At 30.8% G+C, this 72,089-nt stretch overlaps 3 protein-coding genes, 1 non-coding gene and 1 pseudogene across 5 annotated transcripts in view; 2 read left to right on the forward strand and 3 right to left on the reverse strand.

The window, feature by feature from the left end:
* The window catches only part of LOC110665898 (pheophytinase, chloroplastic), a 6,258-nt gene extending 4,713 nt beyond the window's left edge, over positions 1 to 1,545 (forward strand). The window contains exons 2-6 of the transcript XR_009141407.1: positions 1 to 50; positions 428 to 521; positions 664 to 840; positions 925 to 994; positions 1,092 to 1,545. The exon at positions 1 to 50 is cut by the window's left edge and continues 62 nt beyond it. This is a non-coding gene — a transcript (pheophytinase, chloroplastic). The remainder of the gene's footprint in view (positions 51 to 427; positions 522 to 663; positions 841 to 924; positions 995 to 1,091) is intronic.
* A 4,617-nt stretch (positions 1,546 to 6,162) lies between these two features.
* Positions 6,163 to 12,343, reverse strand: LOC131170633 (F-box/kelch-repeat protein At1g51550-like). The gene is made up of 2 exons (XM_058130137.1): positions 10,295 to 12,343; positions 6,163 to 7,332 (listed from the first exon to the last, which is right to left on the reverse strand). Exons 1-2 carry the CDS (start codon positions 10,716 to 10,718, stop codon positions 6,374 to 6,376), a joined length of 1,383 nt encoding a protein of 460 aa, XP_057986120.1. The 5' UTR covers positions 10,719 to 12,343; the 3' UTR covers positions 6,163 to 6,373.
* A 7,916-nt stretch (positions 12,344 to 20,259) lies between these two features.
* Positions 20,260 to 30,077, reverse strand: LOC110665896 (uncharacterized). 2 transcript variants are annotated; one of them, XM_058130139.1, is made up of 9 exons: positions 29,625 to 30,077; positions 27,685 to 27,879; positions 27,480 to 27,582; positions 27,054 to 27,133; positions 26,893 to 26,970; positions 26,311 to 26,402; positions 21,387 to 21,498; positions 20,629 to 20,754; positions 20,260 to 20,542 (listed from the first exon to the last, which is right to left on the reverse strand). In XM_058130139.1, exons 1-9 carry the CDS (start codon positions 29,901 to 29,903, stop codon positions 20,426 to 20,428), a joined length of 1,182 nt encoding a protein of 393 aa, XP_057986122.1. In that variant the 5' UTR covers positions 29,904 to 30,077; the 3' UTR covers positions 20,260 to 20,425. The 2 variants fall into 2 exon arrangements, with proteins under 2 accessions (XP_057986122.1, XP_057986121.1); XM_058130138.1 differs by having other exon boundaries at positions 27,685 to 27,894; positions 29,625 to 30,073.
* Positions 30,078 to 37,382: 7,305 nt separating this feature from the next.
* On the forward strand, positions 37,383 to 40,724 carry LOC110667801 (beta-glucuronosyltransferase GlcAT14A). The gene is made up of 4 exons (XM_021828765.2): positions 37,383 to 38,172; positions 38,779 to 38,854; positions 39,375 to 39,487; positions 40,126 to 40,724. The coding sequence occupies exons 1-4, from the start codon at positions 37,638 to 37,640 to the stop codon at positions 40,638 to 40,640; spliced, it is 1,239 nt and encodes a 412-aa protein (XP_021684457.2). The 5' UTR covers positions 37,383 to 37,637; the 3' UTR covers positions 40,641 to 40,724.
* Positions 40,725 to 41,214: 490 nt separating this feature from the next.
* On the reverse strand, positions 41,215 to 48,327 carry LOC131170634 (DEAD-box ATP-dependent RNA helicase 46-like; annotated as a pseudogene).
* Positions 48,328 to 72,089: the final 23,762 nt, after the last annotated feature.

Genomic DNA, 72,089 nt, shown 5'->3' on the forward strand with positions numbered 1-72,089 from the left:
CTTCAGACAAGCCAAAGGGTTTTGCATACACCATGGAGGCATGGGCTGAGGTACTTAATTATCCTAGTTGATATTTTCCCAAAGTTAACTTACAGCCTCAGTCCATTTGCAAAAATTAGGGTAGCTTACAAAAACCTTCCCAATGTTGAGTAAAATTTACACTGGCATTATTGATTTTTTTAAAACATGAGTTAAATAGTCATTATACTCAGTGCCTTGCCTACTGAGTAAAATAACATTTTAATCAGTCAATTTTTTTTAGATGAAATAACATGTTATTCACTAACCTTTTTAACTTGTAGGGTTAAAAAGTTGTTTTATTTGAGAACTCAAAGGCTAAAAATTTTATTCAAAAACATAAAAAGATTTTTTTTTTTAATTTTCCCCAAAAATTTTAGCTATGCTGACTCTGAGAAATTTTATACAGTTAATTTTGGATTTCCTGCATGAAGTTATTCAGAAACCAACGGTACTAATAGGGAACTCCGTTGGAAGTCTTGCTTGTGTCATTGCAGCTTCAGGTAGATGACTTCCTTCTTTTTTTCTTCCCTGAAGATAATTTTACTTGCAAAGAGTTCCTTTATCTTCCTTGTAAAAACAATCACATATACCTACTTGGCTACATGAAAATATTTCATCTCTCTTGATACTTTCTTCAACAAGAATCTCGTCAAACTTTGGTTCGAGGGCTTGTATTGTTGAATTGTGCTGGTGGCATGAACAATAAGGCAATTGTTGATGATTGGAGGATCAAGCTGTTACTACCTTTGCTTTTGCTAATTGATTTTTTATTGAAGCAACGAGTAATTGCTTGACGATCTTTGAACGTGTAAAACAAAGGTATCCTATTTATATGGATTGATATTAATCTCCTAATCCTGGTATAAAAGTTAGAAATGTTTCTGAGTTGTGTAGCCGATGCAGGGATACATTGAAGAACATTTTATTATCTGTGTATGGCGATAAGGACTCCGTAGATGAGGAACTGGTAGAGGTAATTGCTATATATTCGCTTACTGCAAATATTTTCCTTTGGAATAATACTGAAACATCTAATTAATCAGAATTGTGTTTTCATATGAAAATTCCAGATCATTAGAGGACCTGCAAATGATGAAGGTGCGCTTGATGCTTTTGTTTCCATCGTGACAGGTCCACCAGGACCGAGTCCTGTCAAACTACTGCCAAGAATTTCCTGTCCTGTTTTAGTTTTATGGGGTGATCAAGATCCCTTCACACCTATTGACGGGCCAGTTGGTAAATATTTCTCTTCCCTGCCTTCTCAATTGTCAAATGTTAGGCTTTACATGTTGGAAGGGTTGGACATTGTCCCCATGATGACAAACCTGACTTGGTTCATGGAAATTTGCTTCCTTGGTTGGCTGATGTTACGGCTTAATAAGCATAATTGTTGTTGGTTCCAACAATTAGTGTCACTAATCGTAGTTATTGTTGATGAATTTATCAAGTAATTAACTTGAAGATTCTTGGAAAGAAATGGCTCATATCTCTTTCGCAAAGATAACTTGGTTTCAGCATAGATAGAGATATGAGTAAAACTCAAATCCGAGAGAAATATCGCCATGAGTCCCCTTTATTGAAACTATGTTTTTATTTATTTTTATTTTTAACTGGACGCTTTTACCTTAAAAGATGATACAGTTACCTCACCAGGAGTTAGCCGCACCTACAAATGATATAAATACTATTGTTGCTTTAGCTTTACTTGCGTCAATAGCCTCCATGGAACTAGGTGTGATTTGAGTTGTAAACAAGAAATCTCTTATACCATGATCTTGGAGATTCCAAGGTTAATATATATATAGTATTTGAATCAAATGAATGTGAATTTCATTGCAATTGCATATATATTATAAAACAAAATTCATTTGAAAGTGGATTCTTATATATGGTATGCTAATTATTATATGAAGAAATCATTTTGCAATATCAACTAATGTTGGTTAAATTTATTTGTGTCTTACTAATTTAGTGTGTATTTGCAAACTATACCAAATTTGATAGGATCTGATAAAATGGAACCAATTCTATAATTTTGTGTTTGGATGGAGGAATTTAAAGTATGATATTTGAATTTCATAATTTATAGGTTTTCTTTAATAAATTAGAATTGTGAATTTATATTCAACTCAATGATGCAGAAAATATTTTATAAAATACTGTTATTAAATCCGCCCAAAAAAAAAATTTTTTTTTTTAAAGCAAAAATTAAAAGCAACATTTGTTAATTTAAAATTGATGTTTTAAGTCTTGTTTGGTGAACTTAGGAATTTTATATTTATAGAAAGTGCTAGTTGTCCATTATCATTGACTGCTTGATAAGTTAATATTCTAATTCCTTCACATACAAGAAGCATCTTACCCCAAATTAGTTAAAGGTGCCCACCTCCAACCTATCACCACTGATCCATCACCGTCACCACCAACCCCCTCATTTCAATTGTTGATAATCAAATGTAGCTTAAAATTAAGGCAGCAAGTCTATTGTAGCCCTTTAATTAATAGTCTTTTTGATTATTGAAAAAAGTTTCAACCAAATAGACTTTTATAATTTTAAAATAAATCAAATTAGTCTAAATGTTGAGATGCTAATAGGTAAAATACCTACGAAAATCACTCGAACATAATTAATATTCTCAAAATTTGAATCTATCTCAAATTTAATTAAAATTTATCACAACTATCCGAATCTATGTCAAACTAAATTATTATTACTTGAAAAATATTTAAGCCGATTTAATTTTTCATATTTTAATTAATAATCTTCAAAAAAATATATTTTTATTAATGATTTATATTTTAAAATTTTAATAATTTCATAAAATATTTAAATTCTATTTTATATAAAATAAAAATATAAAATTTATAAATATTATTATAAAAAAGTATATTTTATATTTGTAAAACCTAAATCCGATACATGTTTATATTTTAAATCTAAATCCATTTCAAACTCGTTTTATTAGAATTCGATCAGATGAAATACCCATAAAAACCTAACTCATTATCATCCTGTCCAAATGCCACAAAAATGAACCATTTTAGCTAGAAAATTAATCATCTACGTACGGAAACACAAACGAACGTCTCTGCTCTCCATTTTCTGTTATATTCTTAGGAAACAAATTACTTCTATTTCTTCAAGTTAATAAGGAATTGTTTGATATTGCTGTTAAAACCGTTATTGAGAAAATTATTTTTTTAAATATATTAATTAAAGAGCATTAAAAAATAATTTAAAATTAAATTTGATAAATTTTAATCATAAAAATATTAAAATAATAAAATAATTTTTTTCAAATAATTTTTTTAACAGTATTTAAAATTATACTTTTATTTTTATTCAGAAAAGCAGTTTGAACTCTCCAAACTCAATACCAAATGGTGACAAAGTCTGTTGATGCTGCTGCTGCTATTGCCAACCAACAAAATTAGAATTGTTCTTCTTGTTCTTCCACTAAAATAAATAAGGTTTTCTACTTTCACCAAAAACCACTTATTCAATCAATAAATTTACCCAAAATGTAAATGAAAAAGATTTTTTTTTTTCATCATTTTTTTTGGTCAATCAAATTAATACCATAAAAAGAAAAGGAAAAATCTAAATTGAATTACTAAATCCATACTACCCAATTTATCCAAAACTATCATTTACCTGTAATTTCCATGGGCAAATAAAATGAAATTGCAAGGCTGTGCAATTATAAAAAAGACTCTGAGAAAGGGAACATAAAATAAGGCAACAAGATCCTATATGGGTGCTCTGTCTTAATCTTTGAAATCAAACTTGACAAAAATGAAATCATAAAGCATGAAAAATCTAACCACAACATCCAAATTTTATGTTGTCCATGGCACAAAATTTGAATTCTGTAATATTCAAAAATTTCCAAGAATGGCATCAAAATAAAGTTAGAAATTTTCTAAGATTTTTGGCGCAAGTCTCATATTTTTCGAAGAACGGTAGAATCATTTAGGGAATTTTTGAAGTTTAGACGAAATACAATTAAAGGTGAGAACCCAGACCCAAGTTAATATGCAGGACAAGGCTTCTAAAAGCCTATCTTTTTCCCTTTTTTTTCATGCGTATTCTATGAAAAATTATCCAATAAAATCAACGTATGTACAGCAATTTTATTGTAACGGTTGATTGTGGTGAATCCCACATAAATTTTTATTGTAACCGTTGATTGTTGTGGGTCTCACATGAATCCCACCACAGTTATAATAAAATCCTTGTATGTATATTGATTTCACCAAATAAAAATTCATATTAAAAGAGTGTTCTTTCTTCACCCTGTTGAAAATTCCACGCTATCACAGTTGGCACTCTTAGCCGATATATGTTAAAGCTTTGGATAGAAGAGAGAAAAACATAGGGAAATCATACTTCTTTCCTCAATTTGGTAACTCTAAACCCTATCTTTTTGAGTTTTAATACTTTTGGAATGGCTAGTTTTAGGTTTATCTATTTGCTTAAAGTTAAAGAATATGGCTGTTGACAGGTGGAAGGAAAGACTTCAGTGCAGAAGTATAAAGCTTTGGGACCTTCCTTTTACGAGGGAAAGGAAGGAGAGGACCTGATGACCTTCTCATTTGAGGTAAAAAGATTATGTAACACTTTGGAATTTTCAGATACAGTGGCTATCCAGATGGCAGGTTTCTCCATGAATGAAGAGTTGGCCATTTGGTTCTAAAACGAATGCAGCCCAAAATGAGAGAGATGATATTAGTCGAGTTCCACCAGCCATTTGTGCCCGAGGAAACCCCACAGAGTACCAAAAGTGAGAAGATGTACGAGTTTGAGAGGACTACATAACGTTAATTCTTGCCATGGGAGGTCACCATATCACAAGGTCATAAATATGGCCCAAGCGATAGAGAAGAATTTGAGATTAAAATCAGAAGGATCTAGCCCAAAGAAGGCTAAGATTGAAACGTTGGAATTTTCCAGTTTCAACAAGTTTGAGCAATCCTCTAGACTGTTTTGACTTAAGAAAGGAAAGGGCAATAGGAAGTGAAATAGTTCTAGTCAGACCAGCAGTTTCCAGAGTGAAGGATCTACTAGACCAAGCTGGCCTACTTACCAGAAGTGTGGAAGACAGCACCTTGGATTGTGTGGATCCTGCTTCTAATGCGGGCAAATGAGAAATTTTATTAAGAATTGTCTTAAGGTGCCATAGGTGGCACAACCTACATATAACAATATACAAGGTGGAACACAGTTGGCCAGTCAGTGCTAAGAGAGGTGCAAGAGGACACGGTTCAACCTCAAACAACAATCAGGAAGAATAAGGCTAGGCTAGAGTGTTTATCTTGGCACACCAAGATGCGCGAGCTTCCAATGCAACAATGTTATGTACAACCCTAATTTATTGTTCAAAAACTTACATTTTGATTGATTCGGTGCTACGCTTTCTTTTATCTCACTTATGTTTGTCATGAAAATTCAAAATTGCCATTCTAAACCAAAACTAGCTTGATTCACAATTTTCCTTTTTTTTTTAAAAAAAAATTATGTTGAATCTCTTTAATTTTTCATATTAGAACCGAGCTAAACAACGAGCTAGACTGAAACCATATCAAACTGTTTTAAATTGAAACCGTTTTGAACCAAAACTGTTTCAAACTGGAATCAATCCGAACCATAAAGCTAGCTGAACTGGCGATTCCGGCTCAGGACCGGAACCAACCAATGGCCAGGTCATATATATATATATATATATATAATGCCACATGGGCAAATAAAGCATTTCTAAATAGTTTTCATTTTGATACATATTGATTAACATTTTAGATATATTCTATAGATAGATTATTTTCAATAAAAAAAATAAAATAATCGTATTATATTGGTATCAACTCAGTGTAATTGTAGAAGATAGAATAGGCCAGACTCGCTTTACAATCTTTGGCAAATCAGCAAAGGAATTGATTAAGATGCACGTGAGACGAATTCTACCAAGCACAATGATAAAACAAAAGAAGCAATGAACAATGCTTCCGAGTGATTATCACTACACTTAAGCTTAATCCAAGCACTAATAGAAATACTTACAAACAATGAAAAGCTTGACTGAAATATTGAATGCAAGAACACTTTGGCGTATATAAAATATCCACCACAACAGGCATGCAATATGCTGTTGAACTCTAGTAAAGTTCTCTTTATATATAGAAGATTATTTCAACATCATAAACAAGTCCTAAAAGCCACTTATTACTATAAATATTGATGCATGAAACATATGGACAGCAACTAATGTGGCATATGAGAGAACTATTTTATGCAAGCCTAAGCCTATAATAGAACAGCATCCTCAAAAGTACTCCATGATAGGCTAGTACCTTTCTATTCCTGTTTAAAACAAAGTTCCACAAGGAAGAGCTCCCCATCAAATGTCAACCCAAATGCCTCAGTAGGTTGAAGTAAGCCATCCACCATCCCACCAAACATGTACAAATGACGCCCTGAATTATCAGCACAAGCTTGATGAAATGACCTGCTGTTTGGTTTATAACCTTTTGACTTCAACCTTTTCCACATATTTGCACGCAATGCAGTTGGCTGAACTTGAGTGTATACAATTGAACTAATATCTAACACCCAAAAGTCATCCTTCCTACGTCTGTATGAATCTTCACCTCCATATATTAGCACCCGACCTCCCAAAATTGGCGTAGCTGAATGACCAACTCGTGGGAGCGAGACTCCTTCAGGTATGTTTTGCAATTCAAAACACATCTGCACCCATTTTAGCTGACCATCAAATATCTGCAACAGCCAAACATCATTTAACACCTCATATCCCAATCCTCTTCCACCAAATAAAACCATTCTAGTTCCTCCAATGCACGTTAATGAGTGTCCTGAACGAGGAGGAGGTGATGGATGAGCAACAAGTTCGTGCCATGTTCCAAAACAAAGATTTTCTGAAAGTTCCAAAACCCAAGTGTCACCTAATCTAACGCCGTGCAACCCAATTCCTCCCTGGATAACCATCTTCCTTTGATCAAAACAACATGCAGCATGAGCCCCTCGTGGTGGTGGTGCATGGGATTGTACATTGAGTAGTCTCCATGAGAGTGAGATACAGAGGTTATCACTAAAGACTAGTTGCCCAATCCATGTATCATTTTGACGGATCCCACAATCATTAATCCCTCCAAAGAGGACAAGGTGATGGACAAAAACAACACATGTATGCCCAAATCTGCCACTTGGAACTCCTGAATCAACCTTCTGCCACTTGAAGGTCCTTCGAACACCATTCCCTAGATATGCCACCCATGTGTCATCAAGATGGCGTCCTGCAAAAGCATGAAAAGATATGTTTAAATTAATTAAAATAAAGACAATTGGACTCATCAAATTTGATCAAGAGACCATTTCAAAATTTATTTTGGTAGTTAAAAAGTTGAATGCAGCAAAACAGATAGTATCTTAGTTCTTTATAGCAACAAAGTGGTTCTAAATGAATGATTATATGAAATATTTTTATGATTTCATTCTACAATGGAGGTTTGCATTTTGAAACTTATATTTATATATACGATTCAATAAAGGTTGTCTACATGTGGTTTAAAACTTATATTTTACAATGTCATTCAAATATTTTTGGTGCGATATGGAACTTACATTTAATTTAATACATTCTGGCTATTTCTTCCTCTTCTCTTTTGGAACACATGAATATAGAACTTATTGACCACAAAACCACAAAAGGATGGTCTATAAGCAAATAACAATAAATATATATATTATTTGTATGCTAATTATGTATCTAAATAAAGGAATTGCTCATGGTAAATTAAAGAAATAATAATAATTTAATCATAGAAATCAAATTATTCTTAGCACATCCATTGACTAGGACTATCAAATGTTAATCTAAATTAGTTGTCCTATATAATTTAAGGCTGTACATGGGTCTCAATTCAACCCGAACCTAACCGAGAATTGAACCAAACTGAATCGAAATTGAAGAAGCTACACTGTAGGGACAGAACAAACTTATTTTACTATTTTAGTTTAGTTTTGGTTCTTTATCGAAATCCAAAATGAACTGAAAAATCGAAACCGAAATCAATTTTATACATATGTAAGATTGTAACGTGTGTATATATAATTATAATTATGGACTATAATAAAGTGTAATACTATCTTTCATTCCTTCAGCTTTTCTTAACAAGTTTAGTCATAAATGTATTAAATTATAGACCTTAATTATAAGAGTATTATTGCATTACATAATATATCTTTTAGTACTGAATTATATAATCTTCAGTTATATATTTATCTTCTAGTTAAAGATTATATGATTAAAACTAGCTAAAAAATACATTATATAATATACTTATAATTAAGGGCATATATGAGTGTGTGCAATTGATTTCATCATAGCTTAATATGCAGGAAATTATATACAGATGGTTTATCACTAATCGTAGTGTTTCTCTCATGGTTTTATTTTGATATGAGGATTGTTACTTTAATGTTAATATTGCTGTCTTTAATTATCTTATTTGGTGTTATTTTGTTAAAAGGAAAAAAAATTATTTTGACGTTATTTTGTTGATATTTTATTTTGATGTTAGTGTTGTTATTTTGATTTTTAGTGCTGTTTGAAGATACAAATGCTATAATTTTGGAAGCATGAACCAAAACCGAAATTGGAACTGAAGTAGAATTGATACCCAAACTGAAACTACTAAGAGCAGAACCGACCCGAAACTTCGGTTCCAGTTCCAAGAGAAAGAAATAACCAAATTGAACCATGCTAAAAAATACTATGTATATGTTAAAAGGAGATGCAAAAGGAAAGAACATCTATGGTTTTTCTTCATTATTCAGTATCACATAAATTTAAAAGAAAAATCCTAAAAAAATATTGGTAATGTAATATAATGAAACGAAATTTTTAGTGTAATTTGCTTTTAATTTTTCTTATTAATATTTAACCGTGTCAATTATATTCTACTAAATGAGCACATAATTATTGTCAAAAGCTATAGATGAGGATTCTTAGCGTCAAGGGGGAGAGGTAGTCTTTTATGCATGTAAATCAATAAGAAGGAATGAATTTAGGGAGAGGCACAGTAAAAAGAGCAAGTAATCCTAAAGGGCTCATCTACATGTAAAACTTTTTAGTAGTAGGTGTGTAAAAGGGTGAGCGGGAGGGGAGTAAGTGATAGAGTCCCCTTCCCATACCAAGTGGTGAAAAGGGAAGAGATATGTGTTGAGAGCATGGAGTAATTGGTAAATGTTGCTGAGGGGATTCTTGCAGGTGATGTGATATATGAGGTGGAGTCCATTGAGAGAAAATATAGTCAGAGAGAGAGAGAGAGAGAGATGAAAAATGTACTAAAAGAATCCATTATGCCTTATATAATATAAGATATTACTATGCTAACTTTGATAATTTAAAAACCATTTATCTATTGTCATGTCATGTGAATAAATCTTAGATGTATAGTTTTCATAAGCATTAAAAAGGTAAGATTAAGTCTTAGTCTGTCATCAATAAACACAGGTTGCATTCAAGCCCATTAATAAATTCAAGAGTCATGGATTATCTATTAACGGCCCCCATAAAAAGTCCACCTGATCAATTCTCCCTAATCATCTTGTAAATCAAGAATAAGTTTATAAACCTTGCTGGAAGTTCAGAGTTAATCCATGTTAATACAAATATATAATTATCCAATTTAATGAATAATAAATTTTATAATGTATTACAAAAGCATAAAAGAATCAACAGTGTGTTTGCGTGCAGGCATGATAGAGACAAACTTAAGAATGATTAAGAAATGATATTTGGATATCTCTTCATTGCCTTACTAGTAATAATTCATGAAGACCTGCATCTGTGTTTTCTCTGCAGGACCTATACACTTGATGACTACCTTATTAAGCAATAGGTTGCATTAAATTGATTCAACTGAAGCAGATTGTGAGTTCTAATAACTGGGTAGACTCAGAATTGCTTGTGTACATATAAATAAACATAATTATTAATTATAATGAATAATAAATAAACTTTTTAATGTATCCACAAAAGCAAAGAGGATCAACAGTTTATGTGATTGCAAGACAGACATACTTGAGATGATTAAGAATTGACCAAGAAACCTAAATCCATGTTTAGATGCATCATAAACTAATGACTAATGCCACTATTTCAACAGCAACTTTAAAGCACATTAGCCAGCAAAAAAAGCTTAAAAATCACAGAACCAACAATCAACCAAAACAAAGCAAAGGTAGACTGACCTCCTTCACAGCCACCACCAAACAAAACCAAGCAATCAGACACAGAGTTGAGAGAGTGAGAAGCCCTGGGTTTAGGAAGCACCGATTCAGGATCTGCGTCAGACAACTTATGGCAAGTAACCGAGTCAAGCTGCGAGACCTGCTTGTACAACCTCATCCATGACAAGTTTTGATTATTGGCAGAAGACTTAAGGGCATCAACTGATGTGGGTCCCCAGTCTCTCTTGCAAATGGACTCCCAGAGAGCATCAGAGCTTGTGAAGGACCTGAATCTCTTGCAGGTCATAGAAAACGAGAGAATCGAATCTATGGGAAGTAGAAGTAAGATTGAGAAGAGATGGTCAGGAGCCAAGTTAATAATTGGAGATGATAAAGATGATGATCCACTGGTGCTGGCGGTCTCAGCCATGGAAGAAGTAGCCATGGCCGAGGTATGATTGTTGGAATAGAAAGGGTATGGTTAATGGATTGGATTGAATGGTAAAATGGGTTTGGTGTGTTGCGAAAATGGGATGATTTGGTAAAATTATTAGGTTTGAAAGAGATAGAATATAGATAGATGAGGATTGAGAAATGAGGAGGAACCATTTCTTTTGTCTGTTTTTTGACATTATGAGCCTGCTTCTTTCTGTACTCTTCTTTGCTCTTGTCGGATTGGGGACAAGGAAACCTCACATCTTTCTAATCACTATATATTTATATATTACAATTATTTATAATTTATCCTTTAATTTTATAATTATTTGTTGTTTCTTTACATCACTTTGCCTCTCTCTCTCTCATTTTTATCTCTCTTCTTTCTGTCTCTCTCTCTTATTAATGTTTCTTCCGCTTCCCCCCATTTTCTTCTTTGTCCACCCTCTCACATTTCTATCCCTCTCTCTGCCTCACTACTTTTCTCTCTCTTTCTGTATCTATCTCTCTTTGATGGGATGGAGAGGGAACAAAAAAAGACAGAGAAATAAGGGAAAGAGAGGAAAAAGATGGGAGAGAGACTGAGAGACAGATAAATGAGAGAGAGAGAGAGAGAAAGAGAGACAGAGTGAGAGAGAGATATGCAGAGAGAGAGAGAAGTAGATGAAGAAATTATAAATAATTACAAAATTAAGGATGAAACTGTAAATATTATAATATTTATAGAGTAAATAATAATTTATCTTAAATACCAATGTCTAAAATATACAAAATAACCTAAGTATGTTGTAAAAGTAAAATTAAGAAATTAAATAGTCTATTTTTAAAAGTATAGGAGCAAAAAATTAATAATAATAATAATAAAGTACCAGTTTATTTTTCATTTTTTCATATCTAGTCAAGATTGCTTTTCTCTGTTTTATTTCAAGAGACATTTTTCTCTCAACTGGTTGCTTGGCTTTAAATCCTGGTATCGCCAAGGAGATCTCGTCCTGGCTTTCCCTACCAAAGCTTTAGGGTAGAGAAAGCGATCATTATTTGTCTCTCCAAACAAGCTTGGGGTAGCTCTCCCTTATACCCTGGATTTAGTATGCATAGTTTTTGGATTATGTTTTTGCAGGGGTGAATGGTGAGAGCTTTTCTTTGGAATCCTATTTCTGTTTGGCTTGTTTGTAGCGTGGGGTTGGCCATTGTGCTAGCTATTTGAAGGTTAGAGGGTGTCATTTGTTGATTGGTCTTTTGCGTCTACTTTGAGTATCAAAAGGACAATTATTACTTCTGCTATCTCGCATCTCTGGGATTTGCTTCTACACCATGACAGTGAAGGTTGTCCCATTGGCCTACGCGAGCTGGAGAGCTCTGCGACAGCATCCTTTTGGCGAGGTGGAGTTGAGTAATGAGGTTTGTGGAGAAATATGGAGGTTAGTGCTGATGGGTGAAAGGTTATGTTGTGATGGGCAACGTTTGGTTGCTCCTTATTGAACTAATGATGGGTTAGCTTCAATCTCGGCTCAGCTTTTCTAGCAATGGCAACTCATAGAGGTGGTCGGCGGAGTACTCTTCTAGTTATGTTATTCTCTATATACCTAGAGTTTCTAGGTTGGGGTTGGGTTGATTTGTGAGTTGGTTTGGTTTGATGGGCTTGTCTCTAGCCACACTGTGTGGACTTCTGTTTTCCTTTCGTATGTTGATAGACCTAGTTTGTATGTTTTGCTCTTTATAGACCTTTGATGCAAGATTGCATCTTCAAAATAAAAATAATAATAATAATAATAATAATAATAATAATAATAATAATAAAGTACCCATTTATGATATTATTTATTCATATTTAGTATAATTAATTTTTCTAATCATAATAAAATCTTTAAAAAAAAATAAAACTGTTAAAATAATTTAACTATTTATTAATAATTCTTTTTTTTTTTAAATCTAACAGTTTGTAAGGCATTTTTTAATGGGCAGGATTTGTCCCAAGGAAAACAAGAATTATTTTCCTTAAAAGCAAAACTATTTTGAACAAAGTCTTAAATTAAATTATTTTTGTAACCAATAATTCTCATATTATAAAAATTAGAAAAAAAAAAAAGAATTGGCCATTTTCTTATTTTGAGTTTGATTAAAAAATCCAAGTTGACATTTCAATTAGGAGCTTTAGTTATCATATGGTAAAAAAATAGTGGAAGTATGAAATTTTGATTATTTCACTAAGTGTTAATTTCAACCACATTAACTCATGAAGTGCAAGTGGAACAATTTGAAAGCTAAGTTCATTTCTCTTGTATGGTACTAGGGCTGAGCATTCGGTTTCAACTGAACCAAATCAAATCATCAAAATTGAATTAACTGAATTATTATATTTTAGAAATCGAATCAAACCGAAATGAATAAAAAATCAAATCGAACCGAACCGCTATATTTCAGTTCTATTCGATTCAAACAGATTGGTTTTGAGTTTTGATGGATTTTTTAATTAGACTTGATTTTTAAGTTATTTAATATGATTTGACATTAATTTGAACATAATAATCATTAATCAATGAAATTAAATAATATATATATATAATTACATATAATTCATAAATTTCCTATAAAAATAAATCAATTTAAAAATTAATAAAGTAATTCGATTTGGTTCAATCAATTTTTTTCTCTCCAAAACTGAACCGAACCGAAATAACCGAAAATTTTAATTTCTAAAATCGAACCGAACCAAATTAACTTAAAAACCGCTGCTATACAAAAATTTTTAAAATATAAAATATAATTGTTGTATGTATAATTATTTTTAAGAAAATTAAAAATTAAAAATTAAAATTAAGAAAATTACTGCACAATATTTTCTATTGATGTCTGATCAATTTATTATAGATCAATTTTTTTTAAAAAAAAATGGAGATATTGCAAAATATCAAATTGAATTTGATTAAATTAAATTAATAATTTATATTTTAAGAAAAAATAAACTTATTTAAATATATGGCTACTTTTTTAATTTTAATTTTTAAAGAATAAATCGAATAAAATAATTTAAGTGTGTAATATATCTGTAATTTCATTAGCATTTAACTTGTGAACCATTTGGGGAAAAAAAAAAGGACTTGTGATAATTTTGTAAAGGCTTACTGTCAAAAAAATCCTTTTTTTTTTTTAAGTTTCCACAATCATATTATATTTTTAATTTTAATAATTATAATTATAATATTATTTTTTAAAAATGTGAATCTCAAAATTATATATATATATATATATATATATATATATATATATATATATATATATATATATATATATATATATCTCATCAGCCATTTCTAAAAGGCGTCATTGAATTCTCTGCTTGATACAAAGGTAAAAACTTCAGAGAAAGGTGAGAAAAGTGAACCGAGCCCTACTTTTATATTTCAGCAAACCAACCACAGAAAATGAAATTTCTCAGCCTAATGTGCTCCACTATTTATACTTGAAAATAACTTTAGCCCAGAGAATTTACTTCCTTTTGATGAATTATTTAAAATTGCTACTGAGCTTTTTCATGCTTTGAATGATAACACTGGCCAAGAGGCGGACATTGAGCTTGTTCAAGCTAATGCCATTCCAAATTGTGGGTGAAAACTTAAAGTTAAAACTAAGTTCTCCTCTAATTCTGGAGTCACTATCCAAGAGCTGCCGCTTAATCAACCCAGAATTGATGATGATAAAGAGGTGGAGACACTCACCTCAGGCAAAAAGAGAGTAAGAACTCAAGTTTGGCATGAACCTAGCAACAAGAAAGAGTGTGTTGATGAAGATTGCTATGATAAGGTGGAGGAAGCCAGTCTTAAAGGCCCCATCTCCTTAAATGAGACTACTGAGTTGGAATTGTCAAGGTGTGGGAACCCCCTGACATCCACAATTTTAAAGGGATTAGCTAATCCCATTCCCCAGATAACATTTTTCTCATGGAAACGATGAATAAACAAAGGATAGTTTGGAAGTTTTTGAAACGATATGTTTTTTTTTTTTATATGGTATTTATGGATCTGCAGGGTTTTTCAGGCAGACTATGTCTATCTTGGAAATCAGATTGTGATGTATCTGTGACTAAGATGGCCAACTTTATGATTCTTGCCTCTATCTCTGACCCAAAGCATCAATTAGGCTGGGAATTAATTCTAGTCTATACTAGCTATGATGATGATGAAAGGGAGTCTATTCAATTTTCTTGCTAACTATGCCAGTCATATTCAGAATGAAAAACTTTTCATGAGGGACTTCAATGTTAATCTTAACTCTAATGAGAAGATTGGGGGGGAACAGGTCATAAGCCAAAATTAATCAATTTCATAGTTTTGTCAATCAGTTGAATCTTATTGATCTTGGTTATTCAGGTCCAGCAATGACATGGAATAACCGCAGGGGAAGGTATGAGAACATTCAAGAGAGATTGGATTGGAGTCTGTTTTCTTCTCGATGGTTATTTGCATACCTCTGTTTTCTTCTCGATGGTTATTTGCATACCTAAATGCCACTTTGCATCTGGATGACACAGGGTCAAATCACTGTCCCATTTTGCTAATTCTTGATCTGCCCATCATACGATCTAAGAAGCATTTCCGATTCAACAGCTACTGGATGACTGACAGTGATATGGAACTACTAATTAAAGAAACATCGAATGTTCCTCTCCGAGGCAATAGTTTCTTCAATGTTTTCTCTAACCTCAAAGTTTGTAGACATGCCCTATTCGAATGGAACAAGAAGCATCATCAAAATTCAAGGCAGCGCATCCAACAATTACAAGCAAATATTGAGAATATCAAATGGGATGCATTGAATTGGAACGCTGATGAACCAAGCTCTAGAAAAGGAACGATTGGTGGAAGTTCAGGAGGAAGAGGCTTTTTGGACTCAGAAAGCTAGAATTAATTGGCTTCACAAAGGGGATAAGAACACCGCGTACTTCCATGCCAAAGTTTTGCAAAGAAGGAAAAGAAATTCTATAACTGGTCTTCTGGATAAGGATGGGTACTGGAGAAATTCTTTATCAGAAATGCAAGCTATTGCTATTGATTTCTTTCGGGGCATCTATTCATCTTAACATCCTGCCAATCTCTCCGCATTTGCTCATGACTTCCAGCAACAAGTTACAGTTGCAATGAATAATGATCTATTTAGACTAGTAACGAGAGAGGAAATCCAACATGCAACTATTTCAATTAATCCTTCAAAAGCACCAGGTGAGGATGGATTCGCTACTTTATTTTTCCAAAAGTATTGGTTGATCATTGGTGACCACATTTGCCACGCCGTGATGAATTTTTTGAAATAGGGAGGATGCCGAAAGGGTTGAATCACACTCTTATGTCATTGATACCAAAGGTGAAGTAAGTGAGATCAATGAAAGATATGAGGCCAATTAGGCTACGCAATGTCCTATAAAAAATAATCTCAAAAATCCTCACAACTAGGCTTCAACCTCCCATGAATTCTCTGATTGGTTGTGAACAAAAGTGCATTTACTAAAGGGAGGATGATTTCGAATAATATCCTAATCAACCATAAAGTTATGCACTCTCTCAAATTGAGGAAGCAAGGAAGAAATTACAGGATGGCCTTGAAGCAATATAAGCAGGGCATATGAATGTGTGGAATGGACATACTTGCAGCATATGTTATCTTGCTTTGGTTTTCATGCACGGTTACTTATTCAGTTCAAATTAATGGCCATTGTTCAAGTTTCATTTTACCCTTGAAGGGTTTAAGACAAGGCAATCCTCTCTTGCCATACCTTTTTCTCTTATGTGTTAAAGGATTATCTCATCGAATCAACTCTTCTCATCTTCAAGGCCTCTCAATTTCGAGACATGAGCCATCCCTCACTCACTTATTATTTGTAGATGACTCAATCATTTATGCTAAGGCTACTACTCCTAATGCAGAGGAGATCCACTTATTCTCAATTCTTATGGGGAGGCTAGTGGTCAAACCATCAATTTCAGTAAGTCTTGCTTGGTTTTCAGTGCTAATACACCTCAGCATATTAGATCTAGCATTGCCGGAATCCTTCAAATATCTCATTTGGATTCTCCGGATCATTTTCTTGGCCTTCTTGCAAAAATTCGGGGAATTTACCGTACAAGGGTGAGTTAAAAATAAAAATTACTAAAAATGGGTGCAGTAAGAAAAATTTACGAGATCAGGGTGAGAAAAGTCAAGAGTCCTAAAAACGCTAAGATTTAGTGAATGTTTAATGTCCAAAACGCTATTAATAATAGCGTTTTGTGCGGATGGCATCCAAATTAAAAAAAAAATAAAAAGAAAAAGCTGGACGTTACTATAAGTAGCGTCTAGCTTTTATTTTAATTTTTTTAATATTTTAAATAAAATATAAATATTATTTTAATAAATAATATTATAATAATTAATATTATAATATATATTATTAAATATTATAATTTTATTTATTAAAATAATATTTATATTTTATTTAAAATATAAAATAAAATAATTAAAAATTAAAAAAAAAATTGGACGCTATTGTAGCGTCCAATTTTTCTTAAACTTTTTAATTATTTTTTTTTTATTTTTTATTTTATTACATTTTAATTTAATTTTAAATTAAAAAATAATATTTATAATAAAAATATTATAATATATATTATTAAATATTATAATTTTATTTATTAAAATAATATTTATATTTTATTTAAAATATAAAATAAAATAATTAAAAATTAAAAAAAAATTAGACGTAGAGTCTAATTTTTCTTAAATTTTTTAAAATATAAAATAAAATAATTAAAAATTAAAAGAAAAATTAGACGCTACCTATAGTAGCGTCCAATTTTTCTTAAACTTTTTATTTATTTTTTTTATTTTTTATTTTATTAAATTTTAATTTAATTTTAAATTAAAAAATAATATTTTATAATTTTTATTAAATATTATGATTTTATTTATTAAAATAATATTTTTAATTAAATAAAAAATTAAAATTATTTTTCAATTAAAAATTAAATTAAATTAAAAATTAAAATTAAATTACATTACAAATTTTTTATATTTTTTTAATTTAATTTTAAATTAAAAAATAATTTTTTATAATAAAAAATTATAATATATGATTTTAATTATTATACTATTATTTATTAAAATAATATTTTTATTTTTATTTAAAATGTAAAAATAAAATAATTAAAAATTAAATAAGAAGTTGGACGCTACTTACAGTAGCGTCTAGGTTTTCATTTAAATTTTTTAAATTTTTTTATTATAACAATATTTTTTATTTTTTATTTTTTATTTAATTAAAATTAAATTTAATTTTAAATTAAAAAATAATTTTTTATAATAAAAATATTATAATATATATTATTAATTATTATAATATTATTTACTAAAATAATATTTATATTTTATTTAAAATATTAAAAAAATTAAAACAAAAGCTGGACGCTACTTATAGCGTCCAGCTTTTTTTTTTATTTTTTTTTAATTTGGATGCCATCCGCACAAAACGCTATTGTTAATAGCGTTTTGGACATTAAAACGCTATTGATACTAGCGTTTTTAGGACTCTTGACTTTTCTCACCCTGATCTCGTAAATTTTTCATACCGCACCTATTTTTAGTAATTTTTATTTCTAACTCACCCTTGTACGATAAATTCCCCAAAAATTCCGAGGTCCAAGCAGCAAGCATTCTCCTTAATTAAGGATCACATCGCGAATAAAATAGCCGGTTAGAAGGAGCAACTACTTTCTAAAGGAGACAAAGAGGTTTTGATTAAATCAGTGGCCTCTAATCTTCCAATATATTCAATGTCCTGCTTTAGGCTTCCTACCATGCTTTGCAAGTCCATCAATTCTGTGGTGTCCAATTTTTGGTGGGGGCATGTTAAAAATGAAAGGAAATTGCATTAGTTCTCTTGGCAAAACCTATGTGATCCTAAGAGGAAGGGTGGTTTGGGCTTTAGGGATATTAAGAGCTTTAACATGGCTCTACTGGATAAGCAAGGATGGCGCCTCCTTTCAAATTTGGAATCTTTGCATGCTAGAACACTTAAAGGAAGATACTTTCCCTATTCATCCTTCTTGCAAGCTAAAACAGGTACGAGACCTTCATGGTGTTGGCAGAGCATAATTTGGGGTAGGCAAATCCTTGAAAAAGGCCTCCGATGGCATGTAGGTATAGGAGAAGCTATCATGTGCAAATCAGAGCATTGGATTTCAAAATCCTTCCCTTCCTTGCCTCAGTTAAAGTCCAATCATGATCCCAATATAGTATGGGTCGCACAACTTATCCAACCTACCATGAGAACTTGGAACCAAAACACTTTAAGAGAAAATTTTGAAGAGGAAGAAGTGCAGAATATTCTTTCTATGCCTCTCAGTATGTTAAGGCAAGAAGATTGACTGATATGGCATTATGATGTTAGGGGAGTATATACAGTGAAGTCTGGATATTATATTGCTAGACAGATCCTCCATTCCTCTATCAACTCATCGAGTGCTAGACCAGGTCTGTCATCTAAACTTCAAGAAGATGCAATATGGAAATCTATGTGGAAAATTTCCTTGCCCCCGAAGTTTTTGATTTTTCTTTAGACAGTGCTTAAAGGTAAACTCCCATGTAATGAGCATATACATAAGAGATTAAATCATTTGCCTCCGGATTGTTGCTTTTGTGGAGAGGTGGAGACAACAAAGCACCTATTTTTTGAATGTCCGAGAACAAGAGCTACATGGTTTAACTCTCCTCTATGCCTTCGATCAACCATGTTAGACAGGTTGCTTATTAAAGGATGTTGGTCTGAAATTTCTCATTGCTGTTATCTCATGAAGAAGAGGAAATCTTGCAGCAATTATCAGTTTTTATCATGTGGCAGATATGGAAGAGCAGGAATGTCATGCTCTTTAGGAATCAAAATCAAGGCTATCAGGAAATTCTCCAATTGGCACATTCATATCATGAGGATTTTAGCGGGGCTATGGCAGCAAATATCACTCCTCACCCTCCTCCAATAGTGCATCCCTGTACGCGGACTCCACCTCCTTTGGGTGTCATCAGAATAAATTTTGATGTGCCAGTGGATTAAAAAAAAAGGAATTTGCGGGAGTGGCTAGTGAACCATGCTGGCAATATTATCGATTGGTTCTGCAGTGTTAAACATTCAGTTTCTAATCCATTAATTATTGAAAGCATGGCGTGCAGGAAGGCTATCTTATTTGCTATTCAAAGAGGCTTTCAAACAATTCTTATTGAGGGAGATTCACGTATGGTAATTCAAGCCTTGCAAAGGAAAACTGATATCCAGGTAGTCCTTGATGACGTACAGAGCTTAGCATGCCAATTAGGATCAGTTTCCTTTTTTTGTTGTAAAGCGAAATGGGAACTCTGCAGCTCATTTGTTGGGTTTAAAGATTTTACATGATCCTTTCTTTTATTGTAACCTGATTGCTCAAGTTTAGTTTGTACTAGGCCTAGAGCCTTCTTAATTATCAATGAAAACCTCATCTTCTCTGAGAGAGAGAAAAATAAATAAATAAATAAAAAATAACCCCACCAAATTTAACAATAATAAACCTTACTAAATTTAGCAAATTTTCACAAAAGCTATAGCAACTTTATTAATACAGAAGCAAAACTGAGTGATTCTAGTAAATATAAACTAGAGTAAGTTAGCCATTAAAAACACAAGAAGAAGCTCAAGAAGAACAATGCGCCATCAAATTTTTATTTGTGCAAATTGTGCACTTGGCCTTTATTTATTAGCTTCCATAGAGCATCCTTAGCTTCCTCTAATGTTTCAACTGCATGCCCTTCTTCAAATGATAACCGCTGTACATTGAACTACAAACAGTGGAACAACAAACCATATGATCCATCACGAAAACACAAGCAACCAGAGAATGAAAAAGCTCAATGAAGGTATTTACCTGTGCACCTTGACGGACCCGAATATCGATTCCTTTGCTGTCTATTGATATCAGAGCAGCATCATCCACCTCTGTTTCGGTGGACAACAGCTCTTTAAGGGGCTTTGAGAAGATTGCATTGAGTTCCTGTAGCAAATGCAAATGCTTATGACTTTTTATGCTTAAACATTGAACTAAGCTCAACTTTAACATCTTTTGACCCGAGCTTTGTTATGTATACGCTCACAAGCTATCAAACTGTAACTTTCTATTTTATTTTCTTTGCTTTTCCACTAACATAATAGAATTTTTATCAACTCAAGAACTACAAACAGAATAATGTAAAAGAACAAAATGCCACAAAAGTACCAAGCTACCGAGATATTTATATAGAGAGTAAGGAGAAGTGGCACTCTATATACAAGCAAAAATATATTTCACCTTTTCATTTGGCATAACATGATGAATATACAAAATAATATCCATAGTTAGACAAGCATAATAGTAAGGCGATAATGAATGCAATTAGATGTATTCCAGAGACCAATATTTTCAACCTTAGCCTACTTTTTAGACGAGTTTGAAAATCAAGTTTGAGTTTGCACAGCTATTTTTTTTATAAATAAACTGAAAAAGTATTAATAGATTTTTTTTTTCTCCCTGATTGGATCATTCAAAAAATTAGTCAGTCCAAAATGAACTCATTCAGACAAGAACTTCAAAAACCACAAATTTCACAAAAATAGTCTATTAAAATTACCAAAAAGTTTCAAGATCACCTTAAGATTTTGCTCCCCTCCATCAACTGCAATTTTATCAGGCTGAAGGGCCTCATATTCATTAACATCAACCCAAGCAACAGTGCCAAAGCCTCCAATAAAGTATATGTCACTGGCAAAATGGTAGAAGTATATTAGTCATGGGATACCTAAAGCATGCAGAACATAATTAATGTTGACGGGTAGATTAAGCAAAAGTGACGAAATATGAATGCAATCAATACAAATTGTTGACAGGGCATGTTGGTTAATGCTCAACTCATCAAAGTCAACCAAGCATAATAGACGATTTAGGTTTAATATTGTCCATCACAAACATATCTTCAATAAAGCATGCAGACAAAGTGGCTAGCTTAAGAGTAGCCACTCAAATGAAGAATGGTAAGATTGGGACAGTGTCAAGATACTTTTCCCAATACTTGGCAAAGCAATAAATATATCACATCTAAATAAATTCACAAATAAAAATTTATGAAAGTAAAATTTAGGTGGTTGATGTCTGCCTACCAGCCAATAATGTTTTATGCCACAACAATATACAAGCAAGGCCAATAATGTTTCATGCCACAACAACATACAAGCAAGGCAGTAGGTTTGTGTGCAATTCAATGAAATTTATCTGCTAAATGTGTTAAGTGGAAGTAGATTAGCAAGGACTTGGCCCCAGTGCTAGCAATTGTGCTATGTCTATGCTTTTTCTTTTCTTATTTTCTCCTTGCATGAGGATTTCTCATCTTTTTCTGTAATAATATTCTTCTTTTTTTTCAACTCATAATAAAATTTCTTTTCTTTTCCAAAAGAAAAGATAAATAAAAAAATAGTTAAATAAAGAATCTGTTGGAGAGGAATGTCTGCATCATATCCTTTTTTTTTTCAACTCATAATAAAATTTCTTTTCTTTTCCAAAAGAAAAGATAAATAAAAAAATAGTTAAATAATCAATCTGTAGGAGAGGAATGTCTGCATCTTTAGAAGCCAGGTTTTATCGTCCACTCCGCTGTGGAATATATGGTCTTCTGCTTCAGGGCCTCTCAAAGGAGACTCTGAGTTTGATTTAAGGCTTTGCTTTTACAATCTTTTACTTTTGCTATCCATTTTGTACATCATTTAAAGTTGGAGGTGCCTTATTCTCCAACTCTTTCCTTGATGTAATTTAACATCTACAATAAAACAATAAATAACAATAACAATGATAGGCATATTATAACAAATGGGGAGACCATTTCAGGGCATTGGGTTGTAGCAGCCATGGTTGGTATTAGGCTTCGTTTGTTTCACAAAACAAAAAATATTTACCTGAAAAATGTTTTCCAATTCTTGGGACGCAAAGTAAAAAATAAAAAATAAAAAAATCTTTAAAAAATTATCAAGACAAAATCATTGAAAAGGATAGGTGGAACTTATTCATGTAGAACCAATAGGTATTAGGGATTTGGATGAGAAACAAATTCTCAATTTATTTGCTCAAAATCAGCAGTCAACAATCATAATAAAAGTCTGTAAATATGTAGAGATCCTAAGCCCTATTTATAGAGTTTTGTAACCCTAATTACATTAGGATCAGGAACCCTAATTGCAACTCTAATTAGGAATCACAAATCAAATAAAAGGGCTAACTTCTAAAACAATAAACTATTATTTCCTATACTTTTTCCCAAAATAAGCAATCCTAATAGTGCTAAAATGAAAATCCTTAGGATTTCCTACATCACAGCAATGAATCATCTTACACAATTTTTTTTCTTTTTTTTTTTTTTAAGCTTAGTGACCAAAAAAAAAACCTGAACTTTTTCTTTTTTAATTTTATCCCAACGGCCAAACTTAGTTCCAATTGTATAAAATTTTTTCCAACTGAACCTTCAACTCCACTTCCCAATTGATCTATATCCACACATAATTATCCAACTCAACCAGGCTATTGACCAAAATGTGAGAAAAAGTACAACTCAACTCAACTCAACTAAGCCTTTATCCCAAAAATTTGGGGTCGGCTATATGGATGATTTGAATTGAAAATCAAAATACGATGAATTGAAAACTATTTACCAGAATATTGTGAATTTGGTGGAAATAGGATAGATTGACACTCAAAATGTCAACCTGTGAAAAAGTATTTTGCCAAGCATAGAATGGTGACCTTGGTAATAGAGTAGTGATCCATTCATGTACAATACAGTGGCACTTCTTTGAGAATTTAGTTCTTTTGCTTAGCTTTCCTTTCATTCTGTAATTCTTTTTTTTTTTTTTTTTAAAAAGATCATTTGTCACTATCAAAATGGTGCTAATGTCACTACTTCCCACATTCTACATTAACATATGGTAAAAGTCCACTTCCTATGCCATATTTGAAAAGTCCAACTCAAGCATCTAAACTTTTGAATAAATTTGTCAAAAAAATTTGATTTTCTCCGACAATTTTTTATCAAGATTATTTTTATTGTTATCTAAGATTTGTTTATTCATCATTAACATAATGCATAATTTTTCATTTTGAATTAATTTTATTCTTACAAATTTCAAGATATAAATGAAATTTATTAGTTATCATTAAAATTTAAAAATAATTAACTAATTTTTTAGATTTTTTTTTCAAGAAACCAAGATCCAAATAATTTGAAATAAACCAAATTGACATCCAAATCCCACATTTTACAGTTGCAATATGGTTGCTTCAAAATTATGTAATAAAATTTATTATTTGATATTTATGAATAAAAGATTATCAACCCTCTGTGTGTATGAGCAGTTGACATTTTGAGGGAGATTTTACAGGCTATAAGGATGAATAGAGATTTTTTTATTTTAGAAAGAGCGATAGCAAAACTTGGGGAGAGAGAGAGAGAGAGATAAATAGATTTAAAATATATAAAAACTTAATGTTATTTAGCAATTTTCACTCTTGGTAAGGTTGAATTCTCATTATTGGATCTTACACTCTGTATATTTACATTATTGGATGTTAAAATGCAAACCTAACTAGGGATGGCAACGGGTTGGGTTTTTACGGGTACCGATCTAACCGAACCCTAATAAGACGGGTTTGGGTAATATATAATCGGATTTGGAACGGGTTCGGGTTTGAAATTTAATACCCGTTACGGATTCGGTTCGGGTTTGAAATTTAATACCCGTTACGGGTTCGGTTCGGGTTCGGGTTCGAGTTTTATATGTTAGGCATCCATTACTCGAACCCGTTTATATAAATATTTAATTAAATATAAAATATATATATATTTTAATAATATTTATAAATTTTTATAAATTTTATTTTATATAAAATAAAATTGAAATATTTTTTGAAATTATTAAATTTTTAAAATATAAATTATTAATAAAAATAATTTTTTATATAGATTATTAATTAAATATATAAAATTAAACGGGTTCGGGTATTTTTCGGGTAATAACAATCGGGTTTGGGACGGGTTCGGGTTTTGAAAATATTAATCGGGTTCGGATTCGGGTAGGGTGATTTTTGTGGGTACCCTACCTGTTGACATCCCTAAACCTAACCAGTCTCAACTCAAAATTCATAGTATTATTCTATTGTCTCTAATCCCCCATATGTAAGACTATATAGAACTTCACATATATGCTTGTGAATTGTGATGGTGATTTACACCATGTATAGAAGTTAGAACTCCTTTAAAAACTGTGTATGCAACTCCTTGGTTGTGATGATTAAGGACTCTAGGTTTGGCACTGGCACCTCGAAAATTGTATACTTTTTGTCAATTTCTTTCTACTGATTCAAGAAGTCAAAAATATCTACTTGCACTCTATCAAATCTCAAAACCGTTTTTAAACCATAACAAAACTCTCAACAAATAGCATAAAAAGGAAACTCAATCCCACATTACCAAAATAGGTTGTCCTTTGCATATTTTTCAGTCCTAATTAAATCTATTCTGATTCTTATATCATTTAGAGTTTTAGAATCCTACAAGCTTCTAGAACCATTTCAATGATTTCCTATGTTAGTTTGGGAACTCATCTGAACCCTCCTAGCTGTTCTACATTTGTCAAAATTGTGAAAGCAAGACAAAATGCAAGTCCCATTAAATCAATAAACTTCATAGATAGAAAGAAAATTAAATTTCTGAGAAAACTTGTCTTTTTATGAGACTTTAGCGGTATTGAGACCTCTGCCATTGAGCTATTCTACTTCTAACCTGCACTATTGTTTACACCACAAGCATTACATGAGCATCAAACTGAGAATCACATTATTTAAGATAGATTTGTTAATAATCCATGATAGAAAACAGTTGGAAAGTAGGCACTATAATGTCAGTTAAGGCCAAAAGAAGATTGATGGTACTAGTTTAAAGTACAGCTATTTGGCATCTTAGCTCTAAAGTTAGGGTAGAATTTACACTTTAAAGGGGACAGGACACCAACTTCATGACACTACTGCAAATGCAACCTAAGTTGCTGATAGGTCAAGCAAATATTGAAAAGTTGCAAAACCCAGAAACAGTATAATTGGTTTTCAGATACATATGAAATTTTACAATACTTTATCCTTCATAAGTTAGTTCAGCACTTCAATTGCTCCCATGATCTCTTTTACCTATCAGAAAAATGCCATCAACTCATTACATACAAATATCAACTCATTGCACACAACTATCAACTTCTTTGTGGTTTGCTCAATAGACCACAAAATCATTCAACCATTGATCAGCAGTACATGCATTATCCAAGAAGGGATTCTAGAAGTTATGTCCTAAGAAAGCCACCAAAATAAGAGCTCTTAAAAGCTCCTTCATGAAAAATCAACATTATCAAGAATTAAACTAATCATATTTTAATGCCATGTTGATGAGGAAAAAGCTGAAAGTGCTTATGAGGAAGAATTTCCCATCCTCAAATTTAAGTATTAAATTTCATCCAATCAAACCAATATGCATCAGAAACAAACCTTATATTCTCCATCCTGAAGTAGTAGAAATTCCCCCACTGCTGAGAAGGCCCTTGTTGATGTTTTGCGATATACTGCTTATGAGCCCACTCCTGATGGCAACACAACCAGTTGTTATATTTTAAGGAAACAATAACAACAACCACCTTTAAAGCAGAAACAACAATAACAAAAGCATTGAGCAAAATCATATTTTTGCTCAACCGGGTGTAAATGTGTCTTGGAATTTGCATCTTCTTTATAAAATACAATGCATCAGCAGATATAAAGGACTAGAACAACCATACAACAACAAAAAATCCCAAACTTAAACAAGAGAAGAGAAGGAGGAGAAGAGGTGTTCACAGCAACAATGATAAAAGAAAAAAATGAGTAAAATTCTCTAAAAGTTGAAGAAAAAAGATCAGAGATGCTCTTAGATACTAGGGCAAAATGAAAAAAAGGCTCCGTGCATCATGTTCAAGTGCACCTAGAATGAAGGGAAATTAAGATAATTTCACCTTTAGGGCATAAAGTGAAACCATATTCCATCTACACACACATGCACATAAATAAATGAAAAGAAGAGAGTTGGGTAACCACCTGTTGATGTTCTGGAAGTGGGAAGACATCACCAAAGATTGTGACCCTTGCATTTGACAAGCCACTCCATCCAGGTATCTACAAAATCTAAATGTAACTATACTTTGCAGATGGAGAACAACTACATATTTACTAAGAGTAATACAATTATTATAACCAACCTGCACAACAAGCGTGCATCTAGGGTCTGCTAACAAGTTTCGTGAGTGGATGGCCAATGGAGAAAATGAAAATAAGGGATCTGCAGATTGAGAACAGCAACTATGGAAATCAATTATGCCATGAACAAATACATAAACTATCAAATGCATTATTATATTTTTAAATCATTGTTGAATATGAAAGTCATGGGCCAAACATAGCAGAATAAAAGCCATCTTAATAGGGCTCTTACAAATATATTAAATTTTTTAGCCAAATAAAATAAACATGAAATTTACAAAGAGTAGAAACATATAAAGGACATGATTTATAATCCACAAAATTTCACGAGTATGAGATTGAAAAATCACATCACATCATACAATATTGCATCAACTTTTCTTTTGGTATTCATTGGCAAAGCACTGAAAATTTTGAAAACTTACGTCCCATTGAATCTGGTGCAAAGTCAACCAGGGAACCAAATGGATATCCTTCTCTTCGATGATGCATTCGAGACATTACAGTGCATAGATGAGCAAATCTAGCCTTACTTACAAAGCAAGATAGATTAGAACTACTACATCAAGACGACTAGTCAAACATATTGCAAGAGATGATTGTGTATGGTAACCAAAAAACAAAATTCACCTGCTCCATCAAATTGCGAACTGCCAATGCTGGTCGAGGTAAGCCATGAGCTGAGGTTGCACTCTGCACCCCACCAGAAATTGGAGTTCTAAAAAGTCCAGCTCTGGTTCCCCCACCAGTTCCACTTCCATGCGGAACCACCAAAGGTGTCTCCACCTTTACTATTTTCTCTGCATTCTTTTCAATGCTTTTATTCTGCTTTAAATTATCCTTCATAGTATGAGAAAGGCAATTAATACCATGCCAAAGTTACCATTTGACATATTCACTAATTGTCTATGATAAAAAGAAAATGTTCCAAATATCATAAAGGCATAAAATAGAACTATAATAAGAGAGAGCAATACCCACGCACTATTTTACTTTTTGGTGTCTCAGGGGCATGTGAACACAATTCAGCATTCCACATGTTGCCCCTGCCTCCCAAACTGCTTTAGTAACTAATTGAAGTTGACAAATTTAAAAGCATCGAAGTCTATGAGTTTACATTAAAAGCTTTCTGTGTTGAAACAATAAGACAATTAGAGGAAAAGAATTGATAAATAAGTGCAAATAAGAAATTATGGCATATGACACTTTTCATCCTTTTGTCATTTTAGGCGCATAGATGTTAACAGGCCAATAATATGACCAAGAAAGTATGTAACCTCATACTTTATTTGGACGGAGGGATAAGGAGTGATAGGAAAGGAAAATGTTAAAGGGATAAGAATTGTTCCTTGTTTGAGAGTTTAATGAGGTTGGAAAAGAAAGATAAGAAGGGATTAGTTATCCTTTCAAACTCCACTTTGTTTTCCCATCAAAATTGAGGGCATAAGAGTTATCCTTTCCTCCATATTTAAAACTATTTTTTAAATATGACAATTATACACTTAATACTTAAAATCTTTTCCCATCCCTTGAAATTCCCAAACATGGGAAATATCTAACCTCTTATTTCTTTTCTTTTCCTATCACATGGATTAAAAAACAAGTGAAACATAGTATTAGAGACAAATCCTAATCCTTTGAGGAGATAACACTTCTTTATACAGGATTTGTCATTTGTTATATTAAGAAGTGGCTGGCTAAAAGGAAAAGGGTGCAGTGAAAAGCAATATGAAATAGCCAACATGCTAATTAAATTTTTTGCACCCATAAGTTACTCATTGTCATTATGAACCTTCGTGTGTGCCAGGACTAGAAATTACAGCTGATAAAACTAGCAATAACTTCAACAGTATGCACTATATAAGCAGGTCCGATATAACTGCTTTTGTATCTGCCACTCCACAATTTATCATCTAAATGAACAAAATACTTAAGCGATAAGCCAAATAGTAATAACCTTCCTAGTGAATCCTGCAGTTCATTTGCAACTATGTCAAGGCCAAGGGATTATGCTATAGCCACAGAAACTATGTCGAACTTATATTTCTCTTTAGGAATTTCTCTCTGTGACTCTGTCATGATTCTTAGTTCAAAAGCCATCATTACAAGTTTACAACAAGACCAGAATCCGGAAATATAAAAATACCTTGTGACAACTTTTCCAATCCCTGGAAGCATGCTTTATCACACATGATTTCTATCACAAAGTATCAGGATCTAGAGCCACCATACCAATCAAACTATAGAGCCTTAATATAACATATTATATTAGCACAGCAAAATCTGTAAACTACACAACAAAGATTGCCCCTTTTTGGATTCCAGGGTTTTTCAGATTTTGAAGTTGAATTTCCACAACAAAACACACACACACACACACACACACACACACACACACACACACACACACACATGCAGATTTCCACAACAAAAGATTGCTCATTTTCGATTCCAAGGTTTTTTTCTGAGTTTGGGGTCCAATTTTCACAACAAAACAAACACATATAGGTACGCAGATTTCTGAAAACCAACATATAGGTGGGATAGGTGAGAAAAATAAAAATAATAACCTGAGACAAAGAAAGGGTATCATCAGAAACAAAGCCAAACCCATTATTTAAGGGCCTCTGATCTTCCTCTTCCCCTCCTGATACCTCACTGGCGACAGCGTGAACGCAAGGGCTGGGAAAACGTGCAGTTTGGGCAAGTTTGAGAGACCCAACTGGATTATTCAATAACTTGATTACTGACAAAGAAGGAGAAGAAGTAGTAGAAGAAGATGGGGTGTTGATAGTTGGGTATGTTTCTGGGAATCTGGAGATGAACACTGAACTTGAAAGAGATTCCATTCTCTGAACTCAGAGGATAGAGATGAGCGAAAAAGTGGTTTTAGGAGGGTTTTGAAAAGAGTCATAATATTCTCTTCAATTTCTATTCCATTTTTTTCCCAAAAAAGAAAAGAAAAATTCTATTCCATATTTGATATTTTATATTTTTCCATGGACTAAAATCTATTGGTTCTTACCATTTTAAATCCTGATATTATTTTTTTTTCCTATTTTAAAAACCCTAATATTCTTCCAGCTATACCCGAAAATCCCTAATATTATTGATTTATAAATTAACATTTAAAAATATATATATAATTAAAGGGTGCGGCTACGAGAAAATAGACTCATGCTTTCATCAAGAGTTAAATTAAAGTTTTGTATATTATATTTTATATATTTTTTTTAATTAATTTTATATATATTTATTTTAATTATTATTAAATTATTCTCATATAAAATTATGTATGACAATGAGTAAGATATCCATAAAATTATCTATCTGAACTCAAACTTAATTAATACAATTAAAATTAAAATTAATTAAAATTTATTCTCAAATTCATACTAAATCTAATTATTTTTATTTTAAAAAATACTAAAACTCATTTAATTTTATATGTTTAATTAATAATTTACATAAAAAATTATTTTTATAAGTAATTTATATTTTAAAAATTAATAATTCTATAAAATATTTAAATTTTATTTTATTTAAAATAAAATATATAAATTTATTATAAAAATATATATTTTATATTAATTAAGTATTTATATAAATGAATTTAAATAACAGATACCTAATATATATCCGAACTCGAATTCGTCCCAAACTTGATTCTATATTACTCAAATTTATCATATTAAAATTCGATTAGGTCGAATACTTATAAAAATCAGACCCATTATCATTTTATATAAGATTAAGTTTATATTAAATACGCCCGTAGTTAAAATGTTGCTATAATTACTACCCTAATAATATTCTATTCTATTTTAATATACCCATATTTCATATTATATATACATATCCCATATTATTTAATAATAATTATTATTATTAATGAGCTTTAATTTAATTATATTGAGATTGGGTTTAGAAATATGAGATTTTAGTTAAAAAAAATTAGTAGATTTTAATTTAAATCCAAATTAAATTTAATTATATAAAATATAATAATTAAATAAACAAAATCGTTTCCAATTCGATAACCTTCTAGAAACAATTCTTATCTTGTGAATAAGAAAATAAAGTAAAACTTTTAACTTGTGAATAAGGAAACAAAATAAAATTTTAAACAAATAAATTAAATATAATATCTCTTTTTTTACTTTTTAACATCTCTCCTCGTAAATTAAATAAAAATAAATAATTAATTAATTAAAAAATAAAATTTCAAATGGAATTGAGTTCAACCAAAAAGAATTTTAAAAAATAGTATTATAAATAAATGAATATTTTAATTTAGTAAATTTTATTTCTTTATTAAAAATATTTGATTTATTCATGGTTAAATGTTTAATTTCATCTTATTAATAATGTTTTATTTATGGCCTGTTTGGCATTTATTTAGCGCTCGTTTGGTATTGCTATTAAAACTGCAATTAAAAAAATTATTTTTTTTAGATATATTAGTTAGAGAGTATTAAAAAATAATTTAAAATTAAATAAAAAATAATTTAAAATTAAATTTAATAAATTTTAGTCATAAAAATACTAAAATAATAAAATAATTTTTTTCAAACTGCTTTTTTCAACAACAAATGATGCTTTTATTCATAAAAATATTTTTAAACCTTCAAATGCAATGTCAAATAAGCACTTAAATGGTATTTGTCTTAACTTATAAGCCGGTCAAAACCACCTTCTAAGATTTAAACATAAACTAATTTTTTTATTTATTGCAATTTTTGACTTATAAGTCGCTTATAAACTAAAAAAATTCAGCTTTTTCATTTTAAAAATTACTTATAAACTATTTTCATCAAATATTTTACTATATTATCCTCATTTAATTTTTAAAATTTTATCATAAATTTTATTTAATATCCTTTTAGTCATTTTAATAATAAATGTACTTATAAGTTATTTTTTATAAAACACACTGATTGTTTATCAATCACCTAAAGTATATTTTAACAAATATATAACTGCTTAAAATTTTAAATACTTATAAGTTCAAAGCTTATAGCACTAGCTGATTTTCTTAAGTTAAGCCAAATATCTTCTTAGTTCATTTTTAATTTTTGGTCCAAATTAATATAAAAAAATTTAAGCTCAGTTGAGCCTAAAAATTAAAATTTCTAGATTAACTTTCTTATTTTCTTGATTTAAATCAAAAATTAAGAATTTCACTTTCTTTATTGTTTAGCTAAATTTATTCATTTAGTTCAAAAATTAAAAAACTCATTTTCTTAATTTTTTTTATGTTAAATTGAATTTAAATTAAATTTTTAATTAATTTATATAAAAATTAAAAATAAACTAAATTCAGCATTACCAATAAATACAAGAATGAAAATTAAGCATTGTTCATATCCGCACAGTGAGTGAGTTATTGCATTATATTTTATAAAATATAAATAAATAAATTATTAAAAATAAAATGAAATAGAATAAAAATTCAACAAGCAAAATCTTACAAATTTCTATTAATAAGACAATAATCATCACATTAATTTTTATACAAATAAAATTAAATTCAAATTAACTAAATTTCAATTCATTAAATTAGAGGTTAAATTTTTAATTTAATGAGATGAAAATGGCTAACACATTCTTCTGCTTTGAAATTATTATTATTGTTACAATTGATGCTGTTATTGTTATTATTTTTATTGTAATTGTGGCTATTATTATTGCTATTATAAGATAAATCAAAATATAATTTATCTATCAGTGATTTATTGCTTTTTTTTTTCCTCTTGATGCTTTCAAATTAATGGGAAGTAAAATAAATTGGAAAATAGAAAGAAATAGAAATTAGAAAAATAAAATATGATCATCTTTAGTTGTGGGAAATTATTTTATTTTTATTTTTTAGTTTTTTTCTTTATTTTTAATTTCCAATTAGTCATCCACCCACATATTTTGTGATAATAATTTAAATTTTTATTTTTAATTTTTATTTAACTTATATTAAGTAAAATTTAATTAACCATTTAAATTATTTATTTTTTTCTATATATTAATAAAAAATTAGTTATTATATTAATATATATATATATATAATTTATTCACATACCTAATAAAATTATTAAATATTATCTAATACCAATAATTAAATTTATAATTAGTAAAAGATAAGTCAAAAAATTTTAAATAAAATTATTAGTTTTCAATTATTCCAAATGTCTATTAATGGTATACATAAGTGTCAAATTTTGATTAATACGTTTTTGGTTTTATATATAACAAATGTTTTATATTCATTTATATATTGAAAAATGTCACAATCCAAAAACTTTTGAGGTATGTAATAAATATAATTTTGATTCATATTAATCATATCTTACATTTACTATATATAAATTAAATTATTTATTTCCTTTAAAAGATATATAATTCTTAAATTTTAATTAGTAAATATTTTTTTAAATAAACTTTAATTACATTTATATTAAATATATTATTTTATATTTTTTCATATATTTCAAATTTAAATAATGATATTAATCATTAGGTTAAGCATTATTTAAATAAATAATTAAATTTTTAATTAAAAAAATAAATTAAAATGAATTTTTTATAAAAATTATTATTTTTAATTATGTAATATGTCAAATAATGGTAGATACAAGTATTAAAATTTTAGTTATTAAATAGTCTTTATATATATATATATATATATATATAGCTTTTGTAATATTTAATGAATATAATTTTTATAATTTTTTGAAATTAAAATTGATATTTATATTAATTATATCTTATATGTACTTATTAAATAAATTATTAATTTCTTATATATATAAAATGAAATTATATTTATATTATAAATATTACCTTTCATTTTATCGTATATTTTAAATTTAAATAATTATATATTTTAAAATAAAATTATTAAATTAGCTATTATCTAAACTAATATTAAATTTATAAAGAAGATAAATTAAAAAAAATAAATATTTTGAAATTTATAAATTCTAAATATTTTATATTTATTATTTTTAATTTTTCTATTTGTCAATTACAGATGAATGCAAGTGTCAATTTTTTATTAACCATATTTGAATTTTTAGCTTTCATATAAATATATTATATTAAATTAGATTTTTTGTTATATAAATCTATATGTTTAATTTTATAAATTTTTATTTTCCAATTCATTTTATGTAATATTTTATTTAGACTTTATAAATTAAATATTTATATATAAATAATATAAAAAATTTCGTATTATAATCATATATAAGTAGAATGTTATAGGTAAAATAGTCTTTTGTTTAATCAGAAGTTATAAGGTATTACGAAAAATTAATAAAAAACAAAAATTTACATTTATTTATTTATATTTTCAAGAGATATAAATTCTATAAAACTGTACAAATTTTAAAAATAAAAAAATAAAAAAAAAACTAAGTGGAATATAACTATTAGTTTTGTATTTTCTTCTGTTAGAAATACTAACTATTAGTTTAGACTACATTTATTAATAGAGGAATATATAAAGTATTAAATGAGAGTGAGCACTATTTAATTTGAATCAAATAAATTAAATCTAATTGCCTAAATTTGGTTTGGTTTTTAAGATAAATCATTTCGGTTCGGTTTTGCATTTTAAAAATTTCGATCATTTTGATTCAGTTTGATTTTGGAGAGGAAAAAAATTAGTTAAATTGAATTGAATTAAATTACTTTATTGATTTTTAAATTGATTTATTTTTATAGAAAATTTATAAATTATATGTAATTTTATATATAAAAATTATTTAATTTTATTGATTAATAGTTATTAGGTTTAAATCAAGATTAAATCTAGATCAAATAACTTGAAAATCAAGTTTAAATTAAAAAATTCATCAAAACTCAAAAACTGATCTGTTCAAATCAAATTGAACAAAAATAAAGCTATTCGGTTTCATTTGATTTTTTATTCATTTTAGTTAGGTTCGATCTCTAAAACATGATAATTTGATTTTAATTGTTCGATTTGGTTTAATTCAATTTTAATTGCTCAGCCCTAATATTAAATTGACAAAAATTAAATATGGTCTCTCACGTATTAAAGCAGGAAACTACAGGACATTTTTTTTTTATTTTTCCCATTTAATTAAGCTATCAAATTAATAAAAGAAATTAAAATAATAGAAACGACTCATCTCCCCCTATTTCCATCTCTTTTCCAATTTCTATAAAATACATAAATAGTAAAAAATAATTAATTAATTATTTAATCAATTAATTGTTAAAAAATTGTAATAAAACTAATATGCCTCATTTATTTGTGAAAAAGTGAAAGTGTAACTTACGTTTAATATAGCGTAATGTAACACAATGTAATTAATTATGTAATGCAATCAAAGTTACAATGTAATATAACATAATAATTATTATTTTATATATTTAATTATAAAATAAAAATAATATAATATAATGATAATTTTACTTTTAATATTTAATTTATTTATAGTATTAGTAATAAGTCGTAGTGATTGCAATAATTAATAGTTTAGTGATAATAGTGATTAAGTAGTAACCGTAGTGGCAATAACGATAGTTAAGTGGTGGTGATAGTGACAAGGTGAGAGATTGTAGTTAGGTGGTGGTAGTAGTGACAATAGCTAAGTAATGATACCAGTGATCAAGTTGTAGTGGTAATAATAATAGTAATAATGGCAACCAAGAGGTGGTGATAGTGGTGGCAATGATGATAGTGGTGGTAATCATAGTGGTAGTCAGGTAATAATGATAGTGGTAGTGTTGAGAATAAATTAAAAAAAATAAAATAAGTAATTATAATTATATATATTTTTTAAGTATAATAATCATTATGTTATAATTAATTATATTATCATATTAATTTTTTTTATCAAATAATATAATCAAATATATAATATTACATTACAATTTTAATTACGTGTTACCAAAGATGGCTTTAGAATATTTCCCAACGAAATCAAATCCTAACTAATAAAAAGAGAAATTCCATTTTTAACTACTAAACTAATCCTGTTGAATTCATATAACATTTTTTTCAACTTTAAAGTTATGATTTTTTAGCATGACATTATTTTTAAAAGTATACATATAATGTCAAAATATAAGCCCTACTAAAATAAAATAATTAAAAAAAAATAGTTAATAAAAATAAAACAACCAATGCTCTTAGAGTTGGTATCATCAATTATGAACAAAAATCATTCCTCAAACACATGCAACAATTAAGGATTAAAAACTAGACTAGTTAACAACTAATCATGACAATTAAGCAATTTTCACTTGAATATCATTAAAAAATCATATAAATTTCAAATTAGCAATATCTATAAGCCTAATCATTGAGTTCTCTCATTAAGATAGCTTCTTAAAACTCAACAGAGTTAATCCAATTAATAAGAATATAATTTTTTTTTAATTATTAGAGATTAAGGAAGCTTAAAGTGAACTTTCCAGGAAGTAACTTACTCTCACAGGAGTATGTAAATTACTTCCTGAAAGTATAGGAAATGGTTTCCTTAATTTCCCAAGAAGTTGAGATAACATGTCAATCAAACAAACATAATTTCTAACACTTGTTGAGAATTTGATCAAGTTCCCTAAAGTTATCCCAACCAAACATGTTTGTCTCATCCACCTCTAGTTTCAACACTCTCCACTTATAAACTTGTCTTACATTCTCATTTCTACCTAAACACACAATACCCATTTTTCTTCCACAACATCAACACTACTACAGCTCTTTTTTTTTTTTTAATTTTTAATTAATTAGCCCAAGAAGAAAAGAAAAATCAAAAGACAGTTTAACAACCTATAGAAACCCACCAATGAGAAAACTACACAATAAAGCAAAGCTGAAGGGAAAGAAGCAACATTTCAACCAGCACAAAAAGTATCTCCTACCCATCTCTTTATTAATCATTGTCTCTTACTTTTCTTTAATCTCAAGCATTCTTTTTCCCTACTAAGTTGGTGGTTTAACCACAACTTTTAAAGTCTTATTTGACATTGAGTTTCAGAGTCTGAAACTGTTTTTCTGAATAAAAGTACTATTTTAGATATTGTAGAGAAAAGTGGTTTGAAAAATTTGAAACTGTTTTTCTGAATAAAAGTACTATTTTAGATATTTTTGAGAAAAGTAGTTTGAAAAAAATTATTTTATTACTTTAGTGTTCTTATGACTAAAACTGATCAAATTTAATTTTTAATTATTTTTTAACACTTTCTAACTAATATATTTAAAAAAATGATTTTCTCAACAGCAGTTTCAACACCGATACTAAACAGGCCCTAAATTAATAGCCCTTAAACTCTATTTTTTAGCTGAATAGTCCCTAAATAGATTGATAGAAATGTAATGTTTTCCTTATGATTACACTAGACTTAGTGTGTTGATCATTGAAAAATAACGTGTTCATCATTGAAAGCTATGTTTAATCTGTTTACATTTCAGAATATATTCAATTTATAACATACACTATCTCTTGAGTCTTCACCTCTTTCTTATACAGTGTTCATCAATTGATTTCCAACTATGTATATAGTTTCAAATCTCTACTAATTTAGTTCTGCAGGTATAATGAGCAGCGGATGAAATGATGAGAACTTCAAAGATTTCATTGGGGACTTCAGATTATCGTCTATGGATTCTTGCTTTGGCAATCCTGAGTGTTGTGTTATTGATGGCTGTGAGGCGATCATGGTTTCAAGATGAGTTGTTTTCTGCTCCAATAAGGGAAGATTTTCACCTCCCATTGAGCTTGCCTTCAAAAGGGTATGGCTACCCTCCGATTCTTGCTTACTGGATTTGTGGGACTAGTGGAGATAGCAAGAGAATGCTGCGATTGTTGAAAGCTATTTATCATCCAAGAAACCAGTATCTGCTGCAACTTGATGCTGATTCATCTGATTATGAAAGGGTAGATTTAGTAGTTTCGATTCAATCCCAGAATTTGTTTAGAAGTTTTGGAAATGTTAATGTTGTTGGAAAAAGTTATGGTGTTAACAGGATTGGATCATCAGCTCTTGCTGCCACACTTCATGCTGCTGCACTGCTTCTCAAGCTAAATCAAGATTGGGATTGGTTCATCAATTTAAGCCCTGCTGATTATCCCATAATGAGTCAAGATGGTAACGTTTAGTTTCTGCGATAAATCATAATTCATAGCATCTAATTATTTCATATCGGCTTAATGCTCAATTTCACCTGTATACTTATTAGAGATGTTCAAGCTTATTTTATTATAGGAATTTTAACTTAAGCTCAATTTAACTCAAAAATTAAGAAAATTAACTTTTTAATTTTTTGGGCAAAATCAAGAATCAATTTAGCCCAAAAATCAAGAAATTAAACATATTGATTTTGGTCTAAATCAAGAAATTTTGTTCAAAAATTAAAAATTTTGAACTAAATTTTGCTTAAATTAAAACTTCTATATTAATTGGATAAAAAGTTAAAAATTGATTAAATTAAACATTCTTAATAAATACAATGATGAAATTGAACAACATTTAGTCATTTTATATTTACTCTACTAAAAATCATAATTCTAATTTTTTTAATTGGGAATTAATTGAAATTTGAATATGAAATTTTACGGTCTTAAATGCAAACGTCAATATTTAAAAAAGTGTCAATAAATATTTAAGAACGCTAATTAGTGTTCTTAAATTAAATTGTTAGTGTTGCTAATAGCATATTTTCTTGTAGTTAATGCTGACTTCTTCTGTGTGTAGATATTCTCCATGTCTTCACTTCCTTGCCAAGGAAGCTCAACTTCATACATTTTTCAAATGAAAGTGAATGGAAAGAGTAAGCTTGAACCCCCTATTTTATTCAGATGTTATGAGGAAGTTCAAGGTGCCTAATTATTCCACATCAAATAAGAGTACCTTAAATTGTTTTGGCAAAATGTTCATTTAAGCCCTTATATTTATTGGAGAGATTCAATTTAGTTCATTTTTAACTTTTGCTTCAAATTCGTCAAAAATTTTAATCTAAGCTCAATTTAGCTCAAAAATTAAAATTTATTAGATAAATTTCTTGATTTAAATAAAAAATTAAGAAGTTTGATTTCATATTTTTAAGACTAAATTTTTTAATTTCTTGATTTAAGCTCGAAAATTAAGAAGTTTAATTTCTTTAATTTTTTTTTATTTTTTGGATAAATTGAGTTTAAATTGAAAATTTTGGACTAAACTGGACAAAAAATTAAAAATGAACTAAATTGAACTTCTTCGATAATTATAACGGTGTAATTAAAGCCCTTAAATTTCACATTCTAAAAGCATTTTTTCTTTTATTTTTAATTTATCAATTTGATCTCGTGCAGGAAACGAAGGATAGAACAAATTGTTATAGATCCCAGCTTGTATCTTCAAAAGAGTAGTGACCTTTTCTATACGGTAGAGACACGAACTCCAGATGCTTTCAAGATCTTTGGAGGTCAGTATCACTATACGAGTGACCCCATATGCAAAATAAATGGTCATACCATGCATCATGTGATAAAAAATTTTTTTAAAAAATTACTATTTAATCTTTACATTTTAATGAAATTAATTATTTAATTCTTTTATTTTAAAAAATATATTAATTAATCTTTATATTTTTATTTCCTTTACTCTTTGATTTAGATATTAATTTGAATTTCATTCAGTCCCTACAATTTAAAAAATATAATTATATAAATTATTTAATTCCAGTAACGATAATTTCTCTCTTTTAAATACATTAACTAATAGAAAACTTAATTAAATTTGATAAAAGAATTAAATAATAAATAAAATAAAAATATAAGGATTAACTATTATATTTTTTAAAATAAAAGGATTAATTAATTCGTTTTATTAATATAGAGGAATTATATAATAATTTTTCAAATAAATTATAGGATTTGAAATTTTAGGTGGAGTTATTCATTTGTGATAGATGATGGGTTTGAGCCGTGAAAACGTACTCTGTACTAACTTTTATGTGTGGGTTGATTTGTACACCAAGGCCAATATTTGAATTTTTAATCTCCTGCACTAAAACACATGAACTCGAGTCAATGGCTAAAGTAATGATGTACTAACATACAGGTTCACCCTGGCTGATTCTTACAAGAGATCTGATGGAGTATTGTGTCAAAGGATGGGACAACCTCCCAAGAAAACTGATAATGTATTTCAGCAATGTAGCATACCCAATTGAATTCTACTTCCACACAGTCATTTGCAACTCTCCAGAGTTTCAGAACACAACAGTAAACACTGAATTAAGGTACAATATTTTGGAAGATCCAAACTTTAACAAGATACTAGATGGTGGAGCAGCAGCAGCATTTGCAAGACCATTTAAGGAAGGGGATTCAGAGCTTAACAGGATTGATAAGATGATCTTAAACCGCCTGCCTGATGGAGTGGTGCCTGGAAATTGGTGCTTAAGCCAAGGTATGAATGTGAATTACAGAGAGTCTAAGAATTGGAAGTTATGCTTAACTTGGAGCAATATTGATTATGTAAAGCCAGGGCCTTTTGCTTTGAAGCTTGCATTGTCTTTTTCAGAGCTACAAATTGATGGCAAAATAAGAACGAACCATCACTGCCACCAGTAGTTTAGTATCTGTAATATTACCTCAAACATTAATACATTACGTTAGTGGAAAGTTTTTATACAAATTAAAAACACAAATTTATTTTTTTTTTATTGTATATAAAGTGATATCGAATTCATATAAATATAGGCTTAAGGTAACTATTTACATCTAGATGTGTAGATTCATTACATACAATTTAATTAATTTTACTCAAATTTTGATATTTATATTTAATTTTATAATTATCAAGATACAAGTTTTTATCCGTACATGAAATCGGATTTATACACGATACACTATCAACTTTCATAATTGATTAAATATGAAAGAGATTTGAGTCAGAAATCATTATAATAAAACCATTGTAAACAACGATTGCATCAAGGAACTTTAAGCCATGTTTGAATATTATTTCTAATTTGAGTACTAGTAGTGTAGCCGTTGGCAATTTTGATTTATAAAAATAATTCGAATTGACAATTTAATTGACCAGATGGCAAAACTAAGAGATTTAAAAACACCGGAATAAGATCCTTGAATAATATGATTTCCTAGTAAGAACAAATTCTAAATTATTTTGAGACATGATAAATTCAAATGAAAATTTTAACGTCATATAAATAACTAAATAATTCATTGACCTTGTGCCTGTCTATCCCAACAGGAACATAATCATCACCAAAGTTGTTCTCCCTGGATTAAAACAATAGGGACGAAGCTAACCCTAATCAAAACGTTGCAGAACTAAAGCTGAACTTGACTGGCAAAATAGGATATAAAATTCACTCTGGTAGCCAAATTTCCTTCACTATCACTACTATCAACCAACATAAATCCCCAGCAACACAGTATTTGATTAACAAAAACTGAAAACCATGCTAAAATACCCAGAAAGATGCTCATGCTTCAGGAACTTGCCCTTCTGCAGCCTCTGGATTCACCAGCTCAGGCACCGCACTCTCACCCGCCGGTAGCCCCTCCACTCCTGAAAATGCATTACCATGCGTACCTGGGGACATAGGAGACATCCCTGATTTGGGAGCTTCAAATTCTGGAGCTGTAACATCCTTCTTGTCAAAATTGCTTTCATGTGGCCTCTCCAATCTGTCATAGCTTTGACTGCGACTGCGGCTACAGCTGCGAGTACGTCGAGGGCTACGGCTGTAGCTGCGGCTATGTCGAGGACTGCGGCTGTAACTGCGACTACGGTCTCGGGACCAACTCCGACTCCTACTGCAGCTCCGGCCCGGCCCGGCCCAGCTCTTACTTCTACTTCGACTGCGGCTATAACCCCACGCTCGAACCCTCTCAGGGCTACGACTATAACTTATATCCCTAACCCTATCAACAATCTCTCTTCTACCATCAAATCTTCCCCGTCCACGACCACGTCCTCGACCATCCATATTGTTGTGGCGATCATGTAGGCCACGTTCATTCCTACCCCAACCAGCATGACCACTGTATCCACGTCCTCTATTTCCACGCCCAGAAAACGAGTCATTTCTCCCACCATATCCACCAAAAGGGCCATCCCTAACACCCCCCCGGAAACCAAAGCCTCCATCCCTCATCCCACCACGCCCACCAAAGTTGCCATCCTCATTCCACCACGACCACCAAAACCACCATCCTCATTCCACCACGGCCACCAAAGCCACCATCCCTCATCCCACCACTGCCCCCAGAATACCAACGCAAACAATCACCATTAGCACTATAAGAATCACAACGCTTCATCCCACCTCGATCCTTGACAACACTAGGCCCACCAAGCAAAGCCATCTCTCGCACCACTGGGGAACATGCTGGTTAGCTCCTCCAGAACTTTAACCAAATCGGCTGCATATTTCCAATCCTGCTCAGAGAAAAAGGTGTAAGACACACCAGTTGCACCAGCCCTTCCAGTTCTACCAATTCGGTGGACATAATCCTCAATTCCAGTAGGAAAATCATAGTTTATCACTACCCTGTAACATGAAAATACAAAATGAGATTAAAAAAAGCATTTCGACCTCAGATACTATTAGCCAGACAACATTCAAGCTCTTTGTATGAAAGTTTCTCCCATTACCTGTGCCCATAAATCTACATAAAATCTATTTGTAAAAACAGAGAAATGACACTTACCTTATATCTTTGATATCAAGACCTCGGGCAGCAACATCAGTAGCAACTAAAATTGGTGACTTTCCATTCCTGAACTGATTTAAAACCCAATCTCTTTCCCCTTGTGACTTGTCTCCATGAATCACTGCAGCCCCAAAGTTGCGCCCAATACTACGTGCAAGCTGGTCACATAATCTCTTAGTGGAACAGAAAATAATAACCTTTGAACCTCTCTCTTGTGCCCTAAGGATCTGCTCCAAGCGTCTCTCCTTCTCCATTTGTGGGACCACTTCAACATACTGCAGATTCAATTCATATAATCTACTTTTGGCACAAGAACAGGGAAAGACAACCAAAATGCAAAATAAAAATGCAGTGTCCATATATAGATTTAAGAAACATGTAGAAAATCAACAATCATTTATCAAAATAAGGAAATTTCAACAAGTTTCTAAGTGTTCTATAATACAGTATAATTACATGTATTCGCACAAGCAACAAAAATGTACTAGTTTTACCTGTGTGATGGACTTGTTTGCAGCAAGTTCATCAACACTGCCAATGTTCACCTGAACAGGATTAACAAGAAGATCACTCGCTATTTTTCTTACTTCTTTTGGCCAGGTTGCAGTGTACATAAGCGTCTGTCTCCGAGGAGGTATCTCATTCACAATTTTACGAATTTGAGGTTCAAAACCCATATCAAGCATTCGATCAGCCTCATCAAGCACAAGAAGTGAAACTTGCCCAAAGTTGATCTTCTTCATTTCAAGGATATCATTGAGTCGACCAGGAGTGGCTACAACAATATCTGCACCTCGATCAAGCTCTTTTAGTTGAGGGCCCTTGGGAGCTCCACCATACAAGCACTGCAATAAGGGATTGAGTTGCATGATAGTGAATATTCCAAAGAAAAATGATCAGTTTTAGAAATTGTTATGGTGATGAAAAAACATGACCCACCGTGCAAGAGACCCTTGATGATCGGCCAAATTTTATCACCTCGTCTTGTATTTGTGTGGCAAGCTCCCTTGTTGGAGCTAAAACCAGTACAGTAGGACCATTCTGAGGATTATTATGGCATTGTCTAAGAAGAATGAAGGCAGGGATCAGGTAGCCCAATGTTTTACCAGAACCAGTTTTGGCAATTGCCACAGTATCCCGATTTTGTAGTGCAATTGGCCAAGTTTGTGCCTGGATAGGAGTAGGAGATAAGAACCCAGCGGCATGGATCTGAAATAGAAGAATAATTATAGATAATGAGAACCAAGAAATTAAATGCATAACATTTATCCATACTCCAAAAAAAATGGCAGCAATAAGGTGTCATGACAACAAAATAACTAAAAATCCACAGTATACTGTTGCTTACACAAGCAACTCGAGGCAACTAAATAGGGCAATAAAGACATATGAGGCAGAGCCAAAAAGCAAGAAATCCCAGTCACATCAGGTGTGAATTGGACAAATGGCCAACCACCTTTCTAGAAGATGCACAAGAAAGGCTCCAACTGTCCATTTTGCAGCCTCCAAAAATCAGAATAGTTGTTGCATGTATAAGTGTGCCAATAACAGAGCAGCGTACGACATTTGCTCCTCGTCTGGAGCAGATATCGCACCTGCGACAAGTGAGAACTAATGAGTTTAAAACAATTCAAAAAGCAAAAATACTTCAAAAACCAAAAGAAGCAGAACTCATATATGATTTTCTAAAGCCAGTACATAGAACCTAAATCACAGAAAGGAGTACAACTTACATCTCTTAATATCTCAGGAGGAAAACCAGTGGCTTCAAATGTGATGAATGGAGCAGGAACATTGTCACCCTATGCAATGAAACAGGAATACAAAAGTCACATGCAACCCAAAATCAGTAAACACACCAGCATGTAATAGATACGAGGAACAAAGCACTGAAACCATAAAATACAAAACCCCTTCCATAAGAAATAAGAATGACAACTTTCAAGGGAGGAGGAAAGGGAACATCTGCACAAACAGAATATGAGATCCTCCAGAAGTATCCTCTGGCCATAATAATGCAAAGCCCTCAAATAAACCAGGAAATAGAAAATGTTACACGCCTACACCTACAATGACTACCAAAATCTTCCATGCATATTTAGAAACATAGTATAGCATTCTTATGAAAACATAACAGGTCTCGAGGACCAGAAAAATGCCTGGAAGAAGAATGGGTCCCCAGTTAATAGCAGCAATGTATATTATGGATTAAAGAGTTGCATCACACAAAATCTTCAATTCATTTTAGTACTAAGTAATACACATGCATGGTTGAGCACTGCCTACTAATTGCCCTAGCACTGGAGTGGCTTTAAGCTATGAAGATTCCAAGAGTCTTTTGATTCAATCTGCTTTTGATTTCTTAGAAGATTAATCAGCACTCATTACTCAAGGAATAGTCATCATTATCTGCAATATTACTAGCCATATGTATGTATGCATAGCTTGTTCAACTACATAAAGAATGATTACAGAATAGCTCAACTTCAGCAACATTAGAAATGAATTAATATGTATTATTAGATCACAGAAAAATAGCAAGAATATATAGAAAATACAATCAGATTAACAAACAGACCGTAGCTGTGACTTCATGCTCCCGTCGATAAACCTCTGCAGGTGAGAGGTTAGTGACATCTGAAGTTCCAACAAAAGGGGGCCTAATCAAAGCATTGTTTGGAAATGGACCACCGCCAATTGCATGATTATACATATTATGCATGGTATGCCCAGCTGCATTAAATCCACCAGCATAACCAGTTGTAACATTCTGAAATGTTACACCACCCATCTCGACTCCTGAGCACAGTAAATCCTTTGTTAGGTAAATCAGAAGAGAGGATTTCTGATACATATCAAAGCATCACTGATGCTCACTTGCTAAACCCCAATTATTTAGGCAGGGGATTGAAGATTGATGTTTTATAATCAACCAAATATTTTTCACCAAAATCAGTAAAATAACATATAAATACCTGTTGATTTATTCCCTTCGGCATGGCTGCAAGGTTAGGCTGACCAGGACTAACTATGGGCCCTTCCACTTTAGGATTGAAATAGTAATCACTGCCAGCCCTACCATGTATATTCATCTCAGAACCGACTGTTAATCCAACAGGAGGAACATTAGACTGCTGATTATGCATCATTGATGGACTGAAATGATTTTGAAATGGAGGACCATGCTGCTGATGAACTAAATCAGCCCCACTTTGCTGCAACTGAGCCACGGAGCTAGACTGTTGCATATTAACAGCAGAGCCACTGAACTGTTGAGGTTGACCCACATGAGCAACTGCCTGGGGTGTTAAAACTGAATCACCTCCAGCATACAGGTTTTGAGAAGATGGTGTAGCAGTCTGCTGAAAATGAGATGGAGAAAAACCTGTTTGATTTCCCTGTTGAAAATCAACTTCTTCCCTTTTAGGGAATGCTGCTATATAATCAGGTTGATTAGCAAACTGCTGCGGTAAGCCATGTTGGTTCTGTGGAGGCATGTTTTGCTGATATCTCATATAATGCTGATATGCATATTGCTGACCTTGTGGTTGTTGCATTTGCAAGTTTTGATGCTGCAACATGTGCTGTCCTACTTGATGAGAACTCTGTTGAATGGCTTGCTGCTGCTGCTGCTGCTGCTGAACTCCCTGCTGAGAAATTTGCTGCCCCATGTTAGATAACATCTGCTGACCTGGATGCTGCATCATTTGGGTTCTCAAGTGCACAGGCTGTTGCACACCCTGCCCCAGTTGTGAACCTTGCTGCGCAACCTGTTGATTAGAAACTTGTGCCACAGGGAGAACCTGCTGCTGTGGCATTAGTTGTCCATGCTGCTGAGGCAACGGGCTGCTCTGTTGCCCCTGCTGTTGTGTTGCTTGAGCCTGTTGAGGTAATTGACTGCTCTGTTGCCCCTGCTGTAATGTAGTTTGAGCCACCAACCCACTTGGTTGTACTGAATGAGCCATTGGTATCTGAGCCAACTTTGGTGTAGAAGTAGGAGGTGGACCAGGAGGCAAAGGTGGAGGCAAAGAGGCTGGCTTTTCATACTGTGTAACATTGGTTTCAGGGTTCCAATAGTATAAAAGTCCAGTACTTCCATCAATCAGTCCCATCCAAGGTTTAGGAAGAGTAGGGTCCTCTGGAGCATAACGAGGCCCAAGGGAAACTGAAGCTGGCTCTGCTGTTGCCATAAATGATATTTATCTGCAAGAGTAAAAGCACATTAATCATCACATAAAAAGAGTGATATTGCAAATCCTAGATGGTGTAACCTATTTCAAGTTTAGCAAGTTCAGTTAGTAGATAGAGAGTAAATAATATTAGCTCATACATCAAATTAACAGCTCTGTTTTTCTCAACCATTATTTAAAAAACCTCCAGCAGAAATTAGAAAGATACTGCAAGACCTTAGTTAACCAAAACTGAAGTAACGTTCAGTAGGTCTTTGTGGGGTTCTCAGAGAAAACTATTTTACAAAAAAAATTACTAGATACTAAGCCCAATCCTTAAGAGTCCACCCATATTAAAAATATAAATGAATATAGAGCAGAAATGTTTAATTTGTCGACTGCATATCATATCATATTACCATGTCAAAACAAATACTCAAAATGCACATTAAAACTCATTTAAAATGATTGACATCATCTACAATGATGTTTTGGAAGCATCTGATATAAGATATATTCAATCTCAAGAATCTTACTAAGTTTTGCAATCTTATGTTCAAGTCATTTTGCATTTAAGTACCCAGTTTGATATTTACCTAGCATTAGTACTAAGTGCATGTGCTAGCTTCTTATGCCCCAATGGGTGAAAGCGTGAACTCCATATTTCAATTTGATACGTCCTTGAGGAAGGGAACAGCAACCACTAGGGTTTCCACAAAATTGCTTTACCAATTCCCAAATGAGTCTATCATCATGCCTTATAGCGTAACTCTTCTATATACCAGCTATTATATGTTCCTTATTACCCATACCGCTCCCAAATCCAATTTATACTTAAAAAAATATATATATCAAATAATTGATAAAAGATACCCAATCAGAACATAACGCGATATCTCAAAATTAAGGCTTACCTAACTCAAAATGCTCTAGGTTAAAGAATATCACAGAGAAATCAAATCAAGTTGATGTAGACTCACGAGCCGTCGACGTTCACGGGTGGTTGATTGAGCTTCCCCTCCGTCCGCAGATTACAGAACTTACCACGATGTGCCGGAAACCAACTAATTTTGAACAGAGGACAGTGAGAAGTTTCAGCCCTATGCTTCTCCGATCCCCTACTATTATGTAAAGGATGCTAGACGTTGAGCGGCACGTTACAAACTCTAGGGTTTTCACCTTTTTGGAAGTTTTCCGGAGAAATCACGTCACCGGAGGTATATCGAGACCGGAGTCCGTGACTGATCGTTTCAACAGCTACAGGTAACCGGAGATTCGCCGATGCCGCTTCCCCTTCTCTCTCTCTCTCTCTCTCCTTGGCGCACGTTTTTTACTGGCCCCTCAAGGGCGAGAAGCGATTTAGAATTTTTAGCTCTGTTTTCGTCGTGTAGAAAGCACCCTGACTTGCAGGTTATAACATTTCTCAATAAATAAATATATTAATAAAAATATACATATATATATATATATATATATATATATATATATATATATATATATATATATATATATATATATTATTACTCAACAACATAATTTAACAAAATTTTATAATTTTGTATTAAAAAAATTTTAATTTATCAAAATTTTTATTAAATAATTATTTTCCTATAAAATAATTAATTATAAAAAATTATTAACTTAGAAAAAATAAAACTTTCTCATATAAAAAAAATTAATATATAAATTATATAGGGTTAATTTTAATTTATATATTAACTTTTTTTAAAAAATTATAAATATAAAATCATATTTATTTACATTAATGGGTTATCTACTAAAATAATTAAAATATTACTAATATCATATATACTCGTACACTTTATTAAAAAGTATAATTTTATAAAAATAATATAAAATGACTAGTAAAGTTATTTTCAATCATTCAAAATTTTAAAAGTTTTTATAAAATTAAAATTCTAGATTTTAAATGTAATGTGCTATATTTTACACATTATTCGATTTACCTTAACTAATAATTTTTTATAATATTGCAAAAAAAAATGTTAAATGTGTTTCTTTAAGAAAGCAACTTATTTTTTTAATGTTAAGTTAATAAATTTTTCATAATTAGTTATTTTATATAAAAGAATATTATTTTTATAAAAATATTATGAGATGAGTTATAAAATTATGTTAAAATATTATATTTTTTATAATATTTTAAAAATTTTTTATAAAAATTACAATTTTAATTAAAATTATATATTTTAAAGGTGATATGTTGAATAGTTTATATCTTATTTGATTATTATCTTTAACTTATATTTTATTTTATAATTTTATTTAGAAGGCATATTACATTTTTTTGTGAAGTATTTTTTTTAATAAATTAAAAAAATTTTAGTAATAAATTACTTTATAAAAAAATATCATTTTAAAAAATATTGTAAAGTGAGCTGTAAATTTGTATTAAACTATTATATTTTTTTTATAATATCTAAAATTTTAATTAAAATCATGTATGTGAAATACAATATGAAAATATCTTATTTAGTGTCTTCTATAATTAATATTACTAAAAAAATATTATATGTGTTTTTTACTAAGTTTTTTTTATTAAATTGATAATTTTTTCCAATTAACTGTTTTACTAAAGAAAATATCATTTTATACAAAATTTTATGAGATAAGTGGTAAATTTTATGTTAAATCAACTTATTTTTTCAATAAATTAATTTTATTTTGTATAAACCAAGTAATTATGTATGCAAATATAATTTTATATTTTATTCAATAATTTTCATCCTTATTATCATTAAATTAAAATTTATATAAATAAATTATTAATTTTACAATAATGACCCTTTATAATAAATCAATTTTGAATTTTTAAGATTTGATTTTTTTTTATTAATATGTTACCATTATGCTCCATTATGTTTTTATTTTTCTAATATTTTTTTAACTCATTATGTAGCATTTTCAATCCAAATATTAGAGACATTTTCTTTAACATTAAAAAGAAAAAATATTTAAGAAAATATTTCAATTTCATTCATACTAGAAAATTCAAAAATATTATATCCAAAAATTAATTTATTAATCGAAATAGTAAAAGGCAATGGAGAATGGGAATAGATTAGTCATTAGATATAAAATGTCAAAAATATATTTTAATATAATATTAATTTAATTCAATTTTCTATGTGCCAGCTAAATATTTTTAAAATCCATTTTTTACACTTAAAAAATGCCTATGGAATGACATTGAATATATATATATATCCCTAGTGCTGTCACTTAATATTCTAAAACTATTATATTTATGCGACGTGTCAATATTTAAAACATTCAAATTTTCTTCAGTGTTGTCACACAGGATTCTAAAATTGTTATATTTATGACACAAGTGATAATATTAAATTGAATTTATTACTAGTAATTTTTTTCCTTGTCACATATGCTAATTTCATTGATAGCAATTTTTTAAAAAAAGCAAGCTGAATTGAATTTATTAATATTTATTAAATTTTATATAGTATTTGTGGAATATTAATTTTTCATAATTTTAACCTTTAATATTAATTTAATATCCTATATAATTGTAATATATAATTACTATTTATTATTTTTTATGATAATAATAATAATAATAATATTATTAAATCATTTTAAAATAATAAAAATAAAATAATATTAAAGTAAATTAAAATTTATTAAATGTATAAAATGGAGAGAGAAAATTTTTAAACATTAAATTTTCTTCAAAGTAAATATTAATCTTGATTTTACTGTGATTAATATTTTTAAATTAAAAATTAGAGAATATGATAACGTGTGATAAATATATTCAGTAATTATAAACTATAATTGTTTAAAAATATAGAAAAAACTTAATATTAACTTTTCTCTCTTTAAAAACTAAAAATTAATGGATATATCACAACCCAATTTATGGGCCAAACCTAGATTAGACCTAGACCGCATAAAGCCCTCAAGCCCGTAGTAAGTTTTACTATTCTCAAACCCATGACCAGGCCAGCAATTTAGGCCCAATATGCATATAAAATAATTAAAATTAAACTGTTATAATTTTATTTCGGGCCAATTTAACCCAATAATTATCAGAAACTAAAATTAGGGGAGCCCAGCTCAACTCTGTTACATCATTTATAAACTATTTAAAACTCATAAAAGTTTTCATTTGTTAACACAAAAACTTAAATTCATGCAGTCCTTGACAAGATTAATGCTACTACTAGTATATGCGAAGTTCTAAATTTCAAATTTAGAGAATAATAACACAATTAAATAATTATTGATAACTTACAAGAAAAGAAGCAAATTATTCTGAAAAAGGTCTCCTCCTGTAGCCTGGAAAAATAGGGTGAACAAGAGTGAGCGTTCGACTCAGAGAGTAAAATACCAATTTTAATCATAATCTCTATAACAATCTAAAACTAATGCACCCTGTGGAGTGAAATGCAACATCGTTATAATTTTTCATACAATTCATATCACAATAAGCAAAAAGGCAATTTGGAGCACTCACACACCCAACACTGTCAAACAATACATATATGGGAGCTATTCTACTATACAGCCCTCTTAATCCAACCTCTGCCAGCGAGTGTCTCTGCCTGACTTTCACTTAATAAACCAAATGCAGGGTCCCAGCGAGTGTCTCTCAAGCTGTGTCTACCCGTCCTATCCATATCCCACACCACACACACGCCAATACACACACACTGCTCTAAATTACCACAAACAACATCCATGGCACTTCAACAATTATTGATGTAATATAAAATGTGTCTAGTGTTTAACTACATAGATACATATTTATAAGAGATGCATGGGCATGTCTGAATATATAATAATATTGAAATTATAATTAAAATTAATATTTTACTCACAGTATACCGAGAACTATTGTGGCTACTGGATGGAGGAAAATAGCTGACCTTGATCACCTAATAATTATATTATAAATTTATTAGTATTAAGTCAAAATAAAACTCTAAAGAGACAACAGACAGTCAAATTCATGCCGGAAATCCGGCAGAATTTTCCCTATACCTTGAACCTACCCAACCTGCAAAAGGCTTTAAAATATACTTCTATATCTGCCAATCATACAATCACAACTCAATCACATCACAAGACCCCTCCTGGGCCCATCCAACAATCAACAATCACAATGTGAAAAATTATAGTTTAGTCCTTATAATTAACCCATTTTGCAAAAACTACTCATATAAGCTCTAAAAATTTTAAAATTTTTTTCAGCAGTCCTTAACAATATTATAAGGCTATTACAAAAGGAATCGTAATTTTCTGATCATCTACGAATATTTTATAAATTTTATTCTAAATCAGTATTAGCCGGAAAATGAGTAACTTGGAGTTCTGGTTTACCTATGCCAATTCTGACACCTGGAACACGTCCAGAACGTTTGAAAATGCTAGGATTGACTATAATATCGATCACGTTCTGAGATAGGCTGCCGGGCAGCCGAATCTGGCTGAAAATGCGGTCCTAATGCCGGTGAGCTATCTTCGATCCGATTGTACCTAATTTAAGTCCAAATTGTTTAATAATTATCATAAAATTATTTTTAAATTTTGGAAATCGAAAAGTGCGTAAAATCTCACAAAGCGATCCGATCGCTCGATTATCGCCTTTTTCAAATGATGTCCGACGGAGCGGATTGGTCCTATCTCAAGATCTCATCGCCCCGAGTCCATCGGTGGTCTCGATTTCCGATCCGATAGTCGGATCACCGGAAAATGGCCAAAAGCCACCGCCCAATTTTTTTCTTTCTCCTCTTTCTCTCTTCAAAACTCGCTTGAAACCTCCATGGAACGAGCACCGCTGGTCGATGGGAAGCTCGTGGTCTCGTGGAGTCGAGGCCACCCTTCCCATGTTGGTAGGCCGCTAGAATCGGCCGAAAATGGCCTTGGTAGTCATCGTCGTCGCTCTCTTTATCTCTTCAATTCTCGTTGCCGCTGCCTTCTTCCGTCATTGTTTTCTATCCACTGGTGGTCGCCTGGCCACACCAAGTCGCTAGGGCGGTCAATGGAGCTGATCTCTCACGGCAAGAAGAAAAATAGGAGGGAGGAGGAGAGGGAGTCAGAGAAAGGAAAGTGAGGGGGTGCTGCACCGCTTTAGGGTTTTTTTTTTTTTTTTTACTTCTAATTATACAATTAGTCCCTTAACTTTTTAGAGGTTTACGACTAGGTCCAAAATTACTTTATTATGTTAAAGTTAATTAAAACTCTGGTAATGATAAAAATAAATATAATCTAGAAAATTTTAATTATTTTATTCTTATTTACTAAATTAACTTTAATTAAATTATTTATTATTAATTAATTTATTTATTATTATCTTCCTTTATTTTAAAATCAATTCAAATAAATCATATAATATTAATAATATAATATTTTCTTTTTATTTTATTTATAATTTAAAAATTTTGGGTTATTACATTCTTCCCCCCTTAAGAAAAATTCATCTTCGAATTTTCGAATAAACAAAAGATAAGGAAAAGAGGGCTATTGGGATAGGTGCGAGCATTTACGCCTTCATTTGAAACTAAGCCATTATATTTGAGTACTCGTTGATCTTTTTCTGATATCTCTTGTACATACGATTGCTCCCACTGCACTCAGATATGGTATGTAGCAATACTAGTTTTGGTTCCTTTCTATTACCAATTTCGGGGGCAAATATGTGACTCTGCCTGCTTTACCAAGTCTCATAAAGTGCTCATATGAAATAACTACTTTTTCACGTATCTTACTCGAGATCATTACTCATTTTGTTGGTCCTTGAAACTTTAGCTAGATCCCTTCAATACTTAAAACGTTCGCACCGTCTTAACTGTATGATACGACAAGCTTCCAATTTACTTTGTGTCATTACTAAGGTCCTCAGATCAACTGGCCCATCTTATATAATCGTTATGTAGAGCTCCATCCAAGTGTTAAGCGCACTTACTCCATTTATCAATATTGGAAAGTGAACTGGGTCTCTTTTCTTATAGGATAAATGTATTTGTATTCCCTAACAACCCGCTTAATGCAACTTTATCGCTTTCTCACTCCTTCTCGGAATGAAAATATCTAGACTTCTTCCTAAAGCTTCTTATTATGTGGCCTACTGATACATTGGCACTTGGATCTAGGCTCCACTACTCCTTTAATCTATCATCTCATAATAACTTGTTTTAGTGTGTTCCTAGCATACCTATTCCTTCTTATCCTCATCATTATAACTAGTTCTACGGAGCTTTCTTCCGTCCTTTGGATCTTATCCACTTCCTTTTCCTATTTATGCTATTGTTGATATCTTTTAACCCGTTGTACTTATTCCTTAATCTTAGTCCTGCCTCACCCTTACACCTTTTCCTTTAAGGATGTCTATCCCATCATCAACTTTAACTTTCATTTTATTTTTTAGTCTTATTTTGATTAATAGTTCCAATAATTCTAGAATTCTAATCTTACGATTTACTCCTACCAGCACATACTACACCTTATGTGACACAAGTAATAAACCATATAAAATTCTTTATGTATCCCCTTTTCCAACTTAACTATCGTAACATTATCATTCCTCACAAATTTTAGTAGGAAATTGCTCATCCTAGATGGATAGGAGCCCCAGAAACTATAAGTTTCGTCTGAAATAACACGGCGGTGGGAAATGTGTACCATGCCTTAATTCCAAACAAGTTACTTCAAGTGTTCATTCTCCTTAATATAATCACATATACTTCCCTTAGCTTCCCAAACTTTAGCCTCAACTTTTCCCATTAGCAATAATTTCTTTTATCAGAACTCATTAGCAAATAGCACTTCCTCCAAATTTATAGTTCAAAAGGGATGTAAGCCCTAGTAACTAGCTTGATTTAACTCCTATCGCCTCTCGATCATTCTTTCATACTTAACATTAGGTACACCATTATCATCATTTTCGCCTCAAAAGATTGGATATGTACTAACGCCCATCAAATTTTCAATTAATTGGGTCACTTTGACACGATCTCTTCTTAATATAATCTCCTAGAGTCGAAACATGAGCCAATTTGAAAAGAAGGAGAAATGTTCTCCCACCATTTATGGTATACCATTGTTTGATGAATAAGATATAGCTCATACCCCTTAGTCTCCCTTTTTAGTTTCATTTTTTCTTTGTAATTATTGTGTTTTATTATAAGATATCAGTTGTATCTACCATTTGTTATACTGTTGTCCTGCCTGACATATCATCTTAGAATTTGCTATTTCCTTTTTACTTTCCATTTATCTTCCATACTTATAATTATTTGTCCAATACTCCTTATACTTGGTTATATTCTAGAAGATAAAAGTACTCACAGATTCTTTCAGATCTACTCCAATCTTATCAATAATCACTCCTTTAATCCATGTACTTCTCAATATCTTATAATTATACCTATACCTATCTTGTCCTATTCTAACCTTTATTAGTATTTTGCTACATATTATCATATTATTATTTATTTATTTATTTATTATTACTCTTTTTTTTCTTACATAATTATTCTATCGATCACACTGAAAATATATGTCTAACTCCAATTTTTGACTCTATGTCTCACCACTCTAAATTTTAATGTCAAGCCTTTGTGATATTATCCCTCATCTTGCATATTTATATCCCTTATGTTGACTTTTATCCAACTTAATCCTACTGATCTTGCTTTTTTATCTGATAATACAATTCAATTTACCACAGCACGCTCAACAGTTACTGTCTACTTTGGTCGCACACCTCACCAAGTTTCCATTATATTGTCAACAACCAAAAGGGTTCTTATGTCGTTGCCCCATTATCCTACCTTGGGGGTAGAAAACAGATAAGGTCTAATCCAGATCTTGTAACTCTAAGCTCTAGGCTTAGGCTCCTAACACTACATCAATTATGACGTGCTCTAAGTCCTGTACTTCTGGGTTCCATAACTTAACAATGTTCTTCCTAATGCCATCCTTTTCTATGCTTTTTATCCTTTTTTTTTTTTGTTTATCTCGTTTACCCTTCCTAGAACCACATTCACCTCCTTAGTATCTTAGCTCTATTCTTCCTAATTTTATCCTAATCTGTTTTTCTAGTTTATTCTTTAGCCAACTCTTTTATCTTACCCAAATCCAAACTTTCACTTTTCCACTCTTTAGCTCTATTTTCTTTTGAACCCGATTGTCATGTCGTAAACTTATACCTTTCCACTATCCCTACCACGTCATCTTATACCTCAATGTTACTAACTGATCCTCTAACTACCCTAGCTAAACTTCTACTGGCATTCAGGCTATCTCTCCTACTGCATTTGAACCGCACTCCATCTATATATATATATACATACATATTCTATGATTTATCGATGCTAACTTTTGTCCTTTTTCTTTTACTTTATTTGGAGTATACTTTTGTCTTAAGCATTAAGAAGTTAAGGAAGAACTTAGGGAATAATACCATACTTCTCCTTCGTGATCTCTGTTTACCCTTTTGGACTACATACTACCCCCTACTACCTTAGGTAGGGGATCTGTAGCAACTCTAATTTCTCATATCCATTTAATTATCTGAAACTTAAAATACTAGGTTTCTAAACCCGTCATTCAATTTAAAGGCTTACATACATCTTGATCTTACATCTTATGATTCCTACAAGGAACTTGTACCCTCTCCAGAACACATGAGCTAACAACTCTCTATCTCTCACAACAGTCCCATCTATTATACTATTCAATAAGTCTTAATTATCAGTAATAACAATTTATCTCTTCTTAAAAGATAGTACTATACCCTAAATTAATGCAATAAAGGTACTACATTTACCACCTTGGCAAGACCATGTCAAATTAATGACTCCCTTATCATATCATAGCTCAGAAATCATCAATTCATAGTTTTGACCTTCTCTAGGTAGTAGGTTGCACTTTACACCTTGGCCGATACGCACAAGGTATACTATTCTCACTAAGCTCTAAGCAAAATGTTTTGTCGCATCGCAAAACCATCCAAAATTCCATAACGAAGACCAGATGGTCTCACTCTATAGATGTCACTTTTACTTTGCAACTAATCTACAACTTTTGGTCTGATGGCAACTCTTGATGTAACTCTAGCTCTAGATCCCTAATCAGGAGTTCTCAACTCCTTTGTAGATATAGAACTCTGTTCTGGCATAATTGTACCAAAATAGAGGCCATCCGCGAACACCCTCATTATGGAGCACTACGGGGATGCATGCAGCTCTACACAATAATCTCATGCCTGCATCAGAATCTGCAACTTACAGAGAAGACATCGAGAATATTGTATAGTTACTACGATACGTCCTGATAGACTAGGTCTCCTAATCTCTTATCTCTCTTTAATCTACTATTATGATAAACTTACTCTGACTGAGTCATCCACTGATGACTACCAACAGTAGTATCCTCACCCTTATAACTCACCTTTATGTACTCATGCCTGGCACTAGATAGGCACACCACTTAAACCCATACTGACAAAAAAACATAACATTTCTTGGAGTATGTATTCTCATAATGCACTCAACATGTCCGCTAACTCTATTTCATATTTCTATGTACTCCACGAAAATTAAGACACTAACTGAAGTACTCTTATATTTCCCAAGGTATAACGCAGACTCTGGAAACAAAGAATTACAGAAAAAGACAAAACAGAATCCTATACTCCGCATGTAACATCCTAACAAGACTCCTTTTACACTCCCAAGTATATTATTTCCCATGAATCTAGAGCTTAAGCTCTGATACCACTCTTGTCACGACCCAATCTATGGGCCGGGTCGACACTAGAACCTGAGCCGGCATAAAGCCCCCGAGACCCGTAGTAAGCCTTACTGTTCTCAAACCCATGACCAAGCCCACAATTTAGGCCCAATATGCATATAAAATAATTTAAATTAAACTGTTATAATTTTATTTCGTGCCAACTTATCCCAAGAATTATCGTAAACTAATGTTAGGGAGCCCAAATTTAACCTCGTTACATCATTTACAAACTATTTAAAACTCATAAAAATTTTTCATTTGTTAATACCAAAACTTAAATTCATGCAAATTCCGATAGGATTAATGCTACTACTAGTACATGCGGAGTTCTAAATTTCAAATTTAGGGAATAATAATACAATTAAATAATTATTGATAACCTACGAGAAAAGAAGTAAGTTATTCTGAAAAAAGTCTCCTCCAATAGCCTAGAAAAATAGGGTGAACAAGAGTGAGCATTCGACTCAGAGAGTAAAATACCAATTTCAATCATAATCTCTATAGCTATCTAAAGCTAATGCACCCTGTAGAGTGATATTCTACATCCTCATAAATTTTTCATACAATTCTTATCACAATCAGTAAAAAGGCAATTTGGAGCACTCACACACCCAACACTCTCAAACAATACATATATGGGAGCCGATCCCCTATATAGCCCTCTTAATCCAACCTCTGTCAGCGAGTGTCTCTCAAGCCAGACTTTCGCTTAATAAATCAAATGCGGGGTCCCAGTGAGTGTCTCTCAAGCTGTGTCTACTCCGAAGGACCGGGTTCCAGCGAGTGTCTCTCAAGCCATGTCTACCTGTCATGTCCATATCCCACACCACACACATGCCAACGCACACACCGCCTAAATTACCATAAACAACATCCATGGCACTTCAACAATTATGAATGCAATATAAAATGTGCCTAGTGTTTAACTACATAGATACATATTTATAAGTGATGCATGGGCATGCCTGAATATATAATACTATTGAAATTATAATTAAAATTAATATTTTACTCACAGTACACCGAGGACTATTGTGGCTGCTGGATGGAGGAAAATAGCTAACCTTGATCACCTAATAATTATATTATAAATTTAGTAGTACTAAGTCAAAATAAAACTCTAAAAAGACAACAGATAGCCTAATTCATATCAGAAATTCGACAGAGTTTTCCTTATACCTAGACCTACCCAACCTGTAAAAGGCTTCAAAATACACTTCTATATCTGCCAATCACACAATCACAACTCAATCACATCACAAGGCCCCTCTTAGGCCCATCCAACAATCAACAATCACAATGTGAAAAATTACAGTTTAGTCCTTATAATTAACCCCTTTTGCAAAAATTACCCATATGAGCTCTAAAAATTCTAAAATTTTTTCCTGCAGTCCTTAACAATATTATAAGGCTATTGCAAAAGGAATCGTAATTTTATGATCATCTACGAAAAATTTATGAATTTTATTCTAAATCAAGATAGTTAAAATGAGCAATTTAGAGTTCGGTTTACCTATGCTAATTCGACACTGAATGCTTCCGCACGTTTGAAAATACTAGGATTGACTATAATATCGATCACGCTCGAGACGGACTACCGACAAATGATTCGTCAAAATGCAATCCCGACGTCGGTGAGCTATCTTCGATCCGATTGCACCTAATTTAAGTCCAAATTGTGTTAATAATTATCATAAAATTATTTTTAATTTTTAGGAATAAAAAGTGTGAAAATCTCAAGCGATCCGACCGCTCGATTATCGCTTTTTCAAACGATATCAAATCGAGCGACTAGTCCTATCTAGAAGATCTCGTTGTCCCAAGTCCATCAATGGTCTCGGATTTCTGATTCGACGGTCAGATCGCCGAGAAAATAGCCGAAAAGCCATTGCCCAATTTTTTCTCTCTCCTCTTTCTCTCTCTTCGAAACTCGTCGGAAACCTCCATGGAACGGAGCACCGCTGGTTGGGATGGAAAGGCCGTGGTCCCAGGAGTCGAGCGCCACCCCTCCCATGCTGGTAGGCCGCCGAAAACGACTGAAAATGGCCTTGAAGTCCTCGCCGCCGCTCTCTCTCTCTCTCTTCAATTCGCCACGCCGCGCTTTCTTCCGCATCGCTTCCTTTCCACCGTGGTCGCCCTGGCCACGCTAAGCCTCTAGGTGGTCACCAAGAGCGAACTCTTGCCGGCAAGAAGAAAAACGGGAGGGAGGAGTAGAGGGAGTCGGGGAGAAAGGAGAGTTGGGGGGGGGGGGGGGGGCGGGTTGGGGGGATGCCCGGGGTTTTGGGTTTTTTTTTTTTATTATTTTACTTCTAATTACACAATTAGTTCCTCAACTTCTTAGAGGTTTACGATTAGGTCCAAAATTATTTTATTATGTTAAAGTTTAATAAAACTTTGGTAATGATAAAAATAAATATAATCTAGAAAAATTTAATTATTTTATTCTCATTTACTAAATTAAATTTAATTAAATTATTTATTATTAATTAATTTATTTATTATTATCTTCCTTTATTTTAAAATCAATTCAAATAAATCCTATAATATTAATAACATAATATTTCTTTTTTATTTTATTTATAATTTAAAATTTTTGGGTTGTTATAGGATAAGTATTATCTTTAATAATTAGAGATGTTTAAAAAAAATTCAATAATTAATTTTTCATAAAAATTTAAATATGCTTAGTTTTAATTTGGAGCAGATATTTTAAAAGAAATTAAACTTTTAGTTGTGATAGTAATTAGATAGTCATGATAATATTCGTTGAATTTTAAAATTAAATACCTTAAGTTGCCAAATTTAAATACTAAATTATTAATAATTAAACACTAAATTCAATTGTAGTAAATGTGTTTAAAAAGATTTCATTTTCCTTCAAAGTAACTGTTATTGACGTTTTTAAATTAAAAATTAGGAAACCTTATAAATTATAATGAATGACAATTATATTTAGTATTCAATATTTTTCTATTATTTAAATTTGAAAGATCAAAATAATTAAAGATTGTGTTTAGAAAATTAAATTATATAATAATTGTATATTACAACCGTTTAAGAAATATAGAAAAAATTGTCATCATTAAATTCAATTAAAAATTACTACTTATATTATAGACATATAATCCTATTTTCCTCTTAAATTTATTTTATAAAAATATAGACTGCCTTTTCATCAGGAAGTAAATGAAAAAAAAAAAAATATATATATATATATATATATAATTAATATTAGTGTTTATTGAGTATAATTAATAAATTAATTTAATTAACTCTTAATTTTTATCTACCTCTAATCAAATAGAGCTTTCTAGGCATTTTTAATAATTCAATAAATAATAATAACTTATTATAAAATTAAAGTTTAATAATTAAATATTTTATAACTTATATATAAATAATTGAAAAATTAAAAACTTAATCATAATTTAAAGAATTTGTATAATTAATTAATAAAAAATAGAGAGAATTTAATGAAATTACTTGACACATATATATAATTTAAAAAATATTAATTATATTATAAAAAAATAAAAAATAAATATTAATATAAATTTCTTATTTATCATAACTATAAAAATAAAATTTTATTTATTTTTTCATAATTCATATATATATCATTCAATATATCATTGAAAATATGTCTTTATTAAATATGTAATAAAATAAGATAAATAAAAAATAAAATAATATTAAAATAAATTAAAATTTATTTAATATATAAAAAAAGAAGGTAAAGTATTTAATTTCATGTGATTATTTTTATAGTATAATTTTAAATTATTTTATTAATCTTAAGATATATAATTTTTAAATTTTTATAATTAAATGAAATAATTAAAAATTTAAAAATCATTAAATGGGAAATTTATAAAATTATTGAAATATATCTAATATTTTTAATTAGCCATAAAAAGTTGATAACAATGATAATAGTGAAAATTATTAATGGTAATAGTAATAGTAATAATTACTTACATTAATTATTATAATTATTAAATATATTAATTTTTATACAAGAAATATTAAATATCACGTGGCATCACTAAAATTTAGATTGCTATGTGACAGAGTAAGAGGAAACCTTTACTTTATAATGCCAGGTAACAATATTAAAATTCAGAATACTGAGTGGCAACAGTAGGAAAAAATCAACATGCTTTATATATATATTTTAATTATTTTTTGAATAAAATATTTTTATTATATTTTAAATGAAATAATTATAGAAACTACTATTAATATATATATAAAAAGAATCAAATAAATATTTTAATTAATTATATCATAAATAAATTAAAAATCTATTATTATAATAAGTAAAAATTATTCAAATTAAATAAAATAAAAAAGAAATTTTAATTTAAAATTAACTTCTTAATAATAATAATTTATCTTATTTAAAATATAATTAAAAATAAAATTCAAAAATAAAAATTATAAATGACCGATGCATAATATGGGTATTATGCTAGTTAATGATAAATTAAATAATTATATGTAAAATTAATAATATATATAAATTGTGATATTACTCGTATTTATCTCATTTTTATTTTTTATTTCAAAATTCCTTTTTAATTATAAAATTATCAAAATTTTGGTTCTTAATTTTCAATAGTTATAAATATATATATGAAAAGTTAATACAATGTCATTTCATTTTTTTTATGTATATATAGCTAACAAGTTTTTGACATTATGAATAAATAAATGATATTTAAAATAATATTAATTTATAATTAATTTTTCTTACCTAATTATTAATTTACCATTAATGAGTTGGATCACGTTACCATTATTAGTTTTTAATAATAAATTAATTTTTTTATCCATACTCACCCATTAAGATGTGCATTGAGTTCATGTGTTCTATAGCGATTCGTGAGGAGAAAAAAAAATACATGATAATTATTTTCGAACTTATTCAAATCCTCCTCATGCATGATTAATTTTTTTCTTTTTATCTTAATAATGTGCAAGGCGAAGATGAGGAGAAAGTTTTGTCGCCATGAACTCTCATAGCCAGCGCTGATATTTATATGTTATTATTTTTTATTTAAAAATATTTTTATGCATTTTAATATTATATATATATATATATATATATATATATATATATATATATATATATATATATATATATATGAGCAGGCCAGAATATTACGTTAGTAGAATCAAAAAAATTTTATTTAACTCAATTTAAATGAATTATTTACTAATAAATTTTATTTAACTCAGCTCAAAAAAAATTTATTATATACAATAATAAATTATTTACTAATAAAAAACAAAAATATAAAAATAAATATAAATTTTCATTATATAACAATAATTGAATAAAATGATAAAAAATTTATAAAATAGTAAATTATAACTATAATATTAAATTTATGATTTTCCTTGATGAGTTTTTATTTTTTAGAATCATTATAGAAAATACACTTTTAATACTTGCAATTGCGATAATTAATATCAATACCAATTTCATGAATAAGTAAATTAATGGATACATTAGATTTTTGATATACATGTCAATTATTAAAATAATAAGTTTCGTAATTATTAATATATTAAATATAAAATAAAATATTTAAATAATAAAAGTTTATATTAAAATAATAAGTGTTTAAATTGAAGTATTCAATAAATTTAAATTTATTAAATATAACAATATTTTAAAAATTTTAACAAATTACAAAAATTATAATAACCCAAATTTTTTAAATATAAATTTTATATTTTATTACATTATTCAAATGTTATTTTAATGTTATCTAACTCAATTATAATTTTTGCAACACAGTCATTTATATGTTTCTAATGTTATTTTTTTTAAACATATTTTATAAAATTATTTAAAGTTTCAATTTTAAATTTAAAAGATTAGTTTTAAAGTTTAACGTTATACTAAGTAATAAAGTATTAATATTTTGATGCTTTTATCTATACTTATATTTTTATTTATACTTAATCTAGTAAAATAATTTAAATATTTAGTATAGTATCTAAATTATTAATTAGTTATATTTTAAAGGAATTTAATTAAAATTTATTTGTTTATTTATTTATTGATTTTGGTGAGATAATAATAATAATAATAATAATAATAATAATAATAATAATAATAAGAAAAGGAAACATTCCCCCCCCGCTCCCGTCCAATTCACCTTCTTCATCTCGCCTTCTCTCACCTCTCCTCTCTCTTTCCCTCTTTTTCAAGTGAACCACCATCGTTGGTGATACTCTCCAGCACGGCACAGCTTCGGTGACCCTCCATGCGACCTCCAGCGGTGGCCAAAACCACCAGAAGCGGCTGCAAGAGAGGGAGAAGAGAGAGAAATGCGTGTAAGTGGTCCAACTTTCAAGCGCGATTCTGACTTCATCTGAGGTCCGATCGAGGCGATTCAGGAGGTGTTGGAAAACTTATTCTGAGAGTTTTCTTTTGATACTAATTTTGCAGCAAATGGAGGTCGGAATGAGATATGGATGAGAAAAGCTTCAGATTTTTCAATCTTTTCGGTCTAATATAGGAAGATCCGAGTATTGGATTGACAATCCGAGATCACCTATTGACTTAGGAGGAGGAGAAAAACTTTTGGTGTAACCAGTTCCTGCAGATATCGCCAACAACTGGCGAACAGCCACCGTGCGCAGTGGTTCCGGCGGTGGCTCCGGCGAGTTTTGGGGATGATTCAACTTCCAAAGGCTTCCTAATAAATTTTTGAAATTTTTGAGACACAGATAAATTTTGGGTAAGATTATTTTCCTTATTTCTCAGTCTGTGATACTTAAATGCAGTGTTTATTAAATAGAAAAAATTGGAAAAAAATTCTAAGAAAAATATATAATGAAAGTAAAATTGTTTGGTGATATTCTATGATGTTCGTTTAATTTTTAAGTAATTGTGGAATATTTTTGAAAAATATATATGGGTTTTAGTTAGATTTTTAGCATATGGGCAAATAAGATTATCTGAATTTGTGGTATTTAAATTTTATATAATTGGTTGAAGTTTTAGAATGGAGAGTTAAATATGTGAATGTTGATTTGGGTTGAATTAAGAACATATTAGCTATCGAAAACTTATGGAATTAAGTAATATTCTTTAATAAAAACTCATAAAATATTGGGGGTTTATTAGAAAATTGTAATTCCTTTTGCAATAGCCTTATAATATTGTTAAGGACCACGACGCAAAGTTTTAGAATTTTAGAGTCTGCTTTGAGTAATTTTTACAAAATATCGCTTTAGGGGCAAAAATGTAATTTTTAATTTTTGCTTGGATTGGAGGGCCCAGGAGGGGTCATGTGTAGTTGATGAGATGTGGAGATGGGATGTGTGATTAGAACTACTTTGCAGTTGGGTAGGTCCTAGGTACGTAAGAAACTCTACCAAATTTTGGCAAAATCTTATGAACTATTTTGATTTTATGGTTTAAATCAATTATTTAATTTTGTCACTTTTGATAGAAGTCAGTGTATGTTTAGGCGCCTTTTCCTTTTAGCTGACCAATTGCAGCCTAATCGATTAATCTATGAGTAGATATTGATTTTATTTATAATTTTAATATTATTATGTATTCAAAGTATGCTCATGCATCACATATAAATTATATGTATGTAGCTAATTGCTAGGCACGATCTATGTTGCATTTTCTTGAGTGCATAATGGATGTGGATGTCGTCTTAGGTTTGTAGTTGTGTGTGTGTGTGTGTGTGTGTGTGTGTGTGTGGTGTGATAGATATACATAGGACGGGCAGATCGGCTTGAGCAAGTCTCATTTGAGGCCCAATCCTTTTTGTGATAAGTCAGAGTGAATGCGGCTTTGAGTTGATCTCGCTGACCCCTGCATTTGGATTATAAGAGAAAGTCCGGCTCGAGTTGATCTCATTGGCAAGTGTTGGATTAAGAGGACTGTATAGGGGATCAACTTTCATATATGTATATTGGTTGATGTGACATACGGGTGTGTGTGTACTCCAAATTACTCTTTATGCGAATATTGTTTGAATGGGATGAATTTGATAATCTATGTTGTATTCCATCCATATGGATGCATTAATGCTAGATAGTTATAAAAATTATATTTAAAATCAATATCTTACTCTATGAGTCGAATGCTCACTCCTTTTTACCCTATTTTTTCAGGATACAAGGGGCTCTTTTTCAAAGTAACATGTTTTCTTACTCGCAAGTTTATTAATAGTTATTTATTTGTAATATTATTTTCTAAATTTATAATCTAGAACTTCGCATGTGTTAGCAGTATTATAGATTTTGTAAGAGACAGTGTTAAATTGGGTTATTGGTTTTTACCGAACTAAATTTTTATGACATATAAATAATTTGTAAATGGTGGTAATGGGGTTGAACTGGCTCCTCGCTTAGTAGTCGATAATCATCGGGTTGAGTTGACCTAAATTAAAATAAAATATTTTATTTTTATTTTATTTGCATGTTGGGCCTTAGTTGTAGATTTGGGAACAAGAAGGCTTACTACGCCTCGTGGACTTTATAATCGCCTGTGTCCTAGTGCTTGTCCGGCCCATGGATCTGCCATGACAAGAATGGTATTAGAGCTTAAGCTCTAGATTCATGGGAATGAGTATACTTGGGAGTGTAAAAGGAGTCTTGTTAGGATGTTACATGCGAGTATAGGATCCTATTTTGTCTTCTTCTATAATTCCTTATTTCTAGAATCAGCATTATTTCTTGGGTATTGTACGAATGCTTCAGTTTAGTGTATTAGATTTCATGGAGTACATGGTGAGGTGAACTAGAGCTAGCAGACATGTTAAGGTCTGCCATGGGAATACGTACTCCATAGAAATATTGTGTTTATATCATAAGGGGGCTAAATGGTGTGCCTATCTAGTGCAAGGCATGAGGACCTAAAGATGATTTTTAGCAGTATAGCTGTACTAAATGGAAGTGAGGATATTGTTGCTGGCGGTCATTAGTGAATAGCCACCCAGAGTAAGTTCATGGTATTAGTGGATTCAGGAGAGATAAAGGAGTGGAAAACCCTGTGCTGAGATGTACTGTAGTCACTATGAAATGTTCTCTATGATTGTGCTGTAAGATGCATATTACAGTATCGACATGAGATTATTAAGTAGAGTTGCATGCTACCCTGTAATGCTCCATGATTATGATGTTTGCAGATGGCCTCCGCTGGTATAGTTATGCTAGAACATAGTTCTATTTCTCACAGAAAGTTTGGAACTCCCAATTAGGAGTTTAAACCTCATGCGTTAGAATATCGAAGGTCACAGCTTGGATAGTAATTAGAGTCAGAATCCGCTTACTCCCAACATGAGCTAGAGTTATATTAGGAGTTGCCATAGGACTAGAGATTTTAATTTAGTTGCAAGTAAAGGTAATGACTACAGAGTGGGACCATTTGGTCGTTAATATGGGGCCTTGGACAGCGTTGGCATTACCAGAGGCATTTTGCCTAAAGCTTAGTGAGAATAGTATACCCTGCATGTGTAGCAAGGTGCAAAGTATAATCCTACTACATAGAGAAGGTCGAAATTGTGAAATGATGATTTACAGAGTTATGATATGATAATAGAGTAATTAATATGAAATAGTTTTGGCTAATTGAGTTGATATTGGAAAATAGAATCTCAGAGACCCTCCTCTAGGTAGTAGAGGGTAGTATGTAGTCTAATGGATAGAAACAAAGATAACACATTGAATGTACGATCGCTTCTTCCCTGAGTTCCTCCTTAATTTCTTATTGCCTAAGACAAAAGTATATTCTAAGCAAATGAAAGGAAAAGGACAGTAGTTAACATAGATAGATCATAGAATATGTGTGTATATAGAATAAGTACAGAAAGGAAAGATAAAATAGTTGGATCAAATGCAGCAAGAGAGGTAATCTAAATACTAGTAAAAGTACTAGCTGGAGTGGTTAGAGGACTAATTCTGGGTAACATCAAGGTGTTGATGACTTTATGGAGATAGTATAACTAAGTTATAGGTTTCACGACATGACAACAGTGAAGAAGAGAGTAGAACTAAGAATAAAATAGTCAAGTTCTATTTTTGGTAAGATAAAAAAAAAGGGGAAATTGGTTAAAGAACAAATTGAAAAGCCTTGATTATGATAAGATTTGAAAGAGTAGAGTAAAGTTATAGAGGAGGCAAATGCAGATCTAAGAATGGAAAGCTAGGTAAACAGAAAAGTAAGGATAGAGAGCTTAGAAAAGGATGACATTAGGGAGAACATTTATCAAGGTATAGAACTCTGAAGGGCATAACTCAAAGTAGGTTATAATTGGTACAGTGTTAGGAGCCTGAACCTAAAGCTTAGAGTTGTAGGAGCTGGATTAGACCTTATCTGCTTTCCGTCCCCAAGGTAGACTAAGGAGGTGGGTAGTAGCTATAGCACATTAGGGTAACAGGAATTGTCTTATTAGACAAAGAATCAAAGTCAGTAGGAGTAAGCTGAATAGGAGTCAACATAAGTAATTCAAATATGCTTGATGAGAGAAAGGAATGAAGGATTATGACATCAAGACTTAATGTTAGAATTCTGAATGGTGAGACAGCAATCATAAAGTCTATATTTGGAGTTATGCAGGTTTTTTCGGTGTGACCAACAAGATAATTATATAAGAAAATATAAATAATAGTATGACAATATGTAGCAGAGTGCTAGAAAAGGGCAGGATAGGATAAGATAGGTATAGATGTAATTACAAGTCACTGAGAAGTGCAAGGATAAGAGTTACGATAGTAAGTATGATTGGAAGTAATTCCGGAAGGGTCCATTAGTGAGAGATATCTTCTAGAATATGGTAAGATAAAAGAATGCAAAAGAGAAAGGGTAGGCATAAAAAGGTCGAAAAGGAGTACAAGTGGAGATAGAGAATCCTAAGATAATGTGTCAGGCAAATTGGTGGTACAACAGAAGGATTGTTGTAGTTGATATCTTATAGAAAGAGATGATGAAATTTTAGGGAGAAGACCAAGAGACATGAATAGGGTGCTAATGTCTGTAGTAGGAGATTTCTCATTCTCTTCAAGTTTATATTGTACTTTTGGCTCTGGAAGTCTACACAAGTAAAGGAAATAATGTTGAGATGACCTAGTATTTAAGAACTTGATAGGCACCAGTTTATAAACATTCTTCTTAAAAGGAAATGATGGTAAGTAAGTACCTGATATTATGTATTAAAGGAAGTTCAGAGCAGTGACAGGAGTTAAAATGAGTTAGTTACCAAGGCTCGCAATCCTTCTGAACTATAAGCTGGAGGAAGTACTATTGGTGAATGAGTTTAAGTGGATGAAATTATTGCTGATGGGTAAATTTGATGTTAGAGTTTGGAGAGCCATGGGTAGTATATGTGGTTATATTAAGGAGAATGAACACATGAAGTATCTTATCTGGAATTATAGCATAGCACACATTTCCCATAGCCATGTTAGTTCAGGTGAAACTTGTAGTTTCAGGGGGCTCCTATCTAACCATAATGAGCAATTGCCTATAAAGGGTAGTAGGGAATGATAATGTTCTGATGGTCAAGTTAGGGAAAGGAGATACAAGGAGAATTTTCCATAGTAAATTACAAGTGTCACATAATGTGAAGGATGTATTGGTAGGAGCCAATCGTCAGATTAGAATTTCAAAAGTAAGGGAATTAGTAATCAAGATAGAACTAAGAAATAAAAAGAAGGTTAAAGTTGATGATGGGATGGAACTCTGCATAGCTGATTTCCTATAAGGTGGGTAAAAATGGGTACAAGAACCTAGTTAGTGATATGGAGTAAACGGGAAGTTCACAATATCATGGAAAAAAGTAGTAAAGGTGCTTTAACACAAAAAAGTTTTTCTAAAGTTTCTGAGGCCAACCAGATTAGCAGTGATCTCAGGTAGGTGCCTATAAAAGAATTACATTATAAAGAGGGCACTTCACAAGACAATGCAAAATGAAAAGTATGAGTCGCATCTTTCACTGTAGAGTGGTAATAGAATGAAACAAAGATTAATATTACAAGTTATTACATTAGAATGCAGGAGGAAGCATAGAGGGTACTAAAGATGTTAGATAAAGTCATCGAGCACTAAAGCTATGAGTTTCACTACGAAGTGACAATAACAAAGTGACACTACTGTGAGAGTCGTGGAACAAGAGAATGTATTCTATAGCTTACAAAGAGTTTGAAGAATAAATGTCTGCACCTATCCCAATAGCCTTCTTTTTCTTTACCTCCTGTTTGTTTGAAAATTCAGGGATGAAGTTTTCTTAAGGGGGGGAAGATTGTAATAACCCAAATTTTTGAAATAAAATTTTATATTTTATTACATTATTCAAATGTTATTTTAATATTATCTAACTCAATTATAATTTTTGCAACACAGTCATTTATATGTTTCTAATGTTTTTTTTAAACATATTTTGTAAAATTATTTAAAGTTTCAATTGTAAATTTAAAAGATTAGTTTTAAAGTTTAACGTTATACTAAGTAATAAAGTATTAATATTTTGATGCTTTTATCTATACTTATATTTTTATTTGTACTTAATCAAGTAAAATAATTTAAATATTTTGTAGTAGGATTTAAATTATTAATTAGTTATATTTTAAGGGAATTTAATTAAAATTTGTTTGTTTATTTATTAATTGATTTTGGTGAGATAGTAATAATAATAATAATAATTAAAAAAAGAAAGAAAAAAAGAAAAAGAACCCAGAATTTGCAACAACCTCCCCTCCCTTTCACCTTCTTCATCTCACCTTCTCTCACCTCTCCCTCTCTCTTTCCCTCTTTTTCCGATGAACCACCATCGCTGGCGACACCCTCCAGCACGGCACAGCTTCGGCGACCTCCAGTGATGGCCAAAACCACCAGAAGCAGCGGCAAGAGAGGGAGAAGAGAGAGAAATGAGCGTACAGGTGGTCCAACTTTCAAGCCCGATTCCAGCTTCATCCAACTTCCGATCGAGGCGATTCAAGTGGCGTTGGAAAGCTTGTTCCGAGAGCTTTCTTTTGATATCAATTTTGTAGTAAATGGAGATCGGATGAGTGAGATTTAAAAGAGAGAAGTTTTGGGTTTTTCAAGATTTTCAGTCCAATCTAGGATGATCTAACCTTTGGATCGACGATCCAAGACCACCTAAGGACTCAGAAGGAGGAGAGGAACATTTTAGTGTGACTAGTTCCAACAGATGTCACAGGTCACCGTGCAATCGTGGTTCCAAAGAAGTGGCTCGCGGTGGTCCTAAGCTTTGGGGATGATTAAACTTTTATAGGCTTTCTCATAAATTTTTAGAATTTTCGAGACACAAATAAGTTTTGGGTAAGATGTCTGTAGTACTTAAATGCAGTGTTTATTAAAAAAGAAAAATTAGAGAAAAATTCTAAAAAAAATATAGGATGAAAGTAAAATTGTTTGGAGATATTCTATGAGGTTCGTATAATTTTTAAATAATTGTGGAATATTTTTGAAAAATATATATGAGTTTTAGTTAGATTTTTAGCATATGGGCATATAAGATTATCTGAATTTATGGTATTTAAATTTTATATGATTGGTTGAATCTTTAGAATGGAGAGTTAAATATGTGAATGTTGATTTGAGTTGAATTAATAACATGTTACCTGTCGAAAACTTATGGAATTGAGTAATATTCTTAATTAAAAATTCATAAAATATTCAGGGGTTATTAGAAAATTATAATTCCTTTTGTAATAACCTTATAATATTATTAAGGGCCATGGTACGCTTTAGAATTTTAGAGCCCGCTTTGAGTAATTTTTATAGAATATCGCTTTAGGCAAAAACGTAATTTTTGATTTTGCTTGGATTGGATGGCCTAGAGGGGCCATATGTTGTTGATGAGATGTGGAGATAGGATGTGTGATTTTAGAAGTATAATATGAACTACTTTGCAGGTTGGATAGGTCCTAGATACAGTGGAAAACTATGTCGAAATTTCTGTAAGATCTTAGGAACTATTTTGAGTTTATGGGTTAAATCAATTATTTAATTTTATTAGTCTTTGATAGAGGTCAAGGTGTATGTTTAGGTGGTCTGCCGACTGCCTTCTCCTCCTTTCACTGACCGCAAATTCAAATGACTAACTGTGAGTAGATGTTAATTTTATTTATAATTTTAATATTATTATGTATTCAAGACATGTTCGTGTATCACATATATATATATATATATATATATATATATATATATATATATATATATATATATATATATATATATATATATAAATTGCTAGGCACTATCTATGTTGCATTTTCTTGTGTGCATAATGGATGTGGATGTAGCCTTAGGGTGGTTAGGAGCTGTGTGTGTGTGTGTGTGTGTGTATGTGGTGTGATGGATATAGATAGGACGGCAGATTAGCTT

This window comes from Hevea brasiliensis, chromosome 11 (genome assembly GCF_030052815.1).
Source record: "Hevea brasiliensis isolate MT/VB/25A 57/8 chromosome 11, ASM3005281v1, whole genome shotgun sequence".
Classification (NCBI taxonomy): Eukaryota; Viridiplantae; Streptophyta; class Magnoliopsida; order Malpighiales; family Euphorbiaceae; genus Hevea; species Hevea brasiliensis.

Excerpts from the sequence above, each read along its gene's own strand:
- LOC131170633 (XM_058130137.1), bottom strand. The coding sequence starts at position 10,718 with ATGGCTACTTCTTCCATGGCTGAGACCGCCAGCACCAGTGGATCATCA. Across the intron at positions 7,333-10,294 it reads TGGTGGTGGCTGTGAAGGAG|GACGCCATCTTGATGACACA; the intron begins GTCAGTCTACCT and ends ATGCTTTTGCAG.
- LOC110665896 (XM_058130138.1), bottom strand. The coding sequence starts at position 29,903 with ATGGAATCTCTTTCAAGTTCAGTGTTCATCTCCAGATTCCCAGAAACA. Across the intron at positions 27,134-27,479 it reads TGCACCAGATTCAATGGGAC|ATCCCTTATTTTCATTTTCT; the intron begins GTAAGTTTTCAA and ends CTCAATCTGCAG. Across the intron at positions 26,403-26,892 it reads CACTTCCAGAACATCAACAG|GAGTGGGCTCATAAGCAGTA; the intron begins GTGGTTACCCAA and ends TGTTGCCATCAG.
- LOC110667801 (XM_021828765.2), top strand. The coding sequence starts at position 37,638 with ATGATGAGAACTTCAAAGATTTCATTGGGGACTTCAGATTATCGTCTA. Across the intron at positions 38,173-38,778 it reads TCCCATAATGAGTCAAGATG|ATATTCTCCATGTCTTCACT; the intron begins GTAACGTTTAGT and ends TTCTGTGTGTAG. Across the intron at positions 39,488-40,125 it reads TGCTTTCAAGATCTTTGGAG|GTTCACCCTGGCTGATTCTT; the intron begins GTCAGTATCACT and ends ACTAACATACAG.